Genomic DNA, 72089 nt, shown 5'->3' with positions numbered 1-72089 from the left:
AAGTAGCATAACTTTTTTGGTCCATGAAACTTTATTTCCTTTGTGTTTAATATGTATTTGATGCAGATTTCAAATATTAAAAAAAAACCTTAAAGGACCTTTATACAGAACATTTTTAAAATTTATTTTTGTTATTACAGTTTATTCAGTTTGTATCCCTGCTGTATCCCCCTCCTTCATCTCCTCCCTGTCCCACCCTTCCTCTCTCTTTTCCCCCATGCCCCTCTCATAGTCCACTGATATAGAAGGTCCTCCCCATCTTCTATCTGACTAACCTCCTGCCAGGTCTCATTAGGACTGTCTTTCTCTGTGGCCTGGTAAGGCTGCACCCCTCACGGGGAGGTGAACAGAGAGCCTGCCATTGAGTTCATGTCAGAGACAGCACCCTTACTATTTTGAAGAGCTAATACAGGATGATTTCTGCAGACTTTTAGAGTAAAAATAAGCAAAGCAAATGCATGTATTTGTGAAATCCAACTACTTATTTTCTACCTATTTTCTCATGCCTGCCTGAAGAATTCAGTATCAATATACAATATTTTCAGAGAAGTGGTGAAAGTAAACATTTAATCTACTGAATCAAAGGTTCCTCGTCTCCCTCTGAAGCTCCAGTGACAGTACAGGTACATTTCCTTGCAGTTTATGGGCTGGCATTAAGGGAAACCATTGCCACTGCTGACTTTTACGGGATGCTAGCTCCTCCAGTTTTGCCCAGTAATCCCTAACACATATTTAAGTGGGTGTTTTTTCCTAGGAAATGATAGCAAAAATGGCAGGAAATGTCAGAGGTAGGTAGAAATTTGTTGGAGGGATTTGAAAACAAAATCAGACTTTTATAAACTGTATTTTCTCCCACCACATTATTTTTATCTCCATTTTTACACAATGAATAAATGATGTTCAATGATTTCCCGTATTTTAAGAAAATAAGTAATTTACTCAGCAGCCAAGACAACTGATAATGGAAACAATAAAAAAATAAAAATCCCAACAGCCTTAGTCTCACGAATATGGGAAGAATGGTCTATAGATTGCCAGAATGATGGAGATGAGAAGCCATCAGCTCAGAGGAGTGGGTGTAAGCTACCATCACTCAGCCCTTTGCTACTTCACAATGCTAAGATTTTCATCAAAGGTCAAGCCTCATGCTCACTCGTATGTCACCCACATACAAGCTTGTTATGTGAGCAACTATATTTTCCACTCAAATTTCTCTACATTGAATTAGCAATCAGTAATATATTGCTTCACTTCTCATAACTGTAACTCATCCCAGGCAGCATCGGCTTATGCAGAGATGATGCATATTTTGTTCAGTTTTCTAGGTTTCACTATGTGCTTTGTGCTTTCAGACCTATGATGAGATAGCATAGAGTCTCAAGGAATTTCCTGGAGTAGGTCCTTGGATGGTTAGCTGTCAGAAGACAATGCCTTACTAAGCATATCTCTTAATATTTCCACCACTTCTCAGTATTCTTAATTAGGGACCATATACTTAGCACAAGGATCTCTGCATGATGAGAAAGTCAGACATTAAAGTCCTCATCACAGAAGTGGGAGAATAGCCAGTGACTGCTGTAGAGCAAACAGTGTTGTTAGATTATTGTTTCTGAATTAAAATGCTGAGTGAGTGGTAGAATCAGGGACTAAGGGCAACTCTAATTATGGTGCAGACTTTGGGGTCTCCAGAGCCATCTGCACTATCTGGGTTGAATGTTAAAAGCCCAGGTGGTAAGATAAAAAGAGTGCCTCTTACTTCTGTGGGATCCAACTGGGAGGGGGGTTCTAGATAATGAAGAAGCCTGTGAACTCAACAAGAGCTTTTGACATAACATTTTTATTCAAGAGAAGACAGACCTGCATGAAGTGTATATATTCATAGTCTACTCTTCATTTCTGTAATTTGGTTAATATAGAGATTTGGATGTGTTCTCCTAGAGGACCTATTACAATGTTTGATAAAGGAATATTAATCACTGTAACATTTTAGAGAAGTAAAAACTCTAGAAATCAGTTAAAAATGTAAGAAAGAGAGTATTCATTATTGTCTTTGGGACACAGGTTATTTCTTATATGCAGAAGACCACAGGAAGTCTGAGGTTAAGATCAAAGTGATATGTAATAAAAGGCAGATGGAGAGATGCAAGGATAATTTTATGAACCCCCTAGATTTAGAAATGGAGCCAACTAGAAGGACAGATGAAGAACATAATCAGGTAAAATTAATACGAAGAAATTAACTTCTTCAGTATTCAGAATAATAAGAATATTCTGCAATTTACATTTGGATTTAAAAATTAGAAATGATCAAAAGAATAACCCTAAAATATTAGAAAGAGTAATTAAATTGTCTGAGAGAAGAAAAGAATATTTATAGCAGATTCAGAAAGTTTCTTTCCACATATTCACCAGCAGTTTGTCATTATACTCCACATGACTCGCTGGTAAATGTGATTCACTGTGCGTTATGTGTTCAGCGAGGAATAAGCTTTTAGAATAAGAGAGAGGTGTTGGAAAAAGATTGCTGAGTGTCTCAACAGTACATAGACATGCATATCCCTCTACTCTGATTGGAAAGTATATGGGGTCAGATGATGGGACATCTTGCTTTTATATAGCTGTTTTCCCCAAATAATCTGGAAATAATTTGGTCTACTTTGGGATTAAGAACTGTGATTTGACCACAAACAGGTATGAGTGCCAGGGACAAACTTCATTCTTCTTTAATAACCTTAGAAAGTACTGATGAATCTAATACACTTAGATATTCAGAGTTAAAAACTTGAGAAAGCCAGCCTGAATTAGTGTGACAAATGGCTAGAAAAAAAAATAAAGAAAAAAACCCACAAAACCTGAGTTGATTTTGGAGGAAAATGAGAAGAGATTATCTCCATTGCCTAAATAAAATGTGAATAAATTAATGGTTTTTCATGATCTCCCCAGTGAACAAGCCTTTCTGTACCTTACGTGACCTGAAAAGATTGAATGAGGGTTAAAACCTTCTAGGCTTGTGATCACTGGAGTATTGATGGGAGCAAAGAAGACACAGATGGTCAACTCAGCAAGGAACTTTTAAGCCATCAATAGCAGAGAATGCAAGTCCTCAGAGCAGTTTTGATGTAAATTATTTCCTATAACTTCTTAAAGTAAAGTTTAAAAGTGGCTGTTTACACATACAGTCTATGAACAAATACAATATTTGATGTTTAAAATTAAATGAGAGGTAAGATTTTTTTTCCAGATCAACTCTAAGAATCAGCTCTGTTATTTATTCACTTTGAAAACGTGAGGCAAGGCAAGCACCCATCTGGTGCTAAACTCTTTAGTAAACAGTGATGTTTTGGAAAGACTGTCAGCTGCTTGGTATGCAGTAGAATACTGCATGTGTTATGATCTATTTAAAGTTATATTTTATTTATTTCTGTATAATATTGTGGACACGTGTCTCAAACACATTCATGAAGATCAAAGGACAACTTTGTGGAATCAGTTGCTTTTCTCCTTCCACCCTTGGTTTCTGGGGGTGGAATTACTGTTCCCAGACTTGCACTCTAGTGTCTTCACATACTGAGCCATCACACAACCCGAGAAGTGAATGTGAAAAGTTTGAGGTTTATTAATGTAACAGACAAATGATTTCTTTGCTTGTTGCTCACATAGAAAAGTCAACACACAAAATTTCTAGTTATATTAAAATCCCAAAACTTTGGCTTGTTAAGAAATATAACCCTGGCCTAGGGAAAGGGCATAGGGGGAGAAGATGGAGGGTAGATAGAATGGGTTAGAGACAATGGAGGAGGCTGCAGCAGGGATACAAAGTGAATAAATTGTAATACATAAATATATAAATAAAATTAAATTAACAAAAGAATACAGTCCTGTTGTGATAAAAAAGTTGGCATTAATACCTTCTTGTCTTTCATTTCTACATGATTTCCGAAGAGAAGAGAAAGTGCACAAAATGTAGTGATGGACCCAAAACAAGGCAAGTACTGCACACAAAGCTTGGCAGGGAGGTACAGCATTTTCATTGCTGCACTCCAAAGTCCCAAAGGCTTATTAGCCAGGGAGCATAGTGTTGGCAAAATTTATCTGATCACCAGAAGGTCTCTGTTTGGAAGCCAACTTACTTCTGAAGGGAGAAAAAGAGTGCTTTGTTTTCCCATGATAAAATGATCAGGATGTCATTCCCATAGGTCAGCTTCTAGAATCTGGGTTATGATCCATTAAAATGTGACTTCACTTTCCACCTTGAGAGGAGTCAATTATGTCAAAACTTAGTTGCCAGAAAGAAACTTTTCCTTAAATCTCATGATTCTGTTCTCTGGAATATTGATTGCGGTCATGTGGTCACCTTCAGTTGTGCAAATTAATGAGGTCTCAAATACCTTTATTCACATGCCCCATTTTAGATGGGATTTTTGGAAGTTTGGTGTCTTTTTTCCGTGTTTCATACTATTTGAGTCTGGGGTCTTTCTTCAGTGATTCTCGGACCCTAGCACATGACTGCTCTACCTCCATCATCTAATCACCTCACTATACCCCAAAAGCAAAGACTTGGGGTTTGGATCTCATCCTACAAATTTGAGGGAACCTATGCACCAGTCCATACATGTCCTAAAAACTCCTGTTGACTCTAAATGTGTTCATCTATAAAATGAATGAAAATGAATTCATTTGTAAGACCATTCTTCAGTTAACTTCTCCGTTCAAGCTGTTGTTTCTGTTTGCCTGAATCCTGATCCAGCTAGAGAAAAAGTCCCCCTCGTGTGCAGCTTGGTAATCTCTCCCACCCTTTTACATTCTGTAATTTTCATGGGACACTGACTGAAGACACAAGTGAGAGAATACATGCAGCAAGTGTGAGCATCAGTGGGTGCTACTTGTTATAGATAAAAGACTCCTGAAAACAGTATCTGCAAAAGTCAGCCTTGGGGGGGACATCAACACACAAGGGAGGCATTTCTCATGGAAAATCCTCTCAGTCTTAGGCTTTTGCTGGCCTGCTAGCACCTCCAGCTTCTACCCACAGAATAGCCAGCCTAGTTACAAGCTTCCTACCCCTCTCATACCACATCGAAGGGGAACTTAGAAACCACCTTGAGTTTTGGTAGGTGGCTATTTACTACACCATAAAAAACTGAGCCATGAACATTGAACAAAATGATAACTTCTTTCCCAGTAACTCTTTGTGCATCGCTTCTCCCCCTACCCCCGGCATTTCCTTCATTTCATCCAAGCAAGCTAATACAATCACCTTAAAATAGATTTATGTATTTATTAATTTGTGTGTGTTTTGTATGTGACTGAGCACATGCACAGCTTGTAGGGCTCTGCCCTCGGGATCAAAGCCAGGTTTTCAGGCTTGGTGTCAAACACTCTCACCCAGGGGCCATCTTGCTATTCCTCCTTTATGCTTTAATTTAATTTCTGATTCAAATCTTTGTTCTAGTGGCTGGAAAATAAATCTAGTGAATTGGAATATTCATTCTTTCTTCTGGACTGAATGTTGTCAAATCCCAGATATTCATTTTAGTTTTGTTATTATAATGTTCAAAAGATATATTTGTAAAAACTTTCAAAATCCTCTTATATCCTAATATGTTTACATAAGAAGCTATATGTAAAAGGCAAAAGATTTATACAGTCTGAGGAGAAACCAGAATATATGGAGATAACTTAGAACCCCTGCTCAGCTCTAGTCCATGGTAGCTCAGTCTCCAAGTGGGTTCTCTAGTAAGGGGATCAGGAGCTGTCTCTGAGATGAACTCAATGGCTGGCTTTTTGATCACCTCCTCATAGGGGGAGTGAAGCTGTACCAGGCCACAGAGGCAGACAATGTAGCCAGTTCTGATGACACTTGATAGGCTAGGGTCAGATGGAAAGCAATCAGTGGCCTAGGGGAGAGGCATAAGAGGAAAAGAGGGAGGGAGGGTTGGGACTGAGAGGAGAGGAGGGAGGAAGTCATAGCTGGGATACAAAGTGAATAAATTATAATAATTAAAAAAATAAATTCAAAAAATAAAAAAGAGAAAAAAATCAAAGAGAATGAGATGGTTGTGAGCTGGCATAAAGTCAACAGAATTGCAAGCATACCACAATTGTAACTGACTGTGTTGATTAATAGTTTACAAGTCCTGAGAGTGGGTGAAAATAGATTTCCTTCATCAGGACATATCTATTTGTGTGACAATGGAATGAGAGAACCAACAAAACAATAATGATATCTAAAATATAGCACACGGAAAGAACACTTCTGAGGCAAAAGAAAACAAACTGAAAATACAACTGGAAAATGAAGTCTATTGTGAGATTTGAGATTTACGTGGTGAATTAACTTTCCACAGTCATTGCTTTGAGTAACACACTGGAACTGTAGTACATATTTTGCTTGAGTAATCAGTTTTAACAAATTGCACAAAGCAAACTTAATAGATAATTGACTATGTCCACATAATAAAAAACATCACTGAAAGATGAAAAAAGAAGCTATATGTAAATTAAAGCTGCACATGTTTTCAATAATGACATATTTTTAAAAATAAACTTTGGTTATCACAGTTCTTTTCAATCATGACTTAAAACTCAGAAACTTCAAGAAATTGTTATGTCTAAATACTGACTAAATACTCATCACACAGTGAGCAAAACTTGTGTTCTGGATATAAAAAAACATTGTCTTAAAACACAGGTAAAGGATAATGAACTAATTAAAAAGTAAGTTAAAAAAATGATATTTGAAATCAGTACAAGCATATCTTAAACCAGGCATATTGTCTTTGTCTGAAGACTATACAGCAGCTCCTTGAAATTTTTTCAGTGATTTAGCTTACGTATCAAAATTAGTGTTGTGGGGACATTTATTCACTGATGATTGATCCTCTTAATGATGAATATTCTCCATATAAAATAGGGAATCCTGAACAATGAGGCATAGAGGGGAGCTGGAGAAACGTCTCAGTCAGTAAAGTGTCTTTAGGGTAAGCTTGTGGACCTGAGTTCAGATATGTAACACGAAGCTGGGTACCATGGCAAGTCTTTATAATCCTAGCCCTGGGAGGCAGAGGCAGGGCATCTTGGAAGCTTCCTGGAAAGCTAACCTTGCCAAATAGGTGAGCTCAAGATCAATGAAACACCCCGCATCAAAAAGTAATTTGTTCAACAACTGAGGAAGGTATATGATGTTTATCTAAAACTTCCAAATGTACACCTATACACATACAAGGGCACACACACACACACACACACACATACATAGGAGTGCAGGTACACTTTACACAAAATTAATCAGAATAGTGAGAATTTTGTATAATCGTTCTCAGGTTTCTGTCTGGTGGCAAATACTACACTGAACAATGTATTACAATGAATTTTGGAAACTCAAAGTAAGATACTGTTACCCTAGTGTATATTGTTGTGGTGACTGTTATTTCTTATCAAATAGGAGTTGTAACCCTAATAGCAACTGGGTGAGACTCATTAATACTGTTCAAATAAACAGTATTTTTATTGAACTTTTTAAGTAAGGGAGAGTTTGGAAGGAGAAGATAGTGTGGTGTGTGTGTGTGTGTGTGTGTGTGTGTGTGTGTGAGAGAGAGAGAGAGAGAGAGAGAGAGAGAGAGAGAGAGAGAGAGATTTCTAGTGACATTTTCCCTCATTATGACACTGCCTGGTATATTAAAAGTTAATTAAATAAATTGAATGTGAGAATATATAAAGTGACTATTTTAACTTTTGGATTGTTAATTTCTTCTAACATTTGAAGTGGATTCTGAGATGGAAGGATTAAAATTGAAAAAGAAAGCTTTATGGGGCAAACAATATTACTAATTCTTCACCCAAGTATACAGTATTGGAAAATGGACAACTTAAAAATTTGGGGTTAGGTTAAATATTAGCTCTTTAAGGTAAGTTTTATAATCTTTAATAAAGAATGACAGCACAGTGAAAGTGAATTTTCAAGCATTTTGTTTAGGTGAATGGCTGACTAGTTAAGAGTTGATACTGAGTTTTCTGCCTTTGATGGAAGAGTTACAAGAACATTTTCCAGTTGTGACATGTTAGATCATGGTCTACTTTAATCTAACCTTCTTACGTGTTTCAGTCTTAGTTACTAAGAAACATTCTTATACACAGCTCTGCTATATGCCAGGCCTAATTCATGTCTATAGTAAATTATACAGTTGGAGAAAAACTGAAGATGATATTAATGTGTTTAATGGTGTTGCTACTTAATTATGAAAGAATAAACTTTATATTGGCTATGATTTCAATTTGTTAAAATACAAATTTAAAAGAAAAAAATAGTACTTTAATATTTGAATGTTGAAGAATGTAAAAATCAAGTTAAAGTTCCATGCAGCAGAATTTAGGTTTTCATATTGACCCAAAGGAAATAGGCTTGTATTTGTTATAACAACAATGATCTTGTATACTTATACCAAGAGTAAAACTCAGTTATTTGTCTGGTTAAACATATTTTTATTCTTTTAAATAAATAATATCTGTGAAAAAGTATAGCAACATGCAAAATTAACACCCATTATGTGTTTTTTCTATTAACTGAATAGATAAGGGCTAATGGGTTTGCGTGATTCTATCAATTAGCTTTAATAAATATATGATTTTCATCATGTTAATTTATGCCAAGTTATTAAATTAATGAAAGTGTCGAGGTACATCATTCATTTTACATGTTGTACATTTATCTTCTAAAATAAGTGAATTAAAACTTTAGACTCGGACAATCATATATTTAATAGTGTACGATGATGAAACATCATTGCATGCACCTTCTCATCCTGGAAATTCACACCTTCACCGTATCCTTCCGACCCTTGCTGGCAAAAGTAGAACGGAGACACTGATACCATCGACTCATTACAAACAATAAATGTTATGCATAGCAATATACCAAATAAAATCACAGAAAGGGCAAATAATCATATGCATTCCATTTAAGCATATGATACTGAGCATATAAGAATTATTTTTCCTTTGGTATCACATGGTTTACGAAATCAACCTGATAGTGACCCTCGGCGATATCATGTTAGACATAACAGGTAAAGTGTCAGGTACAAAGGGAACTGAAACCTCCTCACTACATCCATTAGAACACATTGTTTTTAGTTATGCCCATTACTTCTTTCAAGTAACCTGCAGAAGCACCTCTGAGGCCAGCCCCCCTGTGGTTGGCAGCCTTAGGAGAGACTCTAAGGAGAGCATGGAGCTTAACAGTCAAGGGTTTAGTGAGTGGCCTTAGAATTTAGTGAAATTTCGTCCTCAGCACTGAAATAAGATGATGCAAAGTGTATTCTTCTTGATAATGGGCCAAAAGCAACCTTGCAAATACAAGAGTAGTACATTATATTACTGTTGAAAGGCTTTTATCATTCAAGTGCAAGAACAGCAAACTGAATAGCAAATCACATAGTCATATTTCCATATATTTGAAAAAGAAAAAGACAAGATGGCCAAGCAATTGGTCATTTGTTACAACAGATTCTTTTTTTTCTAGAGAGAGTTGAGGGCAGTGCTAATACAGATCACTAGTATCTTTTCTTCTTTTTACATTTCCGGCATTTTTGGCTTCCTCTCTTGTCTTCTGAGCTACTGTCGCTGTCGCTGGCTTGCCTTTGCCTCTTTCGTTTATTCCTATGGTACAGGTCTGGGTCACTTGGTTGTTGGTGAGTCCATTCATAGGAGCTCGGTCCAGCCTCTAGGTCTGAAGCATGATTTAAGGAGCAAGGCCCAGATGCACAGTTGGGAAGTGGAGCTGCCACGTCATAGAAAGGAGGCTGCAACACTGGAGTTTGTGTGTGCCACTGTTGTGAAGGGAAGACACTCATGAACACACACTCAAAATGCTAACAGACATTAGCCCCTCGCATGTGCTTGGAGGCATCCAGGGGTAAGCCAAGCTGTATCTGGGTGTGGACTGCACAGAGGTTTAGGGTGTTTCTTTTTCTGGTTAACATGAACACAAAGATTAAAGGTGCCATGTAGTGTACCACCACATTGATTACCAGTGACCAGCAGAAGTATTATGCAAAAATATACAGGTGAGTTGTAAACACAGTATAAAAGAAAACAAAATAAATAAAAGAAGTAGTGCATTTTTACAGAGCTGGGATATTGAGCCTATGGCCTTGCTCTTGATAGGCAGGCAGTCTCCAACTGAGGTAAATCTCCTTGGAGTGCCACAGTTTTTCCTACCTGGAAATTACTTGATTTAATGTAGATTTACAGCAGCTTTTATAACAGGTAAAAAAGAAATGAACTCAGCCTTAGCCAAATATGGAGTTGTTTGTGACAGAGAGCACTCACCATTGGGAAGGTGGAAGGCAGAAACCAGCTCCATCTTTAAGGCGCGGCATTACGCAGCTCTCTACAGTTCCCCCTTTTTGTTTTAGATGCATCAGGCAAGAGTAGAGGTCTGATCTCTGATATTAGAAATAAATTGGGACTTTGTACCAATGTTCATTTAGGTGTCATCCACCCAAAGAGCATCAGACCCGTCCGATACCTTTTTCTCAGAGGCGGGACCTGGGGCATCAACCCGCATGCAATCAGACATGCTCTTCTCTGGGTCCAAAGCAGCTGACCCTGAGTGCAGTGCTTAGCCTCGCATCCTGAGCGTAACATTTTAGCTTTTTATTTGGCTAAGGCTGAGGATCTGGCTTGCTTCCCTGTATGTGGACCTATCTGCATTGCCCACAAGGCACGCTGGGGTTGGCTACCCAGAGGCTATTTTAAGCTGTGGGCTGGCTTTCCCCAGGGTCAGAAGATTGTTCAAGGTTCCTGAATAAACTGCATGGAGAAGAACAAAAAAAAAAAAAAAAAAAAAATCAGAAAGAAGGAGAGGAGGACCTCCCCTATCAGTGGACTTGGGGAGAGGCATGCATGCAGAAAGGGGGGGAGGGTGGGATTGGGAGAGGAGGAGGGAGGAGCCTATGGGGGGATACAAAAGGAATAAAGTGTAATTAATAGAAGTTAAATAAAAAATTAAAAAAAAGAAGTGAACTACCATGCTTTGTTTGCCTCAGATATACACAAAAACGTCCTAGTGTGTGATTTAAGTACTGATTTTAAATTTTAATGAAAATAGAAAGCTTCTTAGATGCAGGTGAACCTGCAACGCTAAGAACTCCCAAGCTGTAAAATGACACAGCTGTCAGTCTTCCAGACTCCGTGATGCTTCCTGTGTTTTAACAAGTTAACTGAACTTCCTGCCCATGTGACTGGGGTAGCAGAAGACACTCTTCTGCTGCAAACCCAGCTAGAACAAAAAAGTAAAAGATTCCAGGGAGACATTGTGGTATTGGCTAAGAATTCCTAGCTATAATTTAAGAAGTTCTAAGAGTGATAGCATCATTTTATAGGAAATTCCCTGACTTCCTACTAACCGCAGCTGGATGTTTTTTTCAAAACAAAACAAAACAAAACAAAACAAAACAAAACAAAACAACCTAAAGCTTACATAGATGTTGGGTATTCATATAAATAATAGCCTCTGAAACAAACAAACAAATAAAACAGTTTCATACTTGTCACTAGCAAACTTATACTCTTGGATTTTCTGAGCAATAGTGCAGGACTTACACTATTTCACTTATAAAACAGCTGTGAGGAAGGTATTCTAAAATCAAATACAAGATTAAGATATTTAGGCTATAGCCAAACTGTGGAAAGCTTTAAAAAAAATGAAGTAGTTCCTTCTAGTAACTGAGACCTTTCTCAAGTGGCTTTTAGAACACAAAAATACTTAAATGTGACAGACAGCCTCATATACAAATATTATAAACTGATTGAAAATATTTACACCTAGGAATGTTTTTAAAAATGGTCACTTTGATTAGAATTTGACATTCAAGTGTAACTTTGGTGACTTCAGTCACCTGCCCTTCACTGCTGAGCCCAAGCAATTTGCTGAAATCCTACCTACACATAGAATTTCTCATGACCCTGTCTGAGCACATGCTGGAGCACATTCTGTGTTGATAGCAGGTTTATATTTTAACTCCAAATGTTAAGAATGGTGCTTTTGTGCTTACTTTTTGTAAATTACATACAGAACCAAATGTATTTCACTTACCATTTTCTGAAAGAAAAAGTACTCTTGAGGTAAGGCCGCATTCGCAATTGGGAAAAACTGCCTGGGAAAGGAAGATCTTCCCACCATTTCATCATTCCTTTGCAAAAGAACAGAAAAAGGACACCTTAAAATTCTTAGGTACAAATGCCATTTTCTCATTAGAAAAATCAGTGACAGCTCTATGTCAGTATGTAGAAGAGAAGACTTTTCTGGGAGACTTTAAGATGAATGACTTGAACACAAAAATAATGAGTTATTTCACTTATAATACAATGACAGTATTATTTTAATCATTTAATTATAAGGTATTGAAACCACAATATTTATAATTGCATTTTATTTTCTATACAGAACATGTTGGATCATGCTGTAATTAAAGAAAGAAATACTCAGATATTAATATAACAAGCAAGTGACTTGCAATCACTATGAGAACACCAGTTTTCAACAGATAGGGTGGAATTTTTGCCATTTTGGTTTTTAGAATATCTTTACAGTTGAACTAAAACATTCTGTGCTTATAATGATGCTTTAATATACTCATGATGTCTAACATATTAAGATAATGAAAGTCGACACTTTATTCAAAAACATGCATTTGAATACCTGAAGCTTTGTGAATTTATCTTAGCACAGCTCTCAAAACTTTGGTTGGCTGGTTCAGAAGTGCGAGAACTTCCTTTAATGAGACAGAATTAAAGAAAACAAAATGTAAGGAAATATTATTTCACAACACAAGTACTTGGGAGTTTGAACATTATAACATTAAGTCGTAAAGCCATCCAAAACCCCCAATCTGGTGGTTCAGACTGAGGCAGGAGGACCCAGGGCTTCAGATTAGCCTGGGACACTTATAGTGAGATGTTATTTAATAAAAACCAAACCAAGATAAATATTAAAAAAACGTACTCTTTTTCTGTTTTGTTTTTGTCCTTTAAAAGACAGGGTTACTCTGTGTAGCTCTGGCTGTCCTGGATTACCAGGCTGGTCTCAAACTCAGATAGATCCGCCTGCCTCTGCCTTCCTAGGTCTAGGATTACAGGTATGGGCTTACTCTTTTAGGATATAGTATTGACTAAAAATTCTGTACTAGTATAAGACAGATACATAATTTATATCTAGAGTCATATTTATAGATTTTACATATGATTAAAATGATAGGGTGAAAATTGTACTTTTCCCCCAAACCATGGACAGTTATGAACATTACATAGGCTATGAAAGATATGTAACGTTGCTTGATTACACATTGCAGTAAACTAAAAATTGCACATCATCATTGTCACTTGTTCATAGAATATAAGATATCATTTCCCTACACAGCACAGAGAAGAGCCATCTCAACTTTTCACAGGATGTGTCAAAATGCAACACAACCAAGTTAATTTTACTAATTGACAGAGAGCTGGGCAGGGATGGGCAAAGAGAAAGGCAGACAAAAGTACCTTTTGAAAGAAGACATGGTTTTTGTTACTGATGACTTTGGTAATCAATAATAATAAGTAATAATTAATAACGACAATAATAATATTAACAATCCAGGACCCAGAGTTACTTAGATGGCCTCTATTAGTCCTATGAGCCTGCGAACATTTTCTGGGCTTCTCATTAAAAATGACTGGTTCATGACATGTAACAGATGTCCTCTGGGGCTTGTGAGCCTTAAATTGATGCCCTAGCAATGTGCATAGGATGGTTTCCCAAGAAAAACTAAGTGGGAAGGAGTTTCTTATAGATGATAGGAACTTGAGCAGTGTCAACAAGATAAAGCAGTCTTGTGTATAAAGTTTAGAGCTATTTGTTTCTAATTCATACAAATTTTCAAGTCACTAGCACCCTTTATAAGCACTACTTGGTTCATACTGCAAAAGAATTTTAACAGCTTTAATTTAGAACAGATGTGTTGGCTTTGGTTATATAGTAGACAGTATCAATTAATTATGCATTAAACATTAGGTATGTACTTTGAAAAAAATAACTATGATAACAAAGACATTTTATTGTCCTACAGCAGAGGTTCTCAAATTGCGGGTCACTACCTACCCCTTTAGGGGTCGCTTATCAGATATTTGCATTACGATTCATAACAGTGGCAAAATTATAGCTATAAAGAGCAATAAAATAATTTTATGGGTGGGAGGGTCACCGCAACATGAAGAACTGTATTAAAGAGTCACAGCATTAGCATGAGAATCACTGTCCTACAACACATAGTAGACAAAATGCTGTAGCCACTGAGAACCGGACCAGCAAAGCTCACTTTGAATATTGATTGGTGAGAGAACTTACCAAACCGATACTGCACATTAATTGGTCTTCCATATAAACGAATTCCATTCAGCAAAGCTATGGCATAAGACACGGATTCAGGATGCTTGAAGCAGACAAAGCCAAAGGACTTCGGCTTTCCATCTCTGTCTTTGCAGAGAGTCACTTTGGTTAGTGGCCCGGCCTGTAAGAAACTTAAAAATTATTTTCTCATAAATCCAAAGATTTTGTTTTTACACTAAATTAAATCAAATAGATTTATGTTTAACTAAAATAAAGAACAATAATAAATAGCTCCACAAATAATGCATCTTGCTAAAAAAATAACACAGCTATGAACTCTTTCTAACCTATCAAAACATTAATGGAAAAGGAACTTATGGATTATAGATTATATTAAGAGGAAAGACTATCCTCAGTTTAGGCTTTACAAATCAACCCAGAAACTTTCTGACTCTCACACTAAAATACTTCTGCCTCTCCATACTTATTAGCAGTATTTAACTGAAAAGTAAATTATAATGAAGAAAATAATGTTGGTTGAATTACGGTCAAAAAGGATGGTAACATGACATCATGGGTTCATTTCTTCTGTTAAGAAACTGTAAAAAGCTCTCTGAAAAAAAATTAACAGTGATGACAGAGACACTTTTTGTTGTTCTACACTATATAAAAAAATACAATGCTTAAGCTCACTTTGCAAAGATTCACTTTAGTTAGTGGCCACTGAGCTTAAGTCTCAGTGGGTAAAAATGCTGCCATTTAGACGTAAGAACTTGAGATTGAATTGTCAGAACACAAACTGATAGAAGCTAGAGGCCCAGCTAGCCTGAGTGTACAACAACAACAAGAAAAAAAGGTCACAAACAGAAGGGAAAGTCAAGAACCAATACTGAAAGTGTTCTCTGACCTCCACAACGGTATGGTGGAACTCACACATCCATATTCATGTACATGAATTATGTAAACATACATGTGTATACTACACAGTGTTTATAAGAGAAACTAAATCCACTATGCATTTTGATATAGTAACACTGCTTCATAAATATGCTCAAAGGAAATTTACTTTATTATGTTTAAAATCTAGAAGAGTGGGTAAGCCATTCATAAAAGTGAACAATGAAAAAGTAGTAAGTAGATATATTATTCCATGGTGAATTATTCAAACAGAATAAAGTACAACAAATTGTAAGTTTTCAAATACGTAGCTACAACAACGTGAAATAAGTAACACAAAGCAAAGACACAAAGCCTAAGATTAGAGAACACTGTTAATCACATCTGAGGGAAAAAATGGTATTAATTAATTACCATGATTAGAGGATACATTCATAAAGATCAGAACTTATCTAGAGCTGCATACTTTAATGGTTATTTTTCTCCATGGAGTTGAATAAATCATAAGCATATTTTTTAAACCACAAGAAAGTACTTCCATCCTTATAATGGTGCTGTGCCTTGGACTTCCGTCTTTGCTGTCTGAATGCTTTGCTCAGGTAGTTCAGGCTCCTTTTGTGTGAATAGGCTGAAGCTAGCAAAAATGATTTCCCTATTGCTGCCTCTTCTAAGAAGACAGCCTTTTGAGATGCTGTGTCATGGAACCTCACACTCAATAACACATTTGAAATCACCTCAGTCTTCCCTTCTTAAGCCTATACTCTAGTATTTCTTGATTAAAAGGACAAAAATATAAAAATGTTTGAATTTAAAAAAGGATATTCAGAAAATTGAAATAAAATATTAAAATTGATATAGTAATAAAAGTAAAATGACTTATTCCATTTTCTGAGTTTTTTCTTCTGGTAACATTAAATAAACAGTAGCATACACATACAAGATTTATTTATATACATATGCCAAAATTATTATTTCCTGAGTGCTTGAGACTGAGACTAGAATCTTAAGCAAATGCTGACCATAGAGCTACACTCCTAGCTTTTCCATAGCATTTTCAGATCTATGGAACGTACTGATATCAACAAGTATGGCATTTATACTTCTTTTAACATCAGAATGAGGCGTTTTCAGGACAGCTGCAAATCATTCTAGGTTTTGCTCATGTTGCTGACATTGAGTCTTTCAAAAAGGATACTTTACGTTAACAAATTCTTTCTGGCAAAATGAAAACATAGGCTTACTGTTTGGCCCTTTAAATGGGATTTAAAATTTAATTAAGTGGGAAAAGGAAATCACAAAAAGAAACAGGGAGATATTGTATATTGCCTTTTTGTATGCTCATGACTGATGTGGACCTAGTTGAATAAATATGCAAGTATTTATTAGGCTAGTACTAGGCTAGAAAGGTCAGGTTTTAGGGGATTTATAAACCCACAGGCCATCTCTCCTCACTTGAAGGAGAGCCTTAGAGTTTAAAGAAGAATGCTTTCTGGAGGAGGTAAAATTACTCCAGTCCCGAACAATGAGTTTCAGATCATACTGGATCACAAACTAGAAAATGGCATTTTTAGAAGAGACATTTTAAAATGACAACGGGTAAAGATAAAAGTATTTAAAAAATCTTTATTTTTTTTCAAATAATAAAATATTCAATGTTTAGGAGGAGAGATATTCTGCAGAGAATCCTGGCTATGTGCCAAGTCCTTAGCATCTATGGGTAGTAAACATGATCTTAAGTTTAAGGACAAAGTACGTCCTTTAAACATAAAACAAAAAACAAACAAAAAAACAAAACAAACAAAACCCCCACTTTTTCACTGCTGGTACCCACACTTTACTCTAGAAATGCATCTGTTATTGTGTCCCTCAGATTTTTCCCTTATTCTGAAGATGGAAGTCACTCTCCATTTCTTTTGATTATTCTTTTAGCAATAATTAACATTATTAGTAATAACAACAGTAGCCCTAATAGCAACAGCCACAGCTGTAGCTGCTTCACAAAGCTAAGTTTTTGTTTGTTTGTTTTGTTTTGTTTGTTTTTCTGGCAATCATTTTACATTTCAGACGCTTTTACTCCCATTTGACATTTAAGGACAGTACATATTTAGACATTTAGACTCAAATACTGACGCCCATCCTCACTGTAGACCTCTGTGCTCTCACTTTCAACTGTTTTTTTTTTCCTGTCCATATTATTTACCTGTCTCTTTTGCAGATTAGCACAATTCATGGAAAGCAGTTTGGATTTTCCCCCTTTAGAGTGTCTTCTCTGAACTTTCCATTTGCTCCATAATTCTGAGTCACTAGCCAATGAGGTGAGTGGCTAAGGACACCCCTCTCTGCATTGGGACCTACACGTGTGTTTACCAGTCCTCAGAAAAGTCCTGAAGGTCCGAGTATGAAACACAGTGACACGACCGGGGAGTCCATTCGTTTAGTCACGGGAAATTTACTTCCGAGCATTTCAGTAATCACTTGTATGATTCTAGAATAAAAATGTTTCCCCCATCGCAAGGCTGGGGAGACGGGCTGGAGGCTGGGGAATGGATTTCAAGAGAAGTGCCTTTCTGTCGGGTACCATTTCTCAGCTGGGACTGAGGGGTGCTGACATCCCGGGAAGACAGGGATGGGGATGGTTTGTGTTTCCGCTGCACATCCAGGGCCGGAGTGGCTCGGGAGCCTCGCCAGGGACTGGCGGGCTGGGGAAGGGGGCGGGAGGTCGTTGACCATCGGGGACTGCAGGGAAGGGGCGTACGAGCCCGTCCTCCCTGGCCGCACACAGCCCCAGCGAGGGACGGGAGACCCGAGCTCCGGTGGGGCGGGGTCCCGGGCTCCACGGCCGCCGCCCGGCCTTCCCCACGGACTGTACCTGAAGGAACAGCTCGTAAAGAATCTCTTCCCGCACTCGGGCCTCTAAATTGCCCACAAACACGGTCCTGTCAGCCTCCTCCTGAGCCGGGAACATCCCCGCGGGTCCGCAGCCGGGGCTGGAGGAGGTGCCAAGGACCCGCCCCTCGCTCCGCTTTACTGCGCGGCTCCGCCAGGGCAGCCGGGCCGGAGGCGGGCGCGCGCAAGGGGCGGGGCGGGGCGAAGCCACGCCCCCACGCCGCCGCGGGGCACGCCCACCCCCGCAGCCCCGCCCCCACCTGGGCAGAGACACCGCAGCTGACCAGGGGGCTTTAGCAGAGTGCCTGGCCCAGTGCCTGTCTTTTCCCGAGCAATAGTAATTACTGATTTTTGTTTTGTTTTGTTTGTTTGTTTGTTTTTATTTTCAAGCAGCGTTTGAAATACAATGACAAGAAAGATGATTTAGGATTGACTAACTTCACTAGGTATTATGCGAGAAGTTGTCTCCAAAGAGCAAATGGGTAGATCAGTAACACTGGGAAGTTAAGTTATAAAATGTGAAGGAATGTCTGCATGCGTCGATACTAATACAGGAGAGGACTAAAATTAAAGTTTGTTTGTCTTTTAGGTGATCCCCAGGTAGGACTTTGAAATTTTTTATGGGCTCCCAAAGGCCACTGACCTCAAGAGAACACCCTATATAAATGGATCTTTGGAAAATGTTCTCTGAGGACCCTAAAGTCATGTTGGAAAGATCACTCAGGAATAGGAAGAGGATTTGGTCTTTGATTAGTGGAGCGGTAGGAATTCATTTTGAATTCAGGAGGTGTACGTTCTGCTTGCTTGACTGATCAGAAAATTTCTTTCTAAAGAAAAGGAAACGGTTGAGAAATCTTACAGCAATGTTCAACATTCTCAGCCAGGAGGGAAATGCAAATTAAAACTATTTTGAGATCTCATCTTAACCATAGTCACAGGGGCCAAGATCGATAAGACAAATGACAGAGCATGCTGGCAAAGGTGTGGGTAAAGGGAGAACACTTATCCAAAGCCTGTGGGAGTGAAAACTGGCCCTGCCACTATGAAAATCATTGTGGTGGTTCTTTAGAAAGATCTACCTCAAGATTCAGCTCTACTGCTCCAGCATCTACCAAAAGGACTCTACATCCTACTACATGGATAAAGGGTCATCCATGTTCATTGCTATTCTATCCATAATAGACAGAAAGTGGAGATAGTCTAGGTATCCGTCAACAAGAGAATGGATAATGAAAATGTGGCACATGTTCACAATGGAATATTATTCAGCTGTTAAAAATGAAATTAGGAAATTCGCAGGTAAATAGAACAAACTAGAAGCACTCATCCTGCATGAGGTAATCCATACACAAGAAGACAAATTTTGTACTGTATGTTTTCTCTTCTATGTGGATGTTAGCTTTCAGTATGTATGCTGTAATCTGAATAATCGCAGAGGATCTTACAAGGAAGGGGAAATAGAATGTGATGTTATCTAGAGTTAAAGGAGAAACCAGAAAATAATTGTTAAATAGGGAACAGCTAGAGGGCAGGATACAGGAGGGACTGTGGTAGGGGTAATCAGCACCAATGGCCATTTGAAAAACTGTATGGAAACCTACTACTGTAGAAATTTTCTAAAATATAAACAAATGTGAAATACATTTAAATTGTCACCAAATAGAAGGGGGGATCATGCTACAACTAGACATTGCATCCCACCAAATAAAACCCTCAGACCCGGGGATGGATTACAGCTTGTTGAGTCATTGAGGACAGAGGTCTCTAAATGTTCCCCCCAGATCACTGGCTTTGCCAAGGCTATTGGTTTCTCTCCATGGCTTGATGGTAAGGTCTTATTGCTGAAGACAACATTCATATGATCAAATGCAGCGAAGCTTAGCTGGTACCCAGATAGGTGTTTCACCCCTTCTGAAGAGCATTCACAGTACTGAAAGTCACTCTGTAGGTTACTAGAGGAAAAAGGTATTCATTAGTATCACCTAGCTACAAAACCTGTGTCCTACAACAGTGAACTGCCCACAAGATATACTGGTGCAATAGTGGCACCTACATTATGGTAGTAACCAAGCACTTTTTGATTGATTTAAGGAGAACCTCATGAAATGGGAACCAACACTGTTAAAGTGGCCAAGCACCTCAGATTGCATAGCTCCTGAACCTAGGGAGAAACATACTACTTTTAATTTGCTAAGGCAAGATAGCAATAAAATGATACTAGATGACATATTGCTATACCCCTTTTTTATATAGTAGATGGGAGTTTAACACAGAGACCCACTACTAGACAATGTTCAGAGAGTCAGAGACTTGATAGCAGTCAGTCCTAAATAAGACATGTTCAAAAGCAGCTCCACATAGAGGCTCATCCATCTATGAGGCAGAGGAGAAGGAACCAGCATCATCTATATACAATAGGACTGACACACATATGAAATCAAGAAACTGTAGCAGCATGCAAAGGACTTGTATAAGCCCAAACTAAATGGATCCCAGCTCTGAGACATGTTGACATGGTCCCACGCCTAAACAAGAAGGTATTTGCAATTAATACTTGTTAGCAAAGGAAATTTCAGTTTTCTCTAAAGGATTATCACTGGGTATACCATCTACCTCCAAGGAGAGTCCTATGCCAGAAAGTAATTGACCAAAACAAAAACAAACTTCATTTGGAGGTGGGTGGGCTTTATGTTTTTTTTTTTTTTTTTTTGGTAATGTATGTTTTATAATTTTTAATTTTTTGTTGTTTTATATGTTTACAGATATATTATGAGATAGAACATGAAGTTGAGTGTGTAGGGAGGTAGGGGAGAACTGCGAGGAGATGGGGAGGAGAAAACATTATTAAAATATAGTGTATGAAAATATTTTAATAAAAAATGTACATTCTTAGAAAACCTTATTCTCTTTTAATTCTGACATATTTAGTTGTGTGTGTTGGGAAAATAATCTGACTTTGGTATTTGGAGTGTTTTTTTAAGAAATAGATTGGAACAAATTGAATTATTTTATCCAATATTTATATTTTAATTGCTTCTAAGATGTCAAGAACTGTTTTTAGTGCTGGGCAAAAGGTCAATATAGAAATCTGGATAGTGGGAGAGGCCAGTTTCATCTAAACAATGTAGGTGCTAGTAGATTTAGTTGTTACTTTTGTTTACTTTGATTTTTGTTTCTCAAGTCTATGAATATTTTGTTTCTTTCTTCCCTTTATTATCCAAATAAATAGAATACAGTAAGAAGTTTAGAGAAGTAAGTTCATGATAAATAGCAAATATATATTTGCTATTTATCAAATGAACAATATCTGAATCTTTCTGTTCTGTGTATGTCTCTTACATATTTCTTCTTCTTTTTTTTTTCATAAATCTAACCCAAACCAAGATACTTTTCCATAACATTATAAATATTATTTTTCACATAAGTACAAATGTTATAAAACTTTGTGTTTCCAAATAATTAAAGAGTGTATTGTTATATGAAATTTGTATTATTTGTATGCAAATGTGAATATTCTTAGTTTTAACACATTCTATGCTCTTTTGGCTTTATATGCATTTATGATATATGTTTTTTAGAGTTCTTATTCACCGTTCTGAAATTCAACCCATGCACTGGGATATTTACTCAGAATTCGATCTCAATTTTTTTTTCATGCAAATACATTATATTTTTTAACTCATGTTCTTTTTACATTTAGTGTTTACTAGCCTATTAGTCACATATGAAGTGTTCATGTGAGTACATGCAAAACTCTGTAAAGAAATAGACTGTCTTTACCAGAATTTTTTTTAATTTTATTTTTTTCTTATCAGTTACACTTTATTAACTCTGTATCCCAGTTGTATCCCGCTCCCTCATTCCCCCCAACCCCACCCTTCCTCCCTCATCTTCACCCTGCCCCTTTCTAAGTCCACTGATGGGGGGGGACCTCCTACCCATTCATCTGATCCTGTTTTATCAGGTATCTTCAGGACTGGCTGCAAAGTCCTCCTCTGTGGCCTAACAGGACTGCTCCTCCTTTGCGGGGTGGGGAGGTCAAAGAGCCAGCCATTGAGTTCCTGTTAGAAATAGTCCTTGTTCCCCTTACTATGGGAAACAATTGGTTACTGAGCTACCACGGGCTACATCCAAGCAGAGGTTCTAGGTTATATCCATACATGGTCCTTGATTGAATGTCAGTCTCAGAAAAGACCCTGTGCCCAGGTATATTTGGTCCTTGTGGAGCTCCTATCCTTTCCCCATCAGACTAACTCCCTTTCTTTCTTATGATTCCCTGTACTCTGCCAAAGGTTTGGTCATGAGTCTTTGCTTTGAAAACACTGCTAGTTAGAGTCTTTCAGATGCGCTCAGTAGACTCCTGTCATACGTTCAATGCACATCCCATCTGTCTTTCTAAACGAGGATTGATCATCTTACCCCACGTCCGCTCTATTGATTATCTTTTTTAGGTGTATAGATTTCATTATGTTTATCATATCTTATAGGTCTATGTAAGTGACTATATACTGTGTTTGTCTTTCTCCTTCTGGGATATTTTACTCAGAATGATCTTTTCTAGATCCCACCATTTGCCTGCAAATTTCATGATTTCCTCCTTTTTGATTGCTGAGTAGTATTCCTTGTGTAAAAATACCAGAAGTTTTTTATACTTCTATTTGTATGAACATACCAAAGTATAAAATATACATACGTATGAATATGGACTTGTGTGCATATACATAACTAGAAGTAGACATACGGATGGACAGCTAGTTATATAAATAGATATGCAGATTTCGAATTCCACTTTAGTAGGTTAGCCCAGAGAGTGTGTTCTGCTGAGATTTTTCTCTACTGTGAAATCTCGAGTGTCCGGCTGCCTTCTATATGCAGAAGTGTAATTCTCCAGTTACATTTTTCAAGCCCTCCTTATTGTGAACTTCTGTTGTATATTTAAACGTAAGCACCCGAGACAAACTCTGACACATCTATGACTATATGACAAAGATCTGTTGAAATGGTGCCCTTGAAGAAATGAGCATCGTGATAGTGTATTCCCAAAACTAAGTGGACAGAGATAAATAGGAGCTTAGTAAAAGTTGTGTAAATAAACACACTCATGAATGAATTAATACATGGAAAAACTTGGTAATGGAAATTATATACAACTACAAATAATGATATGCAATATTAATCTTCATAGTATGCATAATTAGAGACTTTTTTCTTAGATATTTATATTTTCCATTTTGGGTTACTGTAATGATGTTGAGATGAACATTTTTTTTCTCACACTTATGTGCATGTGTGAATTTATGGCTTGGAAGTAACTTTCAGTGCTATAGCATGTGTCCTTTGGATATCTAATTACTGACTCAGAAGCTAACATTATTTTAAAAATTCTTTTTGTGCTTTTAACAGTGTCTTGTCACTGTCTGGCTTTATACTTGCAATGTATCCATGGCTGACATTGAAGATCTCATGTTCCTGTCTTCTCCTCCTAATTGCAAGGTTTATGGTGGGCCAAAGTCACACCGCATTTACGTGCTATTAGGGATCCAGTCTTGAGTCTGGTACATACATCCTAATAGAGCTACACCACTAGCACTCATTAAGTATTTTTTCACACCAATTACTGTAAATTGAAGTTTATTCCAAAATACATTCTGAAAATTTATCCAAGTGAATATTACTTAACACTAATTATAATTAGGGTTCAAGTGCTCAGAACCATAGCTGCTGCACAGAGCTCCATCAATCCCATATTTGTAGTTATAATTGCCAACATAATCTCCTTTGTGATATCGCTTACTTTGTATCAGTAAGATTCTTACTCTCATATTGTGTTTCTGAGTAGGAATAAAATCAATACAAATACTAAAAATCATTGGTACATTTCATATTACATTATCTGCCATTGATATTTTACTAGGCATTAATAACCAAATGTCCTCATGTTGAAAGCAAGTAAATTAGATAATAATGTCGGAATGCCACTTCATATTTTCAAACTCTGCTAAATGCTGTATTATCTGAAACCCCAAAGTATGTGAGCAAGTTGGAATTATGGCAATGAAAATATTACCATAAGATAGTTTCATTTTACCAAAACAAAGAACATGTAAACCGTGCCTTCAGAAATGTTTCTATTCTCATTGATTATTATATTTTATATTGTGTTTATCTGTTCTTAAATAATATGCTTATTCACTTTTCATTTTGAGATATGCAGCTATTAACAGCTGACTGTGGTGGAGATGTTTACATTCTTTTATTATCATAAAACAAAATATAGTGGATTCATTCTTAAAAATACAGTCTCAACAAAACTCCTAACAGTCAAACACTTCTAAGTAATGAGGAATTATCAGATGTTACGTGACCTGATTTCAAAGTAAGTTTCTCATGTCTGGGGATTTCTAAAACATATCCCCAGATATCAAATTAGTGTCTGCTGACCTATGTTACAAATAAAACATTCCATTTTTACAGTGTCATTGAAACTTTGCCAAGACATGTATTTTCTAAAAACAAATCTTGTTTTGAACTTGTGTTCTCTGGATGTAGAATACCCATTGTTTTTTTCTTGCTCTCTCAACATTCTTGCTGGGAAAGAAAATAAGGGGAAAACTAAATAAGCATGTAAAGAGATAAACTGGTAACACTTTTAAAATGGTTATATTAAAAGACAAAATATTTTTTTTTCTTTTTAAATTTTAGCTCCAAGAGACAAGCCATAATCTAACATTTAAAAATAGTCACTATGTTTTGGATGCATAATGACATACATAGAAAAAGCTGGACAGCTTTATGGGTGTGGATTTTATATTGATTTTTAGGTCTGTGAAGTACTAAGTTTGTAATCAAAATGATCAAAAAATACAACTTTCTCTGACTCTTTCTGTTTTTGGCATTTCTAGCAACATATTTTTTTCAGATGCTTTCTATAAACATAACCTACCAGACCACTTCTGAAATCCTGAGGTTAAGGAATAAAGACATCTACAATTAAGTTTCCCATTCCCTTAAATCCTATTTGTGTAGCTGAACATTTGTGAGTTATTACAAAGTCTTTGGCTTAAACATGATGTCCTAACACAAGCCAGTAGGAGGCGGCATACTCCCTCAGCCTTTACAGCCAGGGGAGGAGCAAGAAATCATTTTTACAGGGAAGCTTGCCCGGAAGAGACAATCCTATTCAACAGGAACCTTAATGAATTACAGAATTTCTTTTTGGTGAATCGTAGTTTCTTTTACAATTTCTAATTCCAAATGAGAATATACATTTTCCTGTGTTTGGTGTGCTGGGTAAGATTTGGTAAGATGCTTATTAATAACTAATTATTTAAATGCTTGTAAAATAACTAATATGGTCTGTATTCTCTTTTGCTATCATACTGTGAAAAACTGGCCATGTTATGGTATTTATACCACATGAGATGGCTACTAGGGAATGTATGTCTGTGGGCATATGAACATGGGTGTGTGCTTACTAAATTGGAGCTCGGTGTTGTATATGTTTGTCACAAGATTAGTAGATACAAAAACACATATTGAAAGGGGGAAAAAGTAGAAACATTCAAGATCAAAAATAATTAAGTAAGAGGCGGAAGGGGGCTGGGATGAGGCTGTAAAGCGATAAATAAATAAATAAATAAATAAATGTAATTGAGTAGAAAGTAATTAACACAATGTCTGAAAATCATGACTTACAAAGTATCTTGCTTCCATTTCATTTGTCTGAGAAGTCTTACATTTGAAGATAATTATTGAAATTTATCCATTGCAGATCAAAGCAAATTTCAATGCAGAAAGACTTTTCTTTTTCTTGTTTCAAGTAATGGAATTCCCAAACTGTCTAATGGTAGCAAGCAAGATATGTGAGTCTTCTGCTCTTTGGTAATGGCACTAAAGCTTATTAATATTAGCTACTTTATGGGTGAATGTCTTGTTCTAGCCAGACGGGGAATGGCTTGTGGTCATGGTTGAATAATCCTTTCTAATTTATTTAAATGAAAACAGTAGCAGATTCATAAGCCAAGATGAATAGCTCTCTGGTGGAATTTTGTGAAAGATTATTTTCTTTATGTCCTAAATATCTTTTATGATTTCTTGACTATGTACTCTAGAAACCTTAATATATACCAAGTAGAAATTAATATATTTGTCATTATTTTCAGGTGACTATTTGGAAGTGTTTGAACTTCATATTCAAACAGATAGTCTGGACAATAGTGTGTAGTTTATATAGTACATTTTACTCATTGGCATTTGAAAAAAAGACATCTTAGATTTGTGATACATGATATCTTGACTTAAAAACTAGAGAAATTTGAACCCTAAGCTACTAGACATACTTCTCATCTAATATAATAGTGCATAGTTATTTTGATATTGTAGTTTGCACACTCTCCACACAAGCTTTCAGAGATTATGGTTTTGTATAGGATTAAGTTTTAACAAGAAAAATGGCATTATAATTATTAAATATATTTTCTTTCTGTTCAAAGGTTACCTCATTTATGATGATTACTACAGCAGAATAGCAAGTTTTAGATATTAACAATAAACAGGATATATGAAAATTAAAGAGTTTGTAATTTACAAGGATTTTTTTCTCTTTTGTTATTATTACCATTAATTACAGTTTATTCAATTTGTAATTCGGTTGTGCTCCCCTCCCTCATCCCAGAAGGTTCAGTTCTTTGAAAGTGTTTTCACTAACAGTGTGAGGAGCACGTCTTTGCCTATCTGTGTACAGAGCAGTTCAGTCAGACAGCCCCCTTTGAAGCGTTCTAACTGTGCATTCAGTTGTCTCACTACTATGATGTATTACTAACAGCCAACCAAACCTTAGGAAATTGGACAATTATTTAACCACTATGAAGTTGATTATATATGTTCTTATTTTACAAATTGTTTTCTGAGAACTTTATGATGGATAATGTGTCTGCATCATTGTCCCCTCTCCCTTCTTGCTCCAGTTATTTCCATATTCCATTTTATGTGACACTGAAACATTTGATCTCCAGTTTCTTCAGTTTCTTCTCCACACTTTAAAGCTAGGACTAAAGGTTCACACACTATAAAAATAATGACTCATCTTCTTATGATTGTTAAAATAATTCATATGGTGGCAGATGCCTTTATACTTTTTTACTTTTAATAAGAGAATGATTACTAGAATTTCATCATTTTAATAAACCATACTTCTATTTTCATATGTGAGGTTATAATAATTAAAGTTGTGTTTTCTTGGCATTGTTTCATGGGATGCATTTTTGAGCAGATTACGTAGCGATTTTGATTTTAGGTGGCTAGCTGAGTAATGAACGATCTGTGTTTTATGTAACTCATGTTACATGTGCCTGTGGGTTTACATTTGATGTTAGGCTATTTTGGAGTTTCAAGATGACCTGAAACTAACATAGTACTTATAACATATACTTATAATTCCAGCATTCAGGAGGTTGAGATTGGAGAACACCTGAGACTAAAAGTGCAAGACCATCCTAGGGAAATAACTGATACTCGGACTAAAATAAATAGATAAATACATAAACAAACAAACAAATAAATAAAAGTTTTTTTAGCTTTTTCTTTTCTTTTTCATTTAATTTTAATTTTATTTTATTAATTACACTTTATTCACTTTGTATCCCCCATAAGGCTCTCCCTCCCCCCCTCCAGGTCCTACCCTCTCCTCCCCCTACTTCACCCATGCCCCTCCCCAAGTCCACTGATAAGGGAGGTTATCAGGCTTCCTCTCCTTCCTTCTGATCTTAGTCTATCAGATCTCATCAGGAGTGGCTGCATTGTCATCTTCTGTGGCCTGGTAAGGCTCTTCCCCCCTCAGGGGGAGGTGATCAAAGAGCAGGTCAATCAGATTATGTCAGAGGCAGTCCCTCTTCCCATTACTATGTAACCCACTTGGACAGTAAACTGCCATGGGCTACATCTGTGCAGAGGTTCTAGGTTATCTTATTCTTTGAAAATTCTTGAACCATTACTATTCTTTATTCTTTTAAAATTTACCTTATCAAAATGTACTTAAAAGGAACAAAATGTAAAGATTTAACTGAACACATAGAGAAATATTACTCAGCATTAAAAAACAAGGAAATCATGAAATTTGCAGGCAAATGGTGGGAACTAGAAAAGACTATCCTGAGTGAGGTATCCCAGAAGCAGAAAGACACACAGGTCATATACTCACTTACAAGTGGATACTAGACATATAACATAGGATAAACCTACAAAAATCTGTATGTACACCTAAAGAAGGTGAGCTAAAAAGAGGACCCTGGGTAAGATGATCAATCCTCACTCAGAAAGACAAAGAGGATGAACATCGGGGGAGGGAGAAAACAGGGAACAGGACTGGAGCCTACCACAGAGGGACTCTGAAAAGCTCTACCCTGCAGGGTATCAGAGTAAATGCTGAGACTTATAGCCAAACTTTGGGTGGAGTGCAGGGAATCTTATGAAAGGAGGGGGAGAATAGTAAGACCTGGAGAGGACAGGAGCTTCAAAGGAAAGCTACAGAACCAAAAAATCTGGGCACAGGGGTCTTTTCTGAGACTGATACTCCAACCAAGGACCACTCATGGAGATAACCTAGAACCCCTGCACAGAGGTATCCCATGGCAGTTCAGTATTCAAGTGGATTCCATAGTAATGGGAACAGAGACTGTCTCTAACATGAACTAATTGGCCTGCTCCTTGATCATCTCCCCCTGACGGGGAAACAGCCTTACCAGGCCACAGAGGAAGACAATGCAGCCACTCCTGATGAGACCTGATAGACTAGGATAAGAAAGAAGGAGAGGAGGACCTCCCCTATCAGTGGAATTGGGGAGGGACAAGGGTGGAGAAGGGGGAAGGAAGGTGGGATTGGGAGGGGAGGTGGGAGGGAGCTACAAGGGAGATGCAAAGTGAATAAAGTGCAATTAATAAAAATATAAAGAGAAAGGAACAAAGATTATAAAGTAATAAAAAATAAATAAAAGAAATAAAAGACATTTTTTGAACAATAGATGTATCATATTTTACATGATATATAAAACCCATATCAATCATGATGTAAAATATTTCCTATGCACCAAATGTCCTATACCCTTTGCAATTACTTTCCTTTCAATTTTGGGGTCCATCTAACCCAGGCTTCTTTTTGGATATTCTAGATTAAACATCCCTTTTCTAGAATTCCATGTAAATGAGTATTTTTATTTTTCTAGCCTTTTCTTTATCTTTTACTTGACATATATTTTCTATTGACCAAGTTTGTCTATGTGGTAATAGTTTATTATTATTTATTGTGTGTGAAGTAATAAATTATACAGACTGCAACAACTCAGCTATTCACGTGTTTCTTGATTGGCATATGGGGGTCTTTGAAAAATATGGCAGTTATGAAGAGCATGCCACTCTAAACTAGTACATGTTTTAATGAGGATATGTTTTCAGTTGTCAGTGGTTAAAATTTAAAACTAAACTCTATGGTCCAGTAGGTTCGTAGTTTCACTGTAAGAATTTGTGACCCATTTCTAAAGTACTGATTCATTTTTCCAATTTCTTCCACAGTGTAAATATGTTTCATTTAGTGCAGTAATAGTTATCCTTTAGTTTTACAGATGTTTATCACTTTAGTTTGTGTGTGTAGAGGCATATTGTTTTGTATTAAATTATATTCTTTTGATAGCTAATGATGTTGGGTATCATTTCTGGGTATTCTTAGCCATTATACCACACTTCTGTTAAATGTCTTTAATTCTTTTGTGAAGTTGTTTTGTCTTCTCCTTAAATTCATAGTCCGTATGTGTTCACACATTCATACATAGCTTTTAAACATGTGCTTTTCAGGTATACAGATTGCTGTATATTAATATTATTGTTAATGCTATCTAAGAAACAATCCTATTTTATTAGATAAAGTACATTTTTTAAATATGTTTATTCAGCAGAGCCTGGTGTGCTCATCAGTGGTCACGTAAGTGAAGAAAATGTTTCCCACTATCCAGGCTTCATTCAGGAGGGAGTAGTAGGGTCCTCTAACCCGTGATTTCCTGTTGATGGGTCCAGTATAGTACAGGCTCTTTGTAGTCTTAATCATCTGTGGTGACAGGATGATTACATTGGATGTGACATGACCGGAAGACAATATTTCACAGTTCCTCTTCCTGGTCTTACAATCTTTCCATCAACCGTTCGTTAATGTTTCTTTAACATTATGGAGGTAATATTAACGTCCTGTTTAGGACCGAGAACTCAGCCATCATTTTTTTTCTCAGTACTATGAGCAGCTCCACACCACTGTATTCACCACCGTTCATTGTAGAAATAAGTTGTTTTTAATTGAAGTTGGAAGTAGCAATAACCTATAGACATACTTAGAAGGCACCTTGTCAATTTAGCCAAATAACACTAGTAAGATAATCTCTAGGGCCCAAGGTCTCCTGACCCATGGACTTTTTTTTTTAAATAATTTTTTTATCTTAACTACAGTTTATTCACTTTGTATCCCAGCTGTAGGCCCCTCGCTCATTCCCTCCCATTACCACCCTCTCTCCCTCGTTCCTCCCATACCCTTTCTTTAGTCCACTGATAGGGGAGGACCTCTTCCCCTTCCATCTGAACCTAGCCTATCAGATCTTATCAGGACTGTCTTTCATAGTCTTCCTCTGTGGCCTGGTAAGGCTGCTCCCCCTTCATGGGCTTCCTAGTAAGGGGAACAGGGGCTGTCTCTGACATGAACTCTGTGGCTGGCTCTTTGAACAGTAAGATCTTATCAGCCAGTTCTGGTAGACAACAGAGGAATGGCAAGATCCTGTGTTATTCTGGGATCCTCTGGCCCCTCTTTGGTCAATAACTTACAAGGAAATATGCTATATCTGGCACTGAGATTTTCAGAGCAGCATTGCCTAGCCTTACATAAACTCCTTTCTTAACTATTCCCCTCAGTGATTTTGACGCATTTTCTATTTTGGGAGTTAAAAATGGAAAACTTGAGAAACCCTCAATTGAGGATGTGTTTAATTTTCTATACTCTGTCTCACCTACATTCTTCTTATTAGTAAAAGTTGGATGTCCAACAGTACAAGCAGCAACTGTACTGTTAACTTTCTTAGTTATGCAACTTTATAACCTTTAAAGTTAAGTCAGTATCTGTTTTCACAATCACTCAGCATTCCAAATGAATTTCTATGAATTATGTCTCTAATGAAGCTTACATTTTTCCTTAAGAATGACCTCAGGCCTGGGAAGATAGCATGAGGACCCGAAGTCCCATGAAAAAGGTGGGCGTAGCTATGAGAGTCTATAACATCAGCCTTAGGGGACCTTTAGCGTTAACTTGGCTGTCAACTTAGTTAAACTCACTAGCTTTTGGGTTAGTGGGTACCCTGTCTCAAGTAAGTCAAGTTTAGAGTCTTAGAGGACTCTGCAGTTTTGCTATGGTCTTCTCATGCATGGACACAGGAGTATGCACCACACATTGACATGCATCTCACACACACACACACACACACACAGAGAGAGAGAGAGAGAGAGAGAGAGAGAGAGAGGAGGGAGAGAGAGAGAGAGAGAGAGAGACAGTCACCACCACCTACCACTGTATCAATCACTGTATCAATCACTGTAACTTAATTATTTGTGAGTAGTATCAGAAAAGGCTTAAGATTGTTAGTTCTGAAGCATTTCCGTTTAAAGTCTTATTCTCTAAACTTTTGTCTCTATGATGGATTGTTTCAAAGGAAAAAAAAATGAATTCACAACTACTCTGTCTGTAACCCAAATTTTCTGTCTTGGTATTTTTAGGGCATTTAAATTTTCCATCAAAAATCAATGGAGTTGACAAACATTTTGGTGAGTCATATTGAGTGATTTTTCTCTACCTTGTGGTGAGCTTATTGAGTTTGCAAGAATTTTCTTAGTTAATGAAGCAGCCCTCCTCTCTTCTTCAAACACTTGACAACCCTCACAGAACAGTAACAAGTTTTAATTTGCACCATTTGTCTCCACCTTTTATCTTTACTCTCTTCATCATTTTAAGAACTCTTTCTTTCATGTGTTCCTGCAGGGTGAGATTTCTACATTTTATATGCTTGTATAATTTGAATGTTTATTATGCAATTGTATTTTCCCTTAATTGCAGTTTTAATTGTCTTCCTCTTTATCTGATTCTGTTTTTTTATAACTTCTAAAATTTACCTCAGTATCTTTTTTCTCTTGCTTTTGAAATGACATTGCTGTAGAAAATTAGCAATTAATGCTCTACATTTTTCTGATGACTATTTGGATGAAAGCCTTCCTCCTTATTTATATAGCAGGTGTCTTGCAGGTTAATTTCCCATTACTCCTTCTAGGACCAGGCAAAGTATATCTGCGCTTATAACAAAGCAGCAGTTTGGATTATCTGGTTATATTTCAGCCTTGTCCAAACCTGGTGACGTATGAGGTATATGTGTATGACTCATAACTTTAGCTCAGCATAGCAAGTTCATATTCACCATGGATGTATCCATTCTTCCTTACTTCCTTCTTTCTCTCTGGTACTTAGTAATATATGTAGAATCAAAGCTCTTCTAATTACACCTCTACTGTTAACCTGAGAATATTCTACAAGGTTTAGAGCTCTTTCTTCTTTGGATTCTTTCCTCAAAGTATCTGTGGCAGTAATGCAGCTATGCTTTCAAAATTGGAATTATCATAAATATTGCATATTGTATATAATACCAATACAAATTTTTTAATTCTTGTATTTCATTTTCCTGTGATCAAGTTTTAAGTTTTGAGTCATTGGAGTGACGTTTACTAATGCTTTTCCAAGTATTTGAAAATCACTGAAAAAAAATTTGCTGAATAGTATCACCAAAGTAATGTTCTAGAAGAATATATGCTTGCATAAAATCTTTTATACTTATTCTTACTTAATAACTCAATTCTCAAAAACTGCAAAAAGCTAAATATTATTTCACTGCCTTAAAATGACAACTGCTATTGAACATTTTTAGTTATTTTACTTTCTGGCCTTCATCTTTCTAGTATGGGTGGATGAATAGATAGATACATGATAGATGATTATAGATATATAGATGATAATAGTTAGACAAAGGTATTTTATACATTGTGCCATTATACAAATCCCTGTGGTTAACTTCTTCAATATTAATGTAATTGTTTATTTTATTAATTCAAATTTTATAAATACAAATAATTATAATTTGTGTTCAATAGATATTTAATAGATATATACAGTTCTGAAATAGCAGACTATCATTGAAGTCTCTCAGTATTTATTTAGAAGTATTTTGTATATGTGCACTCATCAATCATATTGGAATGATTTTTTTCCTTTTTGTCTGCATTCTTTCTCTCTCCTTTCTCTTCTCAGATTCTTGATATTTTTCCAAGGTGAACCTTGTACTGCAGGTATCCCTGCCTCAGACTTTCAACTACTGGTTTTATGCAGCATAGAAGGAACTGTTTTACTTCTTTAAGTTTATAAGCAAAATAGTACTGTGTTATTTTGGTTTGGGTTAATATGGGTAATGGTGAGATTAATGTTTCTTTTTCTTTCTTTCTAGTACACTCCTGTAAGGCTTTAGTGAAAATCAACAATCAATGTATCCACCTTTACTGATGTTCTTCTTACTTGATTAGTAATAACAGTGGTTTCAATCTGACCCGTTGTATTTTATTTTAAAGGAATGTTTATAAGTTTTAACCTATCACATCTGTTCAAATTTGTTACTGTTATTTTTATTACTTCTCATTCAGAAAGTCTTTTGCCTGATCCTTGTATAGCTTTAGCATCATAGTTGCTCAGTAAATCATGTTAAATTGCAAATGAAGTAGAATTCTCCTGCTCAGTTGTATTATACAATACCAACAAAACTCCAGTTTTAATCCTAATGCTCAGACTGACTTTGTTTCTTTGCAGAGAATAATAAAACATGTCTTGAATTCTCAAAGTTAAACGCAATGAACTCCTTGAAAGATTTGTTTTTCCCCAAGGTAAAGGTAAATCTGATGTTGTACTCAAGGGATAATATGAACTGTGCAGAGCCACTGTTGGAGTCTAATAACCTGCTTAATGTCCGATTTAACCTGTCGAAGAAAGCTGTCTGGATTGTCCATGGATACAGACCGCTGGGCAACACCCCAGGGTGGCTTCGCACGTTTATCAAGACATTCCTGAAGCACGAAGATGTAAATCTCATTGTTGTTGACTGGAACCAGGGTGCCACAACCTTCGTTTACAACAGAGCAGTTAAAAATACCAGATTAGTTGCCCGGAGTTTGAGTGACTCCATCAATATTCTTTTGGTAAGTCTTAAAAATGTTCTATATGTTGTATATATGGTATTCATTACCTGGTCTGTTATGGGATACGTGAAATTAATACTTTTTCCATAAACTTTAAGAACTTTGACTTAGATATAGTGATTTTTAGCCATATTTGTCTACTTAAATAATAATTATTCATTTTTCTATTTTATATGTATTTTATCTATAAAACATTTATTTTAAACTATTAAGAAAGACTCTACCTAGCAGTGTATCAAACCAGATGTGGAGACTCATAACCAAACCTTTGGCAGAGTACAGGGAATCATATGATACAAGGGGGAGGTGATATGACCAGGAGAGGACAGGAGCTCCACAAGGACTAAATATAAGGGCACTGGGGTCCTCTATGAGACTTTCTTCAACCAAGGACCATGTATGGATATAACCTAGAACCTCTGCTCAGATGTAGCCCATGGTAGCCCAGTATCCAAGTGGGTACCCTAGTAAGGGGAATAGGAACTATTTCTGACATGAACTCAATGATTGGCTCCTTTACCCCCACCCCCACCCTGAGGGAATACCAGCCTTGCTAAATCACAGAGGAGGACATGGCAGCCAGTCTTAAAGATACCTGATAAGCTAGGGTCAGATGGAAGGGGAGGAGGACCTCCCCTAGCAGTGGACTTAGAGAGGGGCAGGGAGGAGATGAGGGAGGGAAAGTGGGATTGGGAGGGTATGAAGGAGGGGGCTATGGCTAGGATACAAAGTAAATAAGCTGTAATTAATATAAAAAATTAGTATAAAAAATAAAACTCTTTCAAACACCATGTATCCTGAAATCACAATGAATTAGTGATTGGGGGTAGTGGACATTATTGTAATGTCATTTAATATATATTTATATATATTTGTAATCTTTTCTAATATATTGCTAATATGTTTGTTGTTAGTTAAATGGAAATTGTTAAATATAAGTGAAAACAGTTTGGGAAGTAGTCTACTTTGCCAACCATAAATGTAACTCTTAATTTCCTTCAGGTCTACTCAGAGTTAGGATGGATCATTTAAATTGAAGGCTGGTTTTAGTTCATTTTATTTAATAATTATTTCTTTTTCTATGCCAACCTTTATTGTAGTTCCTATACGTCCTAAAAATTGGTAGTGGTAGTAATTATTTTTCAAAGAAAGAAAGGTCACGTTTGATTTCTTGGAGTGTTCTTTGTTTTGAAGTCTGAATTTTGTTACAGCAAACTTCCAAACCCGTGCTGAGTTGAACAAGCATAACATAAAAACATCCACCTGAGGATGCAGACTCGAGGGGATGCGAGCTCGAGTCTGACACCTCTCCTCTGCCTGAAGCTGAGCAATTGTTTCACCTCTCTGCCAAATTCCTCTGCTTTTACATTTTGTTATAAATTCCTTTGTTTATAGCAGAGTTCTACTGTATATTGCATGAATATTAAATTAATATAGAAATACATGGTACTACATACGTAAATGTGCATATGCTTAATCAAAGCATGACGTAAACTAACAAATTAATAAAATAATTATTATTTTTGAATTTCCAAGTTTAAAAATATTGTGACCCAAGAAAGAAGTGGGGGAGATAACTGACATGGAGCAGGTCCTCAGTGTATAAAATTGAATAATCGACTTGTTTTCCTGAATTATGATTGTCTCTAACTGATAAATAGGGACTTCCTAATGTGGAAAGTGTGAGTTAAAGAGACAGTTTTAGGAAAACTCAGTATTTTGCTTGCAAAGGGTTGGGAGAAAAGCAACCATAGCTTTATAGTTTGGAGAAATACACCTTCAGTTTTTGAGATACTGCTCTAAGGAATTTAAAGAACAGAGTTGTCCCCAAATCTGACGTTGCTTTATGAGCCTTTGGACAGCACTGTGTAGTTTGGACCATCACTAACTTCTGTAGTTCCCCCGAAGTCTGCTGGAAGAAACACACACTCATTGAGCTCTCAAAGCTGCCTACTGAGGCAAACCAGATGATCACAGGTGATCCCAGCATCCATGTTAAATCGACATACTTCGTCTTAGTATTTCAAAAGTAAGAGGGGCTTTTATAACTTTATTATTTCAGCTAGGGGCTTTTTTTCTTTGCCTTTAAATATATATATAGCATATATTTTATTTTTTCTTTTTCTTTTATTAATTACACTTTATTGACTTTGTGTCCCCTCCATAAGCTCCTCCCTCCTCCCCTCCAAGTCCCACCCTCCCCTCCCCCTTCTTCACTCATGCCCCTCCCCAAGTCCACTGATAAAGGAGGTCCTCCTCTCCTTCCTTCTGAGCTTAGCTTATCAGATCACATCAGGAGTGGCTGCATTGTCATCTTCTCTGGCCTGGTAAGGCTGCTCCCCACTCAGGGGGAGGTGATGAAAGAGCAGGCCAATCAGATTATGTCAGAGGCAGTCCCTCTTTCCATTACTATGTGACCCACTTAGATACTAACCTGCCATGTACTACATCTGTGCAGGGGTTCTAGGTTATCTCCATGCCTGGTACTTGGTTGGAGTATGAGTCTCTGGAAAGACCATGTGTTCAAATTTTCTTGTTCTGTTCCTCTCCTTGTGGAGTTCCTGTCCTCTCCAGATCTTACTATTTCCCACTTCTTTCATAAGATTCCATGCACTCTGCCCAACATTTGGCCATAAGTCTCAGCATCTGTTTTGATAGTCTGCAGGGAAGAGCCTTTCAGAGGCCCTCTGTGGCAGGTTCTTAACTTGTTTCCTGTTTTTTTCTTCTTCTGACATCCATCCTCTTTGCCTTTCGGAATGGGGATTGAGCATTTTAGTCAAGGTCCTCTCTCTTGATCAGTTTCTTTAGATGGACAGAGTTTAGTAGATTTATCGTATATTATATGTCCATATGAGTGAGTATATACTGTCTGTGTCTTTCTCCTTCTGGGACAGCTCACTCAGGATAATCCTTTCTAGTTCCCACCATTTACCTGCAAATTTATGGTTAAGAACACTAGCTAGGGGCTTTTATATACCTTGAAGGGAAAACAGAAGAAGACTAGCATGTATTTTTCAATCAAACTGATCAAGGCATGTATCTTACTTAGTCCATTTGAGCCACTATCACATTGCAAACTGATCTTTTACACAAACACATTCTTATCTCACATTTCTGCAGCCCAAGAGGCTAAGAGCAAGGGCCTGCTGAGTATTTATCTGTTCCTGGTTCATAATTTGTATGTTTTCAGTGTTCTCACATTTTGGAAAAACCAAATGAGCCTTTATCGGAATATAAGCTCCATTCTTGAATGCCCCAGCTTTGTGATATCAGCACTTCCTATATGTTCCACTCCCTATACAGGTCATAATATTAAGAGTTAGGATTTCAGCGTATTAATTTTCAGAGACGTAAATATTCAAATTTCGTTAATGTAAAATGCATCTTATTATTTATATATAGCTTTATTCATGTCTTTAACTTTAGTTTCCTTAGTAAAATGGATATTTACTGACTGTAATTTAGTTAATATTTAATATTTTCAATCATAGTGTTAAGTAATATGATGATGTATATGAATAACTCACATGGTAAGCATGAATATTAAATATAAAACTTGTAAAACACATGTTAAAGTATTTTGCACAAAATAATCATCTAATCATGCTTGTTGTTATTATTTGATCATTAAATATCCTAGTAAGTAGATGCCATTTTCCATATATCACTTCATATTATGGCTAATTAAATCTCTAAAATTTTCAAATAATATTTAATGATGTTACTAGAAATGTATAGAGAAAATCAGATATTTCATAGTGCAATCTGAATAAAACTAATTTTTGCAAAGTTGTAAATTCCCTTTCTTATGTCCCAGAACTATGTGAAGTCAGAATCAATAATGAATCTCAGAATGTCAATATATTAAAAATTAGTTGCAATTATCAAATATTAAAGTTATTATACTGTATTTTTAAATTACAGAGCTATGGAGCATCTCTTGACAATTTCCATTTCATAGGCATGAGCTTAGGGGCTCATATTAGTGGCTTTGTAGGAAAGATATTTCAAGGGCAACTTGGAAGAATTACAGGTAAAACATTTTTTTCTATTGTAAAATTACTGTTGAGCAATTTTCCCACTAGAGTTTATTCTATTTAAAAATCTAGCAGGCATAGTTACAAACTATATTCAAATACTACTTTTTACTCTAGATTGTGAATTCTTACTTAGTTACTATGATGGACACAAAAAGCAAGTATATAGCTCTGTAGCTTTATCTAAATGTCAAAGACTACAAATGAGAAAATTTGATTCATTCAGTTAAAATATCATTTATTCGTTAGATAAAAAATTAGCTATATGGTTCACATTCACAAGGATTGTTGTATTTTCATTCTTTTAAATATTTATTTGAGTAGGAGTTGCTATTCAACTTTGAGACATTGTTATTCTCAAGATCACTCAGATTCATACAGTAAACTTAACTATAGTTAAAAGCAGCAAGCACATGGTGCTCACATAAATTTCCATCTTTTGTCCTGGTCAGGTTATTAAACAGTTATTTATATCCATATCAAGGGGATAGATAATTATGACAATTCTAATTATTTATAAAGGATAACATTGTCATAATAAAATTCCGTAAAAGAGGGGAAGTAGAGGTGAAATTACTCATGTAGATGTTTGTGCTTCCTTGTCTGTTGCTCTACTGCCATACAAGACAAAAGTTTAAAAAATCCAAAATACAGATTCCTTACATCAGAAAAAAGTTAGAGGAAGAAAAAGTTAGAGGTGGGCCACTCAGTTAAACAGGCTGAGAAATAAAATAGGAACAATGGAAGGGTATTAGGTAAATAACAGTTAAAATAACATTGATTTGTATATTTATGTGAGTTAAAGGACAACTTTTTAAAATTAATTTTTTTTCTTCTGTCCTGTCAGTCTGGGAAACAGGATGTCTTTTCCTTAATGGACAGAATTTTATTACCATCCCTTTGCTTTGCTCAGAAAGTCAATGGACGTTGAAGGTTAGAATTCATTCTATAGAATAACATCCATATTTCATGGAATTTGTAACATTATCCCTTAAGGATGTATAGCAAACTCTTCATAGAGGCAAAATAGAAAGCTAAGAAAATAGTAAATTCCTTCTATCCTGTAACCTAAAAAGTCTTGATATCTGAAAAACACTTTAGACCTACAGACAGATATAGGATGAGGCCAATAAGACAAAGAATTCAAGAGAGGTCCAGATGACATTTGTTAGCTCTTTTCCTCCATCAAGAGAGGTGACAATTACTATGAAATACAAAGTTACATGGCTTAATCCATCTGCTTCTTAGTTAAAAATGCTAAAAATGTCTTAATATTTTGTAGAGACTTTTTCCTGTGATTGGAACAATTTTGAACGGTGCCAATAAACATTTGAATAATGATATGTTTAGACAAGTGAAAAGAAAAATTGCAAATATTTATGTTTATAACTGACACTGTGCAAGTATCAAACAGAGCAAAGTAAAATATAATTAGATTGATATTTCCTATCTTGCATTTCAGGTCTTGACCCAGCTGGACCAAACTTTTCTAGAAAACCAGCAAATAGCAGATTAGATTACACTGATGCAAAATTTGTAGATGTCATCCATTCTGATTCCAATGGTAAAATAATAAGTATTTATGAGCTTTGTGTTTAAAAACAAAATGTGAAATTTAGATCCTGAGTAAGAGGCTGTAAAATAAGAAAGAATTGAGGTTTTATTTTGTTTGTTTTTGTTTTTGTTTTTGGATTGGGTTCTAGTGTTGTTTGCCTTGTGTTTATTATTTTTATTTTTTATAAGTCCTTTGTGTTTTTTATTAATTTTTTATATTAATTACAGTTTATTTACTTTGTATCCCAGCTGTAGCCCCTCCCTCATTACCCCCAATCCCACTCTCCCTCCCTCATCTTCTCCCTGCCCCTCTCTAAGTTCAGTGCTAGGGGAGGTCCTCCTCCCTTGCATCTGAACTTAGCTTATCAGGTCTCTTCAGGACTGACTGCAATGTCCTTCTCTGTGGCCTAACAAGACTACTTTTTTCATGGGTGCTTTCTTTCTAGGTTTAGGCATGCTACAGCCAGTCGGACATGTTGACTTTTATCCAAATGGAGGAAAACGGCAGCCAGGTTGTCCTACAACAGTTTTTTCAGGTACATTAAACGTATTTTCATTCTTTTTAATTTTATTGGAAATAGATTTTTTCCTAAGATATATTCCGATTATATTTACACATGATTCAAAAACTGACCTTTTCATTTTCTAAATTTCTGGGCAATATTTTTAAATTAGAATTTTTGCTAATGACTCAGGAGAGTTTTTGGCAAGAAAGAATTTAAATTGATACCACTCAATGTACAAAGTTTACTAGCATATAAAACACTTGGTCATGGAGGAAACCTGTTTTGCGTGGTTTCAAAGATTCTAGTTCATCATTTTAACCACAAATAAGAATTTCACGTTATCTAAAGTGTCCTAGAATATCCTAGAACTTGAGTTTGATTCTAAGATTTAGCAGGTATGGTTAACATATTACCACATAGCACAGATTCTTTATCTCTGGCCACTTGGTTGACCCATGGACTCTGAGTGTGGAATCTGGGTCACTTGGGCACCATGGCAGTTTAGTGCATGATCAAATGCCACTGGAACTAGAGGAGTTTGAAACAAAGAAAGAAAATATAAAAGATTGGGGAAAGGAAGTGAGGTAAGTGAGTTTTAAGACCGCTTGTCTTAATAGAGATATTTGATACTGGATCAAAATTTTAGGGGTATAGAATTAGAAGGGAGAAATACTATAATCGTAAATATTGCTGCAGTGTGTTTGTGCAGCCATTTAAACGTCTATGCCTTATGGCTTATTACTTTATGAAAATGTTTCATTAATTTCATGAAAAAAAGATATGCACAATTTAAGATTTTAATGGGACTTCTTGATAGGTTGGGATACAATTATATTGTGGTCAATGCTTTGTATGCAAAAGAAGTACAGAATTTAATTTAACTTAATGGTCAGTTTTTCTGTGATTCACTTGAACCTGATTTCATGTATTTACAATGATTTTTGCTTTTTTTTTTTCCTCACCCTTAAGGAATTAATTTCATTAGTTGTAACCATCAGAGAGCAATTTACTTGTTCCTTGCCGCTTTTGAAACAAGGTGCAATTTTGTTTCATTTCCTTGTCGGTCCTACAGAGATTACCAGAGAGGATTATGTGTGGACTGTGGGAACCCTTACAAAGATTCCTGCCCTAGACTAGGTGAGAGAACTTGTATGAGTAATGTCGTAGCAGTAGTATTTTAGACTGGCATCAAACGAGTGCTTCATATTAACCTCCTAATATGTCATGGCATGGGGGAAAATTATCAGTGGGGTAATGGTAGAATCAGAGTATACATTCCCTGACATATTTTTTAAGGAATTTTCCCTTTTCTTTTCCTGTGCTCAAAGGCAGAACTTCTATATTCTTTATACACTGAAAAGTTTGCTCTGTTCTTTTTTTTTTCTTTTACATAGGAAGTCTTAAGTACAAGTAAAGAGATGTGAGTGTATGCCATAGTTAGCTTTACAATTGCTCTCAGCAGGTAGTCAAGGATTACATGCAGTTAATGCCTTACATATCAGGTAAACATAATAAACAATAAAAAAGAAAAAAATTCTCAACTTCATATGAAATAACAAGAAACAGAGAATTCTCAATGGAGAAATATTGGATGGCAAAGAAACACTTAAAGAAATGTTCACCATCCTTAGCTATCAGGGAAATGCAAATCAAAATGACCCTGAGATTTCACCTTACACCCATCAGATGAAAAAGTCAAGTGACAACACATGCTCGAGAGGATGTGGAGAAAGGGATCCCTCCTCCATTCCTGGTGGGAATGTAAACTTGTACTACCACTTTGGAAATCAATCTGGTGCTTTCTGAGTTTATTAGGAATAGTGCTTCCTCAAGATCCAGCTCTACCACTCTTAGGCATCTATCTAAAACATCCTCAAGTACACAGAAAGGACATTTGCTCAACCATGTTCACAACAGCTTTATTTGTAATAGCCAGAAGCTGGAAACAACCTAGATGCCCCTCAGTTGAGGCATGGATACATAAATTTTGGTACACCTACATAATGGAATATTACTCAGCAATAAAAACAAGGAAATCATGAAATTTGTAGGCAAATAGTGGGAACTGGTAAAGATCATCCTGAGCGAGGTATCCCAGAAGCAGAAATACACATATGGTATATACTCATTCATAAGTGGATATTAGACATATAATATAGGATAAACATACTAAAATTTGTACACCTTAAGAAACTAATCAAGAAGGAGGACTCTGGCTAAGATGTTCAATCCCTATTCAGAAAGGCAGAGAGGATGGGCATAGAAGGAGGGAGAAAACAGGGAACAGGACAGGAGCCTACCACAGAGGACCTCTGAAAGGCTCTACCCTGCAAGATATCAGAGCAGATACTAAGACTTATAGCAAACTTTGGGTGGAGTTCAGGGAATTTTTTAAAAGAAGAAGGAGATAGTAAGACCTGTAGAGGACAGGAGCTCCAAAAGGAGAGCAACGAAACCAAAAAAATCTGGGCACAGGGGTCTTTTCTGAGACTGATACTCCAACCAAGGACCATTCATGGAGATGACCTAGAATCCCTGCACAGATGTAGCCCATGGCAGTTCAATGTCCAAGTGGGTTCCATAGTAATGGGAACAGGGACTGTCTCTGACATGACCTGATTGGTCTGCTCTTTGATCACCTCTCCCTGAGGGGGGAGCAGCCTTACCAGGCCACAGAGGAAGATAATGCTGCCACTCCTGATGAAACCTGATAGACTAGGATCAGAAGGTAGGAGAGGAGGACCTCACCTATCAGTGTACTTGGGGAGGGACATAGGTGGAGAAAGGGAAGGAAAGATGGGATTTAAAGGAGAGGGGGAGGAAGCTACAGGGGGGATACAAAGTGAATAAAATGTAATTAATAAAAATTTTAAAATGTAAACATTTTCAGGTATAAGTAAAGAAACATCTAGATATATTTAATATATTAGTAATTTAATATGTATTATATACACACATATATAATAAATATATTCAAAACATAGGAATTATGATTATGTTTATTATAATATCTGTACAACATTATATATGTGGGATTAATTGTGATTTCATTCTTATAGTTAAATTGTATTTCCAAATTATTTGCAATTTAATTATTCTGGTGAATTTACCAAAAATAATTATTCATAAACTCCTGATTTCTTTTATGGTATTAAAACTGAGACAAGTGGATCTCAGTCATACAAATTAGGTCAAGTTCTAATAAGATTTTCAGACAGTAAAGTGATTTTTGTTAATCTTGAACATAATTTACCTTGAAAATTAAAGTATCTTACATATTTTAAAGGTACCCTCTATTCTGTATTTGATTATGTATATTGATATTTAAGAACTTTACTGATTTGAAAAGTTAATTTGCTCTTTGATCAAAATTCAATTTCTATGTTCTGTTTCTCAAATCTTAGGTAATCAAGCTAAGCAATGGAGAGAAGATCTGAAAAACAGAACAGAGGAATGGCCTCTTAGGACCACTGTATATTTGGATACCAGTAGTGAAAATCCGTTTTGTTGTAAGTTGTTCACATTTAAATAACAAACTATTATGTACAAATATGTTATTTCAAAATAAGTGAAACAAGGTCATAATTATTGTTGTTGTTGTTCTTCTTCTTTTTCTACAATTTTCTCACTTTGTATCTTGGTTGTAGTCCCTTCTCGCTTCTCTTGCCAGTCCAACCCTCTTTTCCTCCCTTCTTCCTCCACTATCCCTCTCCATTAGTCCATTAATGGGGGAAGTCCTCTTCCAGTAGTGTCTGACCCTAGCCTATCAGGTTCCATCAGGACTGCTTGGATCCTCTTCTTCTGTGGGCTAGCTACGTCACCCCAGCAGGGAGAAGTGATCTTTAACTTGACTTTTCATTGGTTCTAAACCTGTAAATTGAAGAATCAAGTTACTGGCTCCCAAATACAATGGTTATATAAGCATAAACAGCCAGGAAATGGTAATAATGGCAGTCAAAGCTGGAACGTGGAGTCAACATCAGCATTCCCAAGTAATCTTAGACTTAGCCCACACTAGCTCAATTTAGTTTAAAATCGTAGCTACGTGGCCTTCTGAGCTCACATCTCCTAGTTCATCCTTTTCTTTTTCAGCCACTTCCTTCTTTTCTCTTCTTCTTCCTCTTCAGATTAAATCTTCACTTATATTTCAGAACTTCAGCTCTCTACATTTATATCTTGATTCAACATCTCTCACTAATTTTCATTGCTAAAATATATCCTACTGATGGCTTTTCAATAGTGAATCCTCTTGGCCAATTATGTTTTAAAGCTTTATCTTTTTAAAATGTGAGCTCATATATTTTAAAATATGAGACTCCTTTGTTTTGGATTAGCGTATCTCTGCATGTGTCTAGCTGAGGTATAACATCCCTAATAAACTTACACTACATACAGTTATTTAACTTCACTACTATTTCTCAGAGGCCAATGTGATTGATGATTAAAGTTGTTAAGCAATTTTATCTGTATATATTAACAGGTAATTAGGAGACCTTATAACATTTAAATATGTTGCTGAAAAACAAAATGTTGTTTAATTGCCTTACAGAGAAGTTAGAATTTAGTATTGATTTAGCCAAATTATCACCACACTCAAGATTTTCTGGCAGGTTCTTATTTTTCAAAATATGACACAGATTTTTTAAATGTTTTCTATAAAGATGTGTCCCCCTAGTATGTTGACCACAGTTCAGGGCAGGTTCTACTCCCAAGAAGAGTTGGGCAACATAATCTGTATTCAGTGGGGAGGAAAAATTAGGGAACTGGAAGTCGACTGGCATGGAAATAAAAAGATGGTGGATATGGGAATTGGGGAACAAGAATGAATAATATCAAAATAATATCTTTGAAATCTCAAAGAATTAAAAATATTTTATAAATAACTTGATATGAGGTAGATTGTATTATTCACTGGTAAATTATTTTATCTGAATATTTTTATTTGCATATAAAATATGGGAACTACTATATATATCATGAGTCCTTGTGTGTATACTTGCATATGTAGCAAAACAAAAGAAAGTTTTAAATATAATGTGAATAACATTTTGTATTTTTTTGTAGCCTATTATTTTGTTATCAGCATAGTTGCTTTGGATGAAACTATGAGGAATGGCTCAATTTCATTTAGTTTATTAAATAATCTTGGGGAATTTCAATACCCCAAGCTCTACATGTAAGTATCATTTATTATTTACTTTTCTGATAAATCAAATCTTTGCTTATTTGAAATCTGTACATGGTTAAGTAGATAATTTGGAGTAAATTTACTAAATAGAGAGGATTTATATTAGCAGCATTTAATATATAATGTTCTACTCTTTCATTCTATGGGACAATATTGAATATGAAATAGAAAGCAAATATTTCACAGCTCATGGCCACAAATGTAAGAGGAATGGGAGAAGCCACTTTTGTAATTTTTTTTACTCTTAATTAATTAATTAAGTCCTTCTAATCATCTTGCTTGCTCACTCTGTCCAGCTTTTAGTCAATATTATTTTCACAGCTTTGTAAATAAAAATCTATTACCATCAGTCAATGATAGTGCAACATTTAGAGAACTCTGAATCATATAACTTCCAAATATATATTGAGACATCTTTTTCCCTCAATTCCAATTAACTTTTTACATATGTGTAATTGGATATACATGTTTCTAAAGTTACATAATCTTTAAGCACATTCTCAGCTGAAGTTTGCTGAACATCTATTTATCTCGAGATAAATTATTAAAATAAAAAAAAACTTTTTTCTTAAGAAAAAAATGATACAAAGGTGAATGTTTTATTGAAATTATAATTTTCAGTGTGCTGGTTTAAGATTCTAGAATGTCACCAAATAGTAAAACTTTTTTTATGTGTGGTGACTAAGTAAACAATAAAGTTTATTTGACAAATGATGGGCTATAAATTGGCTTCAGCTTTGACCTGTTATTGGTGATTTCTGAGTTGCAAGAGCTACAATTTCCATCTCCGACATTTACTACTATCACAGCTTAAATAGTCATACTACCTTAACTGTCTAATGGCGTAAATGTAATGTGTCTTCAGTCTTGGGTCTGGGCATATTGTGACTCACAGATTCAGTTGGTTTTTAACTATGAGAGATGAAAACCTGCATGACTGGACACAAGTTTAACTGTCAAGCAATGAAAACAATCTCCTTAACACTACAGTGCTATTGCATTTAATTAAAAGTCTTCAATGTCATAAAATATAACACATAGCCATATCTCATAGTAGGCGTGGTTGTGACATAGAGGAAATATTTTAAACTTTGAAATTCATGAAGAAGATCACAAGAAAAAAGTTTATATTGCAAAATATTTAAGGTCTTCAAAATGAAGTAAAACTAAGGGCTCTTATAATGGATGCTAAGATCATTCTCAGAAATAAAATACTGGGTGAACACCAGGAAGGTAAAAGAAATGAGATAAATATTTTCATATTACAGCCTATAATTAAAACTTTTAAAGTAGTAAGAATCATTGCAGATAAATTGGTGGTGACATGAAAATGGGAGTGTGAAAGTATTTTTTTCCCCTCTACTTCACCTCCTTTCAGTCACTCAAAGAAGATAAAAAATATATCACATAAGAATTTTGATCTAAATTCCTTACTTCTCTCCAGGTTCATATTTTGATTGAAAGAACTTTTCAATTCCTTTTCATCCAAGCTTGGACACTGATCATATATTATATGTTGTTATACAAAATATATTCATTAAATAGTTCATTTATGTAGATCTCTTAAATTGTATAGTTTTATATGTTTATGTACATACATACAGAGTATCATTTCTTTTGATCATAAATATACTGTTAGCTTTTTAATTAATTCACCTACTCAGCACATTTTTTATGACTAAACACATGCAGATGTTTTAAGTATATCTGGGCACCCAAACTGAAATAGTGATATTGTTCATAAGGAGTCTCAATACGATGGCAAAAGCTAACGCATAATTGAATCAGAGTAGTGAGTTTCACGATACATTATCACTTAATATCCTGTCTGAAGGCAGAGAAGAGGTAAACACATGCGACAGTGATGCAGTCCTATAACCAAACTGGGAGAAATTTCTTTCAATGGCCTGGAGAAAACAGAACAACTAAACTTATAAACAGCACTCTTGTCACGGCTGTTTCAATTTTTCCGGCAGGTGAAGAAATCTGTTCTGATTTATTTTGCAAACAGTTAAACACTGTGAAAGAGTGATGCATTTTACTTATAATGGATTTAATATATAAACGGATAAAACTATGAGAACATGTATGCTCATTATAATGTGTCCACCTAAGCTTGGCTTTTGTTTTTCCTATTAGAGTTATTTGGCATTTGAACTTTTTTGTTCAAATAATAGGAGAATAGAAGAGTCTTAAAAGAGTATGCATTTCCCTGTCAATAACTGAAAGAGGAATATTTACTCTTTATATAATGCACACTACCAAACAGAGAAGGATTAGGATCACCTGCGACTCGCATGCATGAATGCTGAGCTCAACATTTGCATTATGATCACTCTACTTCTCCCTCCTCTTCCTTCTGCTTCTCCTTCTCATCTTCTCCCTTTTCTTCTTCTCATCCAGCCCACCTCTCCTAAAAATGACCTGTGAACACTGTATTTGTTTCAGTGTTGCTAAAGAGCACTCAGTTGAATAGTAGGATGTGAAATGTAACGTTTTATCAGCATAAGATTTTATTATTTCTTTATTATTATTTCATTGTGAATATGTCTGCGTGTGGTGGGAGGTAGGGTAAGCATGGTACAGCATACACGTGTGAACCAGAGAACAATTCTGGGGTATCAAGTCTCCTGGGTTCCAGAAATGATTCTCAGGCTGTGAGGGTTAGCAGCCTTTACACACCAGGCTGTATCACCAGATCTCACTGTAGGCTTTTGAGTACTAGGTCTTGAGTACTAGGTAGTACGTTTGCGTTCATTTAATACGAGTATTAAATGTTTGGATTACAGCAGTCTTACAGATGATAGTGAGTTTAAAGGAAACTTGAGAGTCTTCAGAGAGAGAGCTACTGTCATGTTTGAGTGACAGATGGAGGGAACAAGTGATGGACAAGTTGAGTGGAACAAAAACAAAGACCGAGAAGATATCTTCTAGAGGTTTTAAGGCTTCCAGACATATGTGTGATGTGCTTTTATGATTGAACCAAAGTGTGAAATTGAGGAAAGTAAGCCAGCGTAGAATAACTTCAAACTTTGAACTTTGGACCATCTAAAATGTTTAAAAATTCCTTCTATACCAAATCATGGACATGGAGTAGAGATCCATGGACAGAATCCAATTTAATCATTCAAGAAATGTTTTGAGAGAGTACACAGTCAAGAAAACATGCTAAGCATTGAAGTTTATTTTTTAAATAAATTAGATTTTTGTCTTAAAACTTTTTAGACAGTTGCACCACATAGAATTTAAATTAATAAGTAAGCCCAAATTATGATATCCATCATTCCTCCAGACAGCTGTTATTGATTTTTTTTTTACACTGAAGCAATTCAGACACAAGGAAGAAGGAGAGAGTAGAGAGTGGAGAATGACAGAGAGGGGATAGGTGGAGGGAAGGAAGAAGAGTCTAGGCGGTTGGAGCCCCTGGGGAAGATGGCAGTTTGTAGGTGACATTCCTATTTGGGTATGCTGTAGTCACTGCGAAATCTGCAGATGGAGATATGTCCAATGAAGTAATATTTGGGGAAAAAGTGGGTAATCCTGCTAGGGGAAGAGCAAAGACATGAACTTTGAAGGGAATAGTGACATCCTTAAGAGACTAAGCTTTGTGAAGAATGTAAGGGATAGTAGGGCTAGGAGAGGTCAGGGTTGGTAGGAAATGCCTAGGGTTCCAAGTGTCACTCTCTGTTCAAAATGGATACTTGCCTTTGCTCTAGTAATTTTACCTTCTAGATACATTATTCTTTTTTATATTACTTTTTATTTTTTATATTAATCACAGGTTATTACTTTGTATCCCAGCCATAGCTCTCTCCCTCATTTCCTCCCAATCCCACCCTCCCTTATTCTTTCAATGAAGATTTCCCTGTCCTTTCTTTATTCTCCTTCCTTCTGTTTCTCCTCCTTATTTACTTCTTTTGTTCTCTTTCTTCTGAACCAAATCCCATGGCTCCTGGGGTCTACTTCTCTTATGTCCTTTATTTTAGACACTTAATTTGAGACATGGCAGTAGAGAGACCTCTATTTTTCCTACATTATAATGATGAGAATTATTTTATGGGGTCATGTTTCTGGTACACAAAGATGAAGAATTGGGGGAAGGAGTAATGCACAGAATTAACAAACATGGTTTTACATAGCACATGATTAACTAATAGCTGTGTGAATATTAGAAAGCAATTTGTATGGTTTCAATCTCATTTTTCATACCTTTAATGTGGCCATTCTTATCCTAAAAAGGAAGGTGCTGGCTAAATAAGGTCCAAATGTATGCTCTAAGCCTTGTTACAATCCCTATTCACTGAGAGTAGTCATAAAATTAGGAGTATAAAATATTATATTTACTTTTAATTTTAAATCTCAGTATTTTTTTGTACTTTATTTTAGGGAAAATATTTTAAAGAGTGTTAGAGAATAACACTTACCAATTTGAACTCATTGATTGAAGGAACTATGAGGCTGAAGAATGGTTTACAATATATCCTTACTGTTATTTTATTCTGTCTTGTCTGACCTCTTCCCTATAAAATTGTCCTCTGTGTTTTGTCTAAGTAGTAATACACTGATTTTAGAAAAAAAAATGTTTAATTTGTTAATATATTAAGCATATCTAGTTTTTCTGCTTAGGAAGAGCAAGACGTTCAATAATCTTCATAAAAGCAAGATTCTTGCTCGGGTTTTAAGTGATGTTGGGAACATTTCACGCATCTACATGACATACTTTCAGTCCTCAAGTGTTCCCTGTCCCACGTGCCAATACAGAATCCAGAGTCTCATGTTAAAATCACTCACATATCCAGAAAGGTATGAAACCTAAATTTTGATTACAATATGTTTTTTAAAATTGTTTTTTATATCAATTACAGTTTATTTACTTTGTTATCCCAGCTGTAGCCCTCTCCTTTATCCCCTCCCAATCCCATCCTCTCTTCCTCATTTCTTTCCATGCCCCTCCCCAAGTTCTCTGATAGGGGAGGTGCTCCTCCCCTTCCCTCTGACCCCAGCCTAGCAGGTCTCATCGGGACTGGCTGCATTGTTATGTGTGCAAATATTGGTCAATTTTATTAACCAAGGATCTAAAATGTTTAAAAATGTATATTTTTGTCTTGAGTGATACTTCTGACAGTTTAGAATCACATTATCTGAGCAACAGAAAAAAAAAAACAACACTAACACACATATTTCATAGGACATTACAAATTTGGGGAATCCACACAATATACCCCTTAAAGGCTTATCAGCCAATTTTTGTTTCCTTTTGTTTTGAAGCTCAAAAATCATTTTAATAAAGTTTAAGACAAAAAGAAAAAAGGCTGGAAAGCTGTAAATCTCAGCAGCATCAGTGACGGATTGAGACAGAAAAGTGGAAGAGAGGAGAGAAACTATGTTTTAGGATACCTCATAAGGATTTAAGTAGGACTCTTTGCAGCACTGAAAAAGTCAAGCATTGCTGTATGCAAATGCAAGCACTGCAGGAAGGGCCAAGGGGAATCAGTGGGGCTTGCTGGCCAGCCAGGGTAGACAAGCAACACTGTCCAACTTCAGTGAGACATCGTATCTCAAAGCACTCAAGTAGAAAATCAAAAGGGAATGTAACGTCATCTCCAGCGTCTTCATGTGCATGCACGGGTATCTGCACTACACATTACACACATGCATACATGCATATCTCATATGTATCCCACCTACATACTCACGGTAAGTGAAATGGTTTGTGGATTGATTATAATATCGCTAGTTGTAATATTTCTGCTTTAATTCAAGTTTTATCCACATATAGAGAGATATGTACGTGATTTGAATTCCCAATTATGTTTTATAAAAGTGCAGTGCAGATGATAAGTATTTGTAGAAAGTAAAAACCAAAGGAATGCATGATTATATATACACATACGTGTGTATAATAATATGTAATGCCTGTATATGAGTGCATGCATACATGTGTGTGTTGATACTTTTAGGTATCACTTTTCAAGTGTCATTCACATTTTGTTGAAGGCAGTGTCTCTCACTGGCTTCATGCTAATGAGACCAAGGAATATGCCTCTCTCCACCTTTCCAGTGTTGAAATTGTAAGAGAATGCCATTGCGCCAGCCGTGTTATGTGAGTGCTAGGGATCCAGTTCAGGTCCTCATGCTTGTATTGCTGACTGTGCCATTTTCTGAAGCTGAGAACACACATTTAGAGGAATTCTACACCCACAGAGGAGTGTTGAGAAATTAATTTAAATGCAGATATCTTATAATTTCCGTATGATATACATACACTCAAAATTCAGTAAAATGCTGTTATCGTAATGAAAGGCAGTTTCACTGTCCCAGTGGTTGACATGAATGAAAAAAATCAAAGTCAACAGATACACCTGCAAGAACATTTGATATCGACATTTCTTACGAATGCATGGTTGGAGCGGGCTATCATATCTTGGAGGACAGAGTTGTTTGCATGTACACCTAATTTGGTAGTTATATTTTACAATAAAAAGCATTTCCACTAATTAATAAATTTAGTTATTCATTGCAGACCATTTGGAAAATTGTTTCATATGTTGTGTTTCTAACTAAGATGTAGTTAATTATGTTTTCCGTTTCTGCGTCACCATCTTATCAGCTGATGTTTGCGCTGCTACGGCTGCATCATGCTCCCTCCCAGGTGAAGGGAGAAATAGGGCAGTGCCACTAGGATGTGCTCCCATGCCTGAAACACACACGCATGGAATTCTCTTTTTGAAAACTGAAACTGGGCGTGTGTTATGATATTTTACTAGATTTATAAAATTGGTATGTAATCATTTTGACACAGAAAATGAACATATAAAATACACTTTGGAAGCTCTTATCATCTGGCTAGAGATAGTGATGCTAACAGATGTTGGATGAAAGTATGCTTTGTTTAATTACTTAGAAAATTGCTGTAACCATCCAAAAGCCCTTTCTCTTTAGATATGCCCACACAGATAATACACACTCTTATGAGAATCCGGAGTGCCAACCTGTGGGAGTTGTGAGTTATAAAGGATGTGATGTCTTATGACCCACCATAATATACATACCCTCGATAAGCAATTATAGTTCCAGATATATTTTGCTAGAGACCACACAGAGTCACCCCGCAGCAACTCCCAGTAAACAAGATCTTAGTCTTGAAGGATTAAGGAACATATACATATATATGAGGGGTGACCTTGGATGACTTCTGGAAAAAGCTTTGCTTGAAGCCACTTTTAAAAGCTTATTACTAAATATTCATTTCGGTGTCTATTTGTATGGATTTAAGTAAGTGGATTGTAGTTAACTACTAGAAGCAAAATTGAGAATATTCTGTTCACTAGTTTATTGGTGCTGCTCTTTGGCTTTTAGGTTCCACTTCTAATCCCAGCTGCTGTGGCTGGCTCATACTTTTATTGATATTATATACGTAGGATTGTAGGTCATTATAAATGTAGCACTTTGCACTTAGCTGTTCTCTGTATCAGTGAAGGCTTTTGATGAACAGTATTTTATTGTAAAAGTATTACATAACTTCACTCCTCAACCGCTCACCACTTAAAAGACATGGTTTGGTCTTGTTTTTTATTTGCAAACCTGTACGTGCAGGTGTGCTTTTATGTGGCTATAAGGTGTCTTCTATTTTCGATAGACACCTAGAAGCAGGACTGTTAGATCATGTGATATGTCTTAAAGAAACTTTAAGAAAGTCAGAGTACGTTTCGTAGGTAGCATTAAGTTTTGCATTTCGACCAGCTATATATGCTTTTTGCTCTTCTAACAAGTATATCTTAATCATTGTCATATTACTGTGATAATCACCATGACTAAGGCCACTTACAAATTTTAAAAAAAGCATTTAAGTGGGAATTGCACTTCCAAAGGGATTGGAGTCTGTAAATACTACGGTATCTGTTTAAACTGTTCTTGTAATGTTGCACATGCCTTATAAAGGGAGGATTATTTAATATGACATATATTCTACATGTTAAAAACATAAATCCACGGTGGTTAGCTTGTGAGCTTCTTTCTATTTTAAAAAGTGAAATAAGACACCCTTGCTTTGTTCATATGTTTTAGACATACAGTCTGGAAAGGCACAGAGTAGCTATGATAACTTTTTCATTTGTAGGTCTGACACATTTTAAGTGTAAAATGTGGCAGAAGAAATTCAAGTATTGAAGGCATATAAGTTTTTGAGGGACTAGAAATCTTTCCTCAATTTTTCTTTAATTTTTAAAAATAATTTTGGATTTATTTCATGTGCATATGTATTTTGCCTACGTGGGTAACTTGTGCCTACAGATTCCATAAAAGGGATTATGGTGCCTTGGAACTGTCTATAGCTGCTATGTGGTTTTTGGGAATCATTCCCAAGGTCTTTTGTGAGAGCAACAAGTACCTTTAACAGCTGAGTCATCTCCAGTTCATAGAGGCACAGATTATGATCTCCTATAACATAATAAAAAGTGCCTCTGCCAACATCTGAAATATTTTATAGTATTTGAGTAGTATCATTTCACAATTTTAGTGCCACAATGTGAAAATTAAAGTTGTAAGCAGCTTTTATTATTTCAAATGGTAAGTGCCTCCTATTAATTTTTATAATGCTCAATGTTTATATTTTATATGCAAACATAAAATTTATTATTTATAAGAGTTGATCTAAAATTTAAACAAAATTTGCTCTCAAGTGTTTCAAAACATTGATAGCTGTGGTGGCTCATGCCTGCAGTCCTGAATGTAGAGGATAGAACAGAAGGTTTATAGGGAATTCAAGGCCATCCTGAGATAAGTAATAAGACATGGTTACACAAATAAACAAAAAACACCCAATAGTATTTCCACCAAGCTAGGAGCCTGGCAGCCATGTAAGGCTGGAGGTTCTCATATAAGAGTAAAATAAATATCCTGTATGGTTGACATAATCTCTTTTGACTTAGCTACCATTGATGATTAAAAAAATTATTTTTGCTATGTGTTAATTATTCCCCTTCCTTAGATTTTACTAAACTTTTGTTAATTAAGTTGATTGCTTGTTTTTAAATTTCTTTTGTTTTTGTTTGCAAGTTTCTTTAATGATTAACAAGAAAATAAACAGCTGGGTAAAATTCTTTTTTTTTGGTATTTTTTATTTTTATATTTATTATAGTTTATTTACTTTGTGTTTCAGCTGTAGCCCTCTCACTCATTCCCTCCCAATCCCACCCTCCCTCCCTCATCTCCTCCTTACCCCTCTCAAGTCCACTTATTGGGGAGCTCCTCCTCCCTTTCCATCTGACCGTAGCTTATCAGGTCTCATCAGGACTGGCTGTAATATCCTCATCCGTGGCCTTGCTAGGCTGCTCCTCCTACAGGAGGCTGGGGAGGTCAAGGAGGTAGCCATAGAGTTCATGCCAGAGACAGTCCCTGTTCCCCTTACTAGGAGGGCCACTTGGATACTGAGCTGCCATGGGCTATGTCCAAGCAGAGATTCTAGGTTTTGTCCATGCATGGTCCCTGGTTGGAGAATCAGTCCCAGACAAATACCTATGCCCAGATATATTTGGTCCTTGTGGAGCTCCTGTTCTCTCCAGGTCTCTCTCTTCTTTCATATGATTCCCTACACTCTGCTCAAAGTTTGGTTAAAATTCTTAAGATGAAAAAAAAAACACAGTAGTTTCATCTCTTGGTTATCTCTAATACTGTATTCACAGTCTCACTAAAATGTACAATATGTTACATGGTGATATTTTCATCTTCATGAATGGTAAACTAGTATTGAAGAAGAACATTTGGATAAAGTATGTCTTATATGTCACTCTCCTTCATGGTAGTCATGATGGGAGGAATATTCTAGCTATTTTAAAACTGAATTTAGAAAGGAACTAATTTTAACAGTACTGTTTATCCTGTACAATGTGAACATTCTGTGTAGTAGCAGAAAGAGGAATGGAGGGGAGCTCTATTTACCGTATAGGCATAGTCTCTGTGTTATCCCCATACAGATGAGACAAGTGGGCCCAGTTCTACGGGGCTTTTCCAGTGCCCTACTTTTAGAAAACTGGCTAGTTACAGATAAGACTATCCTAATATTTACATTAAAAGAAAAGAACATTTGCTACTTTACTAATAGCTGTTTTCCTCTTTTCTTTCAAAGACCACCATTTTGTAAGTATAATTTTGTACTTAAAGAAAGAATAAGGAAAGAACTTCAACCAGATGCATGTAAGGCAGAGATGGTGTGAATACCTCCTACCATCCAGTTTAAAATTATGGAATAAAGGATTTGTCAAGTGCAACAATGTAACCAACCATTGTTTTAGAGTGCATTATTCAATCTACAATTCAGGTATATCTATTTTAATACATTTTGAAGGATCAAAAATTAGAAAACAAAACATGCATATGATAAAAAGCATTCTGAATGTATTCTAATCTTATATGTTTCCTAAATAAATTTTAACATTGAATGTTTATACCTGTTATCTAGCATAATAAGAAACGAACATGTAAAAAAACTGTTTCTAAAGGGAAAAAGGAAGTTTAGCGCTTTGTAGTCAAACAAACCAATGTCACTGTATAGCTCTATTGTGGTAGAAAAAAATTACTTTATTTTTAATTTGAAAATGTGCTATTTTGTAGAATATGTTGGGGTAATATGAGATTTGTGAATATTAATAATTTGTTATACACTGCACATAAGGGTGTTGTTGTGCTATTGTGCTCAATAAATTAAAACCGTGGACCTATGATGCTTAAGTTAAAATAATAATTCTAAGATGTAATGATAAGATTTTGAGTAGATTAACTTGTTTCTCAATCTTCTAAGAAATGTTTGTGGAATTCACTCAACAAAACTATGAATAGTGTCTGTCCACCAGTATGATGAAAATAAACATGATTACAGTTAACAGTTATGTGTATTATTGTGCTTTTGGAACATATTAACCTATCAATTTTATAAAACTTCACAAAACTAGCATTGTTAGGAAAAGGATGTAGAGACTCCAGCATGAAGATGCTGAATATTTGATGCATAACTCAGTTCAATCTGAGATGTCTGCATACATGTCAATCATCTTGATGTCTGTCATCAACTCCTGATAGTAATGGGAGGAATTAGATTAATTAACACTTTCACTTGAAATACAATCTAAATTTCTTGCCATTCTCCAACTCACCTGTTTAATCAAGTCCCTTCTATGACACAGAGATTTCTTTCCTATGCCTCAACAGCTCTATAGTTTGTATTATGTGCTTCTGAAGCAAAATGTAAAGTACAATGCCAGGTACAGTAGCACATGCCTGTAATCCCAGGACTTGAATAGGCAGAGGCAGGCGGATCTCTTTGAATTCAAGGCCAGCCTGCTCTGCAAATTAAGCCCAGGACATCCAATGCTATACAGAAAAACCCTGTCTCAAAAAGCAAAACAAAACAAAAAAAGTCAAGTACATTCAATACCGTGCTTTTTGTTATTAGTGTTTTGCTGCTTGCAGATGACTGTCTTCTTGCTGTATATTCACAGGGTCTTCTATGTATGTTTTTACCAACTGTCCCTTTCTCTTTCCAAATGTATACTTAGCAGAGTCTAAGATTGCCAGAGAGACTGGAGTGTGACCAGCCCAAACATCTTGTTTTAACACAATCACATCTCTAAATGAAGTTGTATGTAATTAAATTAATTTTAAAATAAAACTTTAAAACTTTATGTGTATGTGTTTGTTTTCCTATGTATTTTGGGGCATGTGTTTATGCCTGGACACGTGCAGAGATGTGTGTGTGTTGAAGCCAAACAACCAACTCTAGTTCAGTTTCATGACTGCTTATATCTCCTTTGAAATAGGCATTCTCATTGGCCTGGATCTTACCAGTTAGTCTAGGGAGTTGGGTCACTGTGCTTCTGTAATTGTTCTTCCTTTGTCTCCCCAGAACTGAGGTTATTACATGCAACACCATGTCTGGAATTTTGTTTGAAAGATCACTGAGTTGGTTAGTTTAGTTATGTAGTTGCATGCTTGTCTGTGGGGGTATGTACTAATGAGTGTAGTTGCCTGTAAAGAAGAGGGTGTCAGATCTCTGGGAGCTGAAGTGACAGGTGGGTTTGAGCCCCTAGACATTGTTACTGGGATCTGAACTCAGATCCCCTGTAAGAACAGTGAATACTGTTAACTCCCTGTCATCTCCATTCCTGTCATTTTTACCCAAATTTTGGGAAATGGACTCAGGAACAAGCACTGCATTTTTGACTGGGCAGTTTCCCCAGACCATGGTTAATTTTCTAGCCAAAATTATTTATCTGACTAAATTATTGTTATATATATATATATATGATATTCATGTGACTTTGTGATGTTTTGCTGATATATTAAAATTATCAGTAATAAACTGAGTAAAGGAGGGGCTGGGATGCCAATAAGCTTTTTCCATAATGACCCTCAAGCACCTATGTATTTTCAAACATCTAGTTTATTTAAGGTTCTTAAATCCCTTTATTTCCCTTTCCTCATACCAATCTTAGGTAAGAGGTTGTAGAGAAAGGGGTTGTAGATCACTTTTAGCTACTTCCTACTGCTTAGGGTCATTGGGTTCATTGGGAATATACCAATATCAGTTGTAGGATACTAGTATTCCAATAAACAGCAAAGCAGGAACCCACAACAGAAGCAGCAAAGAGTAAACAACAGCAATAGCAGTGGTACCAGTCAGCAAAAGTGTCAAGACTCTGCCCAAATGTCACAAGTCTGCTGAAGTGGCAAAGGAGTAGGGAAAGTTCTTTGGGACATTTCTTTCTGCGAAAGTCAGCAAAGTGATAGCAACTTGAAAACCATTGCAAAGCACAGAGGTGTAAAAAGCGTTGTCTCATTGTTTTTGGCCTTCTGCTTATCCCTTCTCAGAACCCACCCAAGCATGTTTTCCCAGCTCAGAAAAAAACACGCCCCTCCCATGAGGTAGTGTCCAGCTGGCCAACATCACCTGCATTTTCGTGGTGGGAGGATGGGATGAGGGCACTCTTTCAAGGGAGAGAAAACATTTCCACATCCCACACTAAGAACCAAAACAAAAACATTCACAGGACACACCTGAGATTAAAAGACCCAGAAACTTCTATTTCATACCTGTCTTTCTTGTTATTAATCTACAAATACTAAAGATTCTACAACCTCCCAACATCATGACTAGCTAAGACCTTCAACATACAATCCTTTGTCTAGCTGACATTTTTAAAAATTAAAAAAAAATTAATGTTAGTTACAGTTTATTAACTTTGTATCCCAGCTGTATCCTGCTCCCTCATTCCCTCCCAATCCCACCTTCCTTCCCTCATCTCCTCCTTGTCCCTTTCCAAGTCCACTGATAGGGGAGGACCTCCTCCCCTTTCATCTGACCTTGTTTTATCAGGTATATTCAGGACTGGCTGCAAAGTCCTCCTCTGTGGCCAAAGAGGCCTGGTCCTCCCTCAGGGTGGGGGGTGGAGGTTAAAGAGCCAGCCATTGATTTAATGTTAGAAATAGTCCTTGTTCCCCTTACTAGGGTACCCACTTGATTACTGAGCTACCATGGGTCGCATCTGAGCTGGGGTTCTAGATTATATCCATACGTGGTCCTTGGTTGAAGTATCAGTCTCATAAAAGACCCTTGTGCCCAGATATATTTGGTCCTTGTGAAACTCCTGTCTACTCCAGGTCATACTAACTACCCCTTCTTTCATATGATTCCCTGCATCCTGCCGAAGATTTAGTTATGAGTCTCAGTCTCTGCTTTGATACACTGTTAGGTAGATTCTTTCAGAGGCCCTCTGTGGTAGGTTCCTGTTCTGTTACTTATTTTCTCCTGCATCCAATGTCCATCCCATTTGTCTTTCTAAGTGAGGATTGATCATCTTACCCCAGGTCCTCTTTCTTATGTATCTTCTTTAGGTGTATAAATTTCAGTATGTTTAACATATCTTATAGGTCAATATAAGTGAGTATATACCAGGTGTGTCTTTCTCCTTCTGGGATACCTCACTCAGACTGATCTTTTCTAGGTCCCACTATTTGCCTGCAAATTTCATGATTCCCTTGTTTCCATGCTGTTCCTTGCTGAGTAGTATTCCATTGTGTAAAAGTACCATAATTTCTGTATCCATTCCTCCATTGAAGGACATCTGGGTTGTTTCCAGGTTCTGGTTATTACAAATAAAGCTGCTACAAATATGAGCAAATGTCCTTGTTGTGTACTTGAGCATCTTTTGGATATATGCCTAGGAGTGGTATAACTGGATCTTGAGAAACGCTATTCCTAATTGTCTGAGAAAGTGCCAGATTAATTTCCAAAGTGGTTGTACCAGTTTACATTCCCACCAGAAATGGAGGAGTCTTCCCCTTTTTCCATAACCTCTCCAGCATGTGTTGTCACTTGAGTTTTTGATTTTAGCCATTTTGATAAGTGTAAGGTCTAGTTGACATTTATGATAAAATTATAGCACTATTAAGTCTATCTATGCATTAAAATTTTTTCGTGTAATAGCTCATGTACCTTTCCAAATTCTCTATGAGCATGTACTTTGAATATCCTCAGTGACTGGATTAAGAATCAAAGGCATTGTTAGTATACCAGTATATTAGTCATATAATACAGAATAACAATACAACAATCCACAGACCTGAAGAGGTTAACTTACAATGAGGATCCAAGGAAGAATGACTGAATCCCATTCAAAAGGGGAAATAGAATAGATATCAAAAGTGGATGAAAAGAGGGAACTGAGTAGGAGATGGTGTGGAAAGGGGAACAAATGTGGAGATCAAATGCAGGAAGAGTGTAGGTGGGGGTGAGAGGGCTGGGAGAGAGAAGGGAAAGCAAGGTAGGAGGGCATCTTTGAGACAAGCTGGAGACCTGTAACAGGGTAGGCTCCTGGGAGGATATGGGGTGACTCTAGATGAGACACCTAGATTTGAGGGACATGGAGACTGAGTGGCTACCTCCTAGCCAGGCGAGACTTTCAGTGGAGGGAGGGAAACACCAACCCACCCACAACACCTTCAACCAAATTTTACCCTACTAAAGATGTACAGGTTGAGAGAATGGCCCACCAATGATGGCCCAACCTAAAACCCACCACCATGGGAGAAAGCCAGCTCCTGACACTACTATGTACATAGAAAGGAACCTAACATAATGGTCTTCTGAGAGGCTCCACCCAGCAGCAGATTAAAACAGATGTTAAGACCCACACCCACACATTAGATGTAGTTTGGAAGTCATGTGGAAAAGTGGAGGGAAGGAAGAAAGATACTGGAGGGTACGAGAACACCTCAAGAAGTACAACAGTGTCAACTGACTGAGGCCATAAGGGCTTACAGAGACTGAAGCACCAACCTACATATATGTAACTGATGAGTAGTTTGGTCTTCATGAGGGTCCCTAGCAAGTGGAAGAGGAGTTGTCTCCGGCATGGACTCTGTTAGCTATTTTTGATCACTCTTCCTTAACTGGGCTGCTTTGTCTGGCCTCAGTGGAAGAGGATGTGCTTAGTCTTGATGCATCTTGATGTGGCAGGGCGGGTTTGTGGTGAGGTTTCCTCTTTTCTGAGGCGTAGGGATGAAAAAAGGGGAAAGGTGGTAAGAAGGTGGGACTGGGAGGATCGAAGGGAAGTAGCTGAGATCAGGATATAAAATAAATAAATAAATGATTAAAAATAAAAAAGCTTGCTGCAAGAAAAATCTAAGGAATAAAAATTGAATAATGGAAAAGATTGGAAAGATTTTAGGGGGCATATTTTGATTCTTATATAATGGGTAATTAGTGAGCATCATGTAAATCTGTGAATGAATAAGTGGATGAATGAATGAATGAGAAGTCAAGTGCTCTACAGAAGCATAGATCAATAGGGGAACTTGGCTCCCTAAAAGTGTGAAATGGCTGGTGAATATTGAGCCAAATGACACAGAATTTGCTGAGTGTGACCATCTTGTCAATCTCACAGAAACACATGCTGTTTCTCTGGGATGTGTTTTTAGAATTTTTAGATGAAGACATTGCTAAACATTACTAAATAGCCCCAAGACAAATAAATAGAATTTGTTTCTCTTGTGGCATAAACAACATTGACAGAAACATTGTGAGGTAGTTTTGACTTGTGGGACTTTAAAAGACAAAGAACATTTTTCTTAATATTTTACTGTCTTGTAAATATAGGATACTTGAAAAAAAAGTCTAAAAGGTGAACAGCTGGTAATACAGATGGTGTTGATGAATTGAATTTGGATTTCTGTACCATGGCTTACGTTTCTGGAATGCTAGGCTCTTGGCTCAGAGTAGAAATTCATCTCATAGGGATATGGAAGATTGTTTTTGCATGCAAGCTAAAAGTGCTTTAAATTGAACACAAGATGACAGAAAGTGTTTGAAGATTGAATTCAAAGCCACCATTCATCCAGACTTGTTGCCTCACACTGCATGCTTATCACAGGTTTCTTTCTTTGATCCTTATCAAGAGCAACCAATGTTCAGCTCAGATTTATCCACATACCACTTTCCCCTCTGGCCTTTTCTTGGCTGTTCCTGTGGTTAATTGATTTGTCCCAAGACAACTCCCACCTTTGTCTTTGTCTTTGTTGTTAACTAGAAATGCTGTCCCACATGTGTGACATGGCTTTTATGAATCTCTGCCCACTTCTCTTACATCAAGAGAATTAAAATGAGTGTACCTTTGTTTCAGGGTCTCGACGACTGTCTGGATTATTTCAGTTGTTCAGTGACCTATGTCAAATCAGATAAACGAAGGAGAAACATTTTTAAGTTCCTTTCTTTTAAGTAATAGAAGAGTGGGCAGTAATCATTATCAGACTGTCTGAACAAAATGTTACAGGTAGGACCGCTTGAAGATCAGAGAGTTCTTAGAGATAACTTTAGTTGTTTTTTTTTTTAGCTTTTATTTTATTTTTATTAATTACAGTTTATTTACTTTGTATCCCAGCTATATCCCCTTCCTCCATCCCCTCCCAATCCCATCCTCCCTCTTCTTCTCCTATGCCCCTCCCCCAGTCAATTGGATAGGGAGGTCCTCCTCCTCTTCCATCTTACCCTAGTCTATCAGGTCTCATCAGGACTGGATTCTTTGTCTTCCTCTGTGGATTGGTAAAGCTGCTCCCCCATCAGGTGGAGGTAATCAAAGAACCAGCCTATGAGTTCATATCACAGATGAGCCCTGTTTCTATTATTGGGGAACCCTCTTGGACACTGAGGTGCCATGGGCTACTTCTGTGCAGGGGTCTAAGTTATCTCTATGCATGGCCCTTGTTTGGAGTATCAGTCTCAGAAAAGACCTCTGTGCCCAGATATTTTGGTTCTGTTGCTCTCCTTGTGGAGCTCCTGTTCCCTTCAGGTCTTTCTATCTCTCCCTTCTTTTATAAGATTTCCTGCACTCTGCCCAAAGTTTGGCTATGAGTCTCAGCATGTTTTGATACCCTGCTCAGTAGAGTCTTTCAGAGGCCTTCTATGATAGGCTTCTGTCTTGTTGCCTGTTTTCTCCTTCTTCTGATATCAGTCTTGTTTACCTTCCTGAATCAAGATTGAGCATTTTACCAAGGGTCCTTCTTGATTAGCTTCCTTAGATGTACAGATTTTAGTATGATTATCCTATATTATATGTCTAATATCACTTATAAGTGAGTACATACCATGTGTGTCTTTCTGTTTCTGGGATACCTCACTCAGTCTGATCTTTTCTAGTTCCCACCATTTGCCTGCAAATTTCATGATATTTTTGTTTTTAATTGCTGAGTAGTATTCCATTGTGTGAAGTTAAACAACAACAAATCAAGTAACCCAATTAAAAAAATGGGGTACAGAGCTAACCAGATAATTCTCAATAGAGGAACATCAAATGGCAGAGAAACACTTAAGGAAATGCTCAACATCCTTAGTCATCAGGAAAATGCAAATCAAAATGTCCCTGAGATTTCACCTTACAGCTATCAGAATGTCTAAGATCAAAAACTCAAGTGACAACACATGCTGGAGAGGATGTGGAGAAAGAGGAACCCAACTCCATTGCTGGTGTGAACGTAAATTTGTAAATCAATCTGGTGCTTTCTCAGACAATTAGAAATAGTGCTACCTCAAGATCCAGCTATACCAAAGGACATTTGTTCAACCATGTTAATAGCAGTTTTATTTGTAATAGCCAGAATCTGGAAACAACCCAAATATCCCACAGTTGAGGAATGGATTCTTTAGGTTTTAAATGATTCTTACACAAGACTTCAGGGTGACAAAATTTTAACCAAGACAAATAGAGTAATTAATAAGTTCAATTAGAAATGAATTTTAAAATTATTCTCCTAACGATATGAGTATAAAAACATCCATTTACCCCTGAAAAGATAAAATAGTGATTTTTATTTTTGAGACAGAGTTTCTCTGTGTATAGTCTTGCTCTCTTGGAATCACTTTGTAAACCAGGTTGGCCTGCCTCTGAACATCACAGCGATCTGCCTGCCTTTGTCTCCCAGAGACTGGGATTAAAAGCATGCACCACCACATCTGGCTAAAATAGTGATTATTTTTATTTATTTCATTAACAACCTTTTAGGAAAATTAAAAACTGGCTTGCAATCAAGCCTTATCTACCACAATACAGACTTAGTAATCACTACACTTTACCAGAAGACTGTGCCATTAATTTCAAAAGTGGTTTGTCATGGGGATTAAAAAATGCATAAATGTTATTTCATTTCAAACTTGTTTCTGAGAACTTTTATCAAAACTAGCAGTTGATAATTGCTGCTTTAAATATATACTCAATTTTCACATGCAAACTCTAAGTAGAAATGCTCATTATCAAAGACAGCTCTTTATTCCTGTACCCTACATAGTAACTAATTATATAAGAGATGTCAAGGTTTCTTTTTTTTTTTCCAAATCTATAGACTACCTTTTCACTGCAAAGATAGTGTTCATTCCTGTATAGAATGCTTCCCATTTCATGAGGTCCTATTTGTCAGTTATTGCTCTTAAGGATAGTGCTATCAGGATCCTGTTCAGAAAGTTTGTTCTTGTTCCATTGAATTAAAGTGTATTCCCCACTTTTTCCTCTAAGCCATTCATGACATCAGATTTTGTATTGAGTTCCTTAGTGAAGTTGTGGGATGAGTTTTGTGTAGAGTGAGAGATAAGGGTCTAGTTTGTTTCTTTTGCATGTAACTAACCAGTTTGACTAGCACCATTTGAGGAAAATTCTATCTTTTATCTGGTGTGTATTTCTATATTTTACATCAGAAAGTAGTAGACTGTAGGAACATGGCTATGATTTGAGTTCTCAATACTATTCCATTGGTAACTGTGTCTGTTTTTAGCACCATGCTGCTTTTGTTACTTTAGCTACATATATTAAATTCCAATGCAAAATTCCATTGGAGTATTGATGGAATTGTATTAAAAATGTAGATTGATTTTGGTAAGATCATTACTTTCAAAATATTTACTTTTGTACTCCGTGTACCTTGGAGGTCTGACTATTACTAACATCTTCTATTTCTATCTTCATTCTCTTGACATTTTTATTGTACAAGTCTTTCACCTCCTTGATTAGACTTATTTAAGATTTTGCACTGGTGTATTTTGTAAACAGGGTTGCTTCCCCAGTCAAATCTAAGTATGTTGTCACCCTTAGCCACCAAATAAGTGCAAATTATACTGGTATTATATCTTTCCCCAGTCAGAATGGTCAAGATAACACACACACACACACACACACACACACACACACACACACACACACACACCTAATGCCCGTATGAATGTGGAGAAAAAAAAAACCACATTTATTCACTTTTAGTGGGCATGAAAACTGAGCAGCAACCATGAAAATCAGCGAAGAGGTCCTTTAGGAATCTAGAAACAGGTCTACCATACAATCCAGTTCTATCACTCTTAGTCGTATCCCCAAAGGACTAAATATACTACTATAGAAATATTGCTCATTCAGGTTCATTGCTCTTTTTCTCAGACTAGACTGAAAATATAAACAATTACAGTGTCTGCCAGCTGATGAATAGACAATAAAAATGCCGCACATACCCACAATAGAATATCATTTAGCTGTAAAAAAATAAAATTATGAAAGTTATAAATAAATCAATAGAGTATAAAATAATCACTTTAAGAGCGGTATCCTGGACCTAAAAAAGTTACAAATATTACATATTCTCTAATATGTTTGGCTGCTATAATTGAAACTTTGTATATGTGTATTTAAACTGGAGTACCCTAAAGAGTGAGAAAACCAGTGAATTTTATAGGGGTGTTATAGGGGTGGATTTCAAGGAACTGGGATAAAATACAGTTAGTATGAGTTGGAAAAGAGGAATTATAGTACAGGAGGGGATAAACGTGGTGGAGGATAGAAGAACAGGGTGGATGAGGGCTGTGTAGAGGTATTAATGGCAATAATTACCTTTGAAATCCACTCTAGAACATTTCTTAAGTATTTGCATATATATACATATATATACACACATATATATACATGTGTATATGTATATAATGTAACTCATATATACATATGAGTTTTCCTATATTAAAGAACCATGCCTCACCCACATACCAAAGACTAAGTGAAAAACTGAGTTCCAGGTACAGGTTTAAAGTTGTTGGTCAGTAGGGTCTCATAAAAACCCAGACACTACTGGCTATTGTCATAATTCTTTATTACATTTTAGAACTTGATGATATCTTCATATTGCTGAAGAAACCAAATGCTTGAGTCATAGGACATGGAGAAATCAGGCTGACACTAATTGAGAACTTCATTGGGATAAGCTAGCTCTCCCACACTCTCTGTTTTTAATTTCAGGTTTGGATTTTATTCCTAATACATCTCATTGTGTATCAATATCAATCATACCATACAATATAGCTATATCAATATATCTCAGAGAGTCCTCATATCTAAAAATACTGGAAACTGGAAATAGTTCTGGTTCTAAGAACTTGGAATAAGCACATTCAACTATGCATGAGCATAACCCTGAGAGAGTATGGTTAATACTGATATGCTTGGCTGTAGTTTTGCAGTCATATTCTGTGATTTCTTACTTGTGTGCTTCTTGCTATATATTTTTTCCTCAGGTACATACATACATACACATAGATACATAGAAAACACATGTATAGTATATGAGTTCTTTGTACACTTTTCCATCAAGCTGGCTTAAGAGAGTTATGTTCTAATATGTTCTACTATAGTCAGCCTTGAGTATTTTCTTTTTACAAGCATGCTTAACTATGTAATAAAACTCAGAACCCACAGATGACCAGCACCTGACTTTCTCCTCCCATATGATTGGACTACCAGCTCCCAGTTTGTTTATCCTTCTCTGGTCTTTGTCACACTCCACTGGCTTCTTTCACTTTCCTTTCATGCTCTGTAACCCTCAATGTCCCACATAGGTTGGGAACAGGTGAAACTACAGGCTTCAGTTCTTCGGTGTTGATAGAATTCTCTGAGTGATAAAATACTTTTGACTGAAAACAGGCAAAAGACAATCTTTACGATGAAAGACACTATGACTTTCATATTAGATTACGGTGTATAATTTCTAAAACAATAAACATTAGGTAAACAAAGGGAGAGAAAATTATGACTCCTCCTTAAAATATAACTTGATGACATATTATACACAAGTCATGAACACAAATTTCATGAAGAAACTGAAATAAAGATGTGGACTAAGTCAAGACATAATTTTCTTTTTTATTTTTATTATTAGTTACATTTTATTAACTCTGTATCCCAGCTGTATCCTGTTCCCTCATTCCCTCCCAATCTCACCCTCCTTCCCTCATCTCTTCTCTGCCCTTTTCCAAGTCCACTGATTAAGGCGGACCTCCTCCCTTTTCATCTCACCCTGTTTTATCAGGTATCTTTAGGACTGGCTGCAAAGTCCTCCTCTGTGGCCTAGCAGGACTGCTCCCTCCTTGGGGGGTGGGGAGGTCAAAGAGCCCGCCATTGAGTTCCTGTCACAAATAGTCCCTGTTCCCCTTACTAGGAAAAATACACTTGATTACTGAGCTACCATGGGCTACTTCTGAGCAGGGGTTCTAGGTTATATCCATACATGGTCCTTGGCTGGAGTATCAGTCTCAGAAAAGACACCTGTGCCCAGATATATTTGGTCCTTGTGGAGCTCCTATTCTCTCCAGGTCATACTAACTCCCCCTTCTTTCATATGATTCCCTGCACTCTGCCGAAGGTTTGGTTATGAGTCTTAGTATCTGATACAAGCTAGCTCTCTTAGTATTAAAAACTTTTTTTTATTTGACCATGGGAGAAAAGTACACAGTAATATTTTAGCTGTGAACAAGATGAGCTACAGCAATGACTGGTTTACTAAAGTTTACCCACTGGTACAGTAGTGGCATGGATAGTACAGGAATAACCAACCACTTTTTTTTTTGTTGGTGGTATCTAAGAGCTGCTTCAGAAGATGAAACTCATGTCTAGTACCATTAACTGGGCCCCAAACCCATGACTGCTATGTCATAGAATTAAGTAGAGAACTTAATGTCATTATTTTGTTAATATTTAAATAATATTCAGCTGACCCATATGTTATTATCTTTAAATTCATAGATTAATGCATCTGTCACTTCTCATCAGAAAAGACCCTCTACATCTGGATTTCTATTGTAAGCCTTCCACCTATTGTAGCAGAAAAGTTTAGCTCTGTTTGTGTTCCATTGCTCATTTATGGACTGTGCCATAGGTACAGACATGTTACCATCAATCTTTCCAGAATCCAGATCTAACAATTCATACTGAGATAGTCAAAACACCTGGATAGGCATAAATGCTTTAGGACTGCACAGAGCAAGAAGCTTCCTGAAATTATGAGAATGACCTCAGTAAACTCAATGGAGATTTCTTATTCATTCATTTACTCATGCGTTTATGTATTTCTATTTTTGTTTTTGATACAAGTTCTTATTTTGTAGCCTAGGCTGTGTTTAAATTTTCAACCACCCTGGCTTATCACATTAATGGCTGATATCACAAGGTTTGATTGTTTGTTTGTTTTTCTCACTATCCCCAGCTTCCCCATGGGAATTTTGATGAGTCACAAAAAACATCTCAAATTGAGGCGAGGATACTCTGCCTTTTCCCTTCCATATTGACATGTGATTTCCCTGTACACAGGCTGTTGATTTATGTAAGGAGATATTTCTTTAAGAATCTTTGCCAGAGTCAACATCGAGGCTGATATTTCAGTCACCAAGCACACATCTCCTGGCCAACCTTAATTCCTCTGATCAGAGCCTAAGCTGAGCAGGTGCTTCTGTAGCTACCTGCTGCTCTCCTTCCCTTTGTTCTTTTCTGCTTTGCCTGTTTTTTTTAATTTTAATTATTTTTTTATCAATTACAGTTTATTCAGTTTTTATCCCAGCTGTAGTCCCCTCCTTCATCCCCTCCCAAACTCTGCCTCCCACCCTCATCTCCTCCCATGCCCCTCCCCAAGTCCACTGATCATGGAGGTTCCCCTCCCCTTCCATCTGACCCTAGTCTATCAGGACTGGCTACATTGTCTTCCTCTGTGGCCTGGTAAGGCTGTTCCCCCATCAGAGGGAGGTGATCAAAGAGCTGCTTGGTCTGTTTTAACAGGGGTTCCAACGTTACCTTCTTCTGATCTTTTTCCCTGGTTCTCTTTCATGACTTTAGGTGTGGTACATACACCTGTGTCATACCTCAGGTATTCTCACTCTTTTTTTGCATGCATTGCCTCAGCCTAAGAACAAAAGCTGTTTAAAGCCAGAGGCTGTGCACTCTCTGCCATTCGATGAGAGAGACTGCTGAACACACACTTCTGTCCTGCAGTGATATTTCTGTCTACAGTAGAATAAGCTATGGCCTCCTATGAAGCATGTCACTGCATTTCAATATGAAGCTGTCTTTAATTTCTCTAAAGATGGAGGTGAGTTAAATATTCTACCAAATCTAAACATCAAACTTCCTACATAATGAAGCTTCAATTTTGTTTCCTGAAATAGCTACTGAAAATGAACTACTGATTAAAAAAAAAAAGCTATCACAGAAAAAGGCACAAGGTATTCTATTTTTTAAGTCTATACTAAAGTTTCACTTGTTAAGGTATTGTGAGTTTTGAATTGTGAAAGGAAGAAGAGAGATTTACTAGCAAAATATAACACATTGTCACAAGAGGGCAGCCTTTTAACAGAAATTTCTTCCCAACCATAGAATTTGAGCAGGTTTTTGTTGCTGCTGCTGTTTGTTTGAAATTTCCAGGCACTTAATCCAAAACTTAATGGTGACATGATAATGCAAGATTGTTGAGCAAGTGCTTTGCTCTCTGCAAGTTTTATCTAATCTAAATGATTGATACATCCCAGCTAAACCAGGGATGGAAGGTCTTCAGTCTCTGCAGCTGTATTTTTTAAGTATCTTGTGAGAAAGTCATTCTCTGTACTTTGAGCATATCTAGGTACTCAGCTGAACGTACTCACCTGTGAGGAATCTCTGACCTATCTCAGATTCGAATCAAGGAAAAACTACAAGGCAACATATGAATTACAATTCTGTTCTTCAGCCTGTCAAGCACCACAATACACAGTGCTCCTGAGACATGATTTTACAGAGTGAACAACCACTTAGCCTGTTTTGATCTTTCAGATTTGCAAGGAACCCTTCGAACTTTCTGATTGCTTCCTCACCAATGATTGTCCTTAGCTGGCCAGAGATAGCACTGCAGGGGTCAACCTCATGTCCAGAAGCAGCTTGAACTATAACTGCTTTGTCCAGATGGGAATTTTGGCACTTTCTGAATTGTAAATTGCACAGCTAGAACTCACCATTCTGGATTATCCGAGGCCTCCAGGTGTTTCTGTGGCAAGTTAGAAATTGCTGGCAGAGCTCAAGCAAGGCCCAGATCCCGCTCATGGTTTAAACATTTATTACATTGTCTAATCTGCAGTTGGGTTCACAGGGAAAATGATGTTTCTCGGGGTTGTTCTTAACCCGAGGCAGAAAAATCACCAGTGTATTTGTTCTGTTCTGTTTTCCAACAGGATCTCACGTTGTGTACAGGCTAGTTTTATAGCAGCCATCTTGCCTCATCTTTATACTGCTGTGATTAGAATTATGAGCTGCCACATAGGGCTAGAGAGAAGGCATTTAAGAAGGACTCCACTCTGCCATTTCTGATAGATTTAATCTAGGTGTAATCCTGGAGCTAGCCCCCGTACTTCCAGTCCTATGATCTGTCTCACTACAGCCTTCAACTTTGAAATTACTTCAATCTTCTGGTAAATAAGCACCTTCCTCCAGTTATTTTTGTGTTTCTGAGTTGGTGTTCTGGTAAGCGGATTAATATTTCACTTCTACTCACCACTGCATTGCCTGAGAGGCATTGCCAGTATCTTTCTGTTTTGCTTTCTTCTGAGTTTCAAATCGTAAACCCAATATTTTTTTTTCCAGGAATTTGAGTCGTAAAGCCTACATCAAAATTAAGACATTTTAAAAACCGGTATGAATGAGGTTGTCTTTTTCTTTGATTCCCCCAGTTAGGTAAACCAAGGTTGCATAGAAACCGATGGTTGGTGCCTGTCCTTATTCCTCAGTGAGACAAGGAATGCAGCGATGAGGAGCAGCAGATAGCAGTTGTGAAAATGAGGGTCTTACAATAGAAAGTTTTCCATACCAATTTGTGAGGAAGAAATGATTGACCTAATGCAAGTATTCTGGCCAAAAGCAAAGGCTTTGTGGTTCCAGACTGAGAGGCATATATCATCATAACCCTTAGGATCTGCAAGCAGCAAGTTGTGCATTGTAGACCCGGTATGATGGGAAAAGCCTGAGAATTGTGGGTCCAGAAGAGAATTTTGTTTACACCAATAATCAAAGACAATACTAGTAAATCTATCTTGGTTGTTAATACTTGTTGCATCCCACGTATTGCAAATGTCTGTATTGAATAATCTCTCTTTAGCTCCTAGCATCCAGTTCAATGCTGGAGAAAAGGATGAAAGAAACTGGCTTGATAATTTCATTCTGCCACCCAATTGCGTGCATCTTGCAAATGTACTGGCCACATACATTTTATTCTATTTTTGTCCTTTTCTATTCTATTAATGTCCTTTTTATTTTACTTTTTAAATTATTTTTATTTTTATTAATTACAGTTTATTCACTTTGTATCCCCCCTGTACCTCCCTCCCTCCTCCTTTCCCAATCCCACCTTCACTCTTCCCCACCCATGTCCCTCTCCCAGTCCACTGAAAAGGGAGGTCCTTCTTCCCTTCCCTCTGATCCTAGTCTATCAGGTCTCATCAGGACTGGCTGCATTGTCTTTTTCTGTGGCCTGGTAAAGGTGCTCCT

The 72089-nt window shown here is 36.6% G+C and overlaps 2 protein-coding genes across 7 annotated transcripts; one reads left to right on the top strand and one right to left on the bottom strand.

Moving 5' to 3' along the window:
* Nucleotides 1–7887: 7887 nt before the first annotated feature.
* Nucleotides 7888–18319, bottom strand: Rbm11 (RNA binding motif protein 11). 2 transcript variants are annotated; one of them, XM_060370661.1, is made up of 5 exons: nucleotides 18135–18319; nucleotides 14387–14549; nucleotides 12704–12776; nucleotides 12098–12194; nucleotides 7888–9827 (listed from the first exon to the last, which is right to left on the bottom strand). In XM_060370661.1, the coding sequence occupies exons 1-5, from the start codon at nucleotides 18228–18230 to the stop codon at nucleotides 9552–9554; spliced, it is 705 nt and encodes a 234-aa protein (XP_060226644.1). In that variant the 5' UTR covers nucleotides 18231–18319; the 3' UTR covers nucleotides 7888–9551. The 2 variants fall into 2 exon arrangements, with proteins under 2 accessions (XP_060226644.1, XP_060226645.1); XM_060370662.1 differs by having other exon boundaries at nucleotides 14387–14559; nucleotides 18135–18266.
* A 7086-nt stretch (nucleotides 18320–25405) lies between these two features.
* Nucleotides 25406–55970, top strand: Lipi (lipase I). 5 transcript variants are annotated; one of them, XM_060371141.1, is made up of 11 exons: nucleotides 25406–25451; nucleotides 31949–31996; nucleotides 34074–34459; nucleotides 38384–38492; nucleotides 39959–40060; nucleotides 40497–40586; nucleotides 41526–41693; nucleotides 43961–44065; nucleotides 45621–45732; nucleotides 50371–50547; nucleotides 55871–55970. In XM_060371141.1, the coding sequence occupies exons 1-11, from the start codon at nucleotides 25406–25408 to the stop codon at nucleotides 55956–55958; spliced, it is 1431 nt and encodes a 476-aa protein (XP_060227124.1). In that variant the 3' UTR covers nucleotides 55959–55970. The 5 variants fall into 5 exon arrangements, with proteins under 5 accessions (XP_060227124.1, XP_060227128.1, XP_060227126.1 ...); XM_060371145.1 differs by lacking the exon at nucleotides 31949–31996 and having other exon boundaries at nucleotides 41631–41693; XM_060371143.1 differs by lacking the exon at nucleotides 31949–31996 and having other exon boundaries at nucleotides 43961–44047.
* The last annotated feature ends 16119 nt before the right edge of the window (nucleotides 55971–72089 follow it).

Source organism: Meriones unguiculatus, chromosome 17 (genome assembly GCF_030254825.1).
Source record: "Meriones unguiculatus strain TT.TT164.6M chromosome 17, Bangor_MerUng_6.1, whole genome shotgun sequence".
Taxonomy (NCBI): domain Eukaryota; kingdom Metazoa; phylum Chordata; class Mammalia; order Rodentia; family Muridae; genus Meriones; species Meriones unguiculatus.
This window is presented reverse-complemented; position numbering and strand designations above follow the sequence as displayed.

What these genes read in the sequence shown, in the direction of transcription:
- Rbm11 (XM_060370661.1), bottom strand. Translation starts at nt 18,230, where the DNA reads ATGTTCCCGGCTCAGGAGGAGGCTGACAGGACCGTGTTTGTGGGCAAT. An exon ending in TAATGTGCAGTATCGGTTTG is followed by an intron (nt 12,777 to 14,386) that starts GTAAGTTCTCTC and finishes GTCTCATTAAAG; the next exon opens with GAAGTTCTCGCACTTCTGAA. An exon ending in ATAAATTCACAAAGCTTCAG is followed by an intron (nt 12,195 to 12,703) that starts GTATTCAAATGC and finishes TCTTTTGCAAAG; the next exon opens with GAATGATGAAATGGTGGGAA.
- Lipi (XM_060371141.1), top strand. Translation starts at nt 25,406, where the DNA reads ATGAGAATATACATTTTCCTGTGTTTGGTGTGCTGGGTAAGATTTG. An exon ending in ACTCCATCAATATTCTTTTG is followed by an intron (nt 34,460 to 38,383) that starts GTAAGTCTTAAA and finishes TTTAAATTACAG; the next exon opens with AGCTATGGAGCATCTCTTGA. An exon ending in TCCTACAACAGTTTTTTCAG is followed by an intron (nt 40,587 to 41,525) that starts GTACATTAAACG and finishes CTCACCCTTAAG; the next exon opens with GAATTAATTTCATTAGTTGT.